Source organism: Pongo pygmaeus, chromosome 14 (assembly GCF_028885625.2).
Source record: "Pongo pygmaeus isolate AG05252 chromosome 14, NHGRI_mPonPyg2-v2.0_pri, whole genome shotgun sequence".
In the NCBI taxonomy this organism is placed as follows: Eukaryota; Metazoa; Chordata; class Mammalia; order Primates; family Hominidae; genus Pongo; species Pongo pygmaeus.
This window is the reverse complement of record NC_072387.2, coordinates 94473568-94545656: the sequence shown is the minus strand read 5'-3', so window position 1 is coordinate 94545656 and position 72089 is coordinate 94473568. Positions and strand designations below refer to the sequence as shown.

At 35.7% G+C, this 72089-nt stretch overlaps 1 long non-coding RNA gene across 1 annotated transcript; it reads left to right on the top strand.

Annotated features, from left to right (window-relative positions):
• The first annotated feature begins 40668 nt into the window (after positions 1–40668).
• LOC129011704 (uncharacterized) lies at positions 40669–58899 on the top strand. Its single transcript, XR_008493405.2, has 4 exons — positions 40669–40814; positions 42117–42251; positions 53306–53336; positions 58549–58899. It is a non-coding gene; the product is annotated as an uncharacterized LOC129011704 (long non-coding RNA).
• The last annotated feature ends 13190 nt before the right edge of the window (positions 58900–72089 follow it).

Sequence of the window (72089 nt, the reverse complement as noted above, 5' to 3'; positions counted from 1 at the left end):
TTAAAATATGCTTCATGATTCTATGAATAGTCAGGTCTAAATTGAATACAAATCATTTATTCATTGCCTATTCAACGACATGCAAAACGCTTCACTCAGTTGGAAAAACACAGCTACTAAAATTAAGTTTCTTCCTATATTCAGACCTTTTGGTGATACAACACTTCCCACAGAGATTCTGTGTTTGGTTGTATGACTTGTGTTAGCCAATGGAATAACTGCAAATATAACATATCTAGAAACCTCAAAGTGCAGGCACAGTGCACTTTGCAGACAGAAAATTTGTTTTCTGTCTTGCCACTCTTCCTACACTTTGCCATCTTCATCTAGTGAAGCTTAGCTAGCCAAGTGAATGAATGAATGAATGAATGAATGATTAGAGTACACCTGGAAGAGAGATGAGCTGTCCCAACTGTGGCTCACTCCAGGCTGGCCTGCTACCACATAATCCGTTATCTGACTAAAGGTGCTGGAGTCAACTCAGTTCAGATGAGTAGAGAATTTATTTGTGTACCTATTGTTGATCCACAGAACATGAGTTAAAGAAATGGCTACACCTTAAGGCAATATGTATTAAAGGGGCATGTCACACAAAATTATTATATCTAATATAACAATTATAGAATGAGTTGTTGAAACGGAACAATAGAGATGAATCTAAAAATTTGAATTCTGAGTGAAAGAAGCCACATTCAAAGCAATACTGGAAGATTCAATTTATTTAAAATGATAAAAGCCTGCAATCTAATATATAGTGACACTACATTAGTAGTTGCCTGGAAACCGGGATGGAGGGAGGTTTGGATTACACTGACTTATATAGACCCTTTTGTGAACAAATGAAAATTATATTTTCTTGATTGTGAAGATAGTTTCATAGACTTATACAGAAGGTCCTCCACTAATGCTGGTTTGACTTATGCTTTTTTGACTTTACAAGTATATTTTAATATTTACCCATTGAATTTTCAATAAAATGTAGCTTAATGCTACTCTAATGAAAATAACAGTTGTGCTTGGCAATCTTAGGATAGTTAAGGTACTTTTAAATATGCAATTTTGAGCATACTCATATTGATAAAGAGATAATATTTATCTCTTTGTGAATACTTTATGGCAGAATATTTTATGAAAGTGTCATAATGCACAAGTTTTTGTTTTGTGTTTTAATTTGGATTGTTAATATATAGTAGGTCAAGTATGATTGTTTATGTTATCTGTATTTCAAGGAGAAATAACAACCAATTATCGAGTATATTTAACAAAATGTGGCTTGGAGGTAGATTTTCTACTTGTACAATATTGGCTTTTTAGTATTTTCTCTATAAAACAGAATTTTATCAACCACAAAGAATTGAAAAAGTGTTCATTGTTAGGTCTTTGTGCTAAAGACTTTAAAGTATCCCAGTTTCCAACAAAAAACATACATTTTACCATCCTGCGGAGATCTACCAAGCGGCAAATCTACGCAGAGATCCCATGATAGCAACAGTGGTTAAAACAGTTAAGAGCATAAAGCTGCACTATGAATTTCAGATAGTCTAAATGAAGGACACTGACTGCCAGTCATTAATTGTGCTTATATGTGCAGCTTTTGAGACTTCAGTGTTTTAAGTTGAACAATATTTTTAGCAATATAAAAGTGAAAGTAACTTAACCTTGTAAAAGGCAGTGAAGACAGAATATCAAATCATTAAAAATAAGTAGTCTACTGTGAAACATCCAACTGAGAAAATGTCCTAGGGATGTAAAAACTGTATTATTATGTTCTATTTCCAAAGAAAGTAAGAATCACAACCAAGTATAAGATAGCTGAGTGTCTTTTTGTCCTCTCTAAATAAAAATATGCTTTAAAAACTAAGATGTTATATTACTATATTTAATTAGTTGCTGGATGGGATATCTAAATTTATAACTGGTTAAATTTATGTTGTGACTATGACTGTTTTCCATTTTCATACACATGTATAAGTTCATACCTCTTTATTTTATTGTGTAGTATTTGATTCACTGAAGAAAAAGCTTGGATTGTTTAGGTGTTTTAGCAGAGTCAGATAAAGAATTTGATAAAGCTAGGAGAGCTGTATGATTTCACTCAAATACTGGAAGTACTGTGAAAATCCATTAGAGTGCTCTTAAAATTTGAAAGGTTACCTTAGACCTATAAAAATTTAATGCATTGAAAATGATATAATACAATGACAGAATCTAAATCAACAAAATCTACAGGCTTTCATTGGAAACCTTTCCCCTCAGAACTGGTTTTCTTTTGTAAGATATCTCTGAAAGATAACACAACTAGGAAAAAGAAGCAAAAGAGATACTCAAATATAGATAGAGTTAATTTATCATCATAATAAGTATCTCCCCTAAGTGCCCAGAAGTTCATAGTAATGTTGTTCTTTGATGTACAAATGAGAATTCTGTTCTCTATGCAGAAACATTAGAGTCACCAAATATAGAAAGCAAGTTAGTCTACCAAGCAAACATGTATCTTCAATTTAGCACTCTGCTTTGAATTGTTTTTCCTTAGGGAAGACTGAGCAATCATGAGACTGGAAGAGTTTGTCAAAAGGCACAGAATTCTACTTTAAAATTGTTTTACATTAGGTGACTCTTAATGTTAAAGCAGAGATATCAAGTAAGCAATCTGACATTGAAGCAGACACCGTTGTTGCAACACCCAAATGCCCTAGGATTCCATTTACTACTCAAGTGTCAAAGTTCACTGAATGGCTGCATGCATCGCCTATGTTGCTGCTCACATCTGCTCATACATTGTTCTTGGGCTGTCAGAACCACCTCATATTATACAATTTCTTCCTGGTCATCACATATGAAGAGAAATAGCCCTTCTTCGTTTCTTCCAGGTGGAACAAACTTTGTGGCTCCTTATCTGAAACTAACCTGTTGCTTGGTTTCATCTATTCCTTATTATGTTTCCTGAGGCTCTTTGTGGCCACCCACAACAACATCCCCTTAGTAGGTTCCTTGTATGTCAATCCCTCTGTCAGTCTTCATTTGTAAGGAATTTGATCTCATACCCAAGTCAATAGAAAAACCAGGGCTAGAGAAACTACTGTAGAAAGCATCAGCATTTACAACATTTAAACACCTGGGGCTGTATAGCATTCCCTGGGTAGTAAATGTAAAGATAGAAAAACAGACAGTAAACCACAGTCCTAGGAAAGTGCAGCCTGTACAGGTACATAAGAGGAGAGCCAACAAAAGAGACTTAGAATGACTAGTGAGCTAGGAGAGTAATCAAGTGAAAAGATGTGATCAAGTATGTCAGATGCTGCGGAGTGATTAAATAAAATGAGGACTGACAATTGATCACTGGAAAAAATACTTCAGAACAAAGTAAGACTATAATCTTCTTACACAATGACGGCAAAAGCATCACTCTGAATATTTCATTTTATCAAATGTAGGGAATGATTTAGACTCTTCTGTAGGACACAAAAGCCCGTGGGTCTAAGGAACTGGAGCAGAAAACACTCTGTAAAGAAAGGCTAAGACCAAGAAGTAAATGGATGGGATTTTGAAGAAATGCTGTGAAACCCTAGACAAAATATTATAATTACCACTTATAGTGGAAATGATGAAGAACATAAATTTTATTCATATATTGTTAGTAATAAGAATCAATGGCACGCAGACATAAACTCTAGTACAATGCAAAGGAAGAGAATAAAGACATTAGTAGAAAGTGCAAGAAGAGATAAAAAGATAGGTGATAGAAGAAAAAGTAATGTCAATATACATAAAATAAAATTTATGTGATGGTAACCATAAAATTATATCATGAAATGATACCTCATTTTCAGCCATCAAATATTAGCAAGAATATAAGAGGTTATATTCTTATATAAGAGGTTATAAGAGAATATAAGAGGTTCATAAACCTGGAAGGGTTATGAAAAGGGTTTTGACAATCTGTGTAATCTCATACATTGGGACCCAGTATTTCCACTCATAGAGATTCATTCCAAGGACATTTAATATACTATTTTTCATATTTAAGAATATTTTAATTATTACTTACTGTAGTAATACTAAAAGTAATATAAACCTTTTACTTTTAAAAATTCTTTTTTTTTTTTTTGTAAAGATAGGGTCTTGCTATGTTGTCCAGACTGGTCTCCAACTCTTGTTCTCAAGTGATCCTCCTGCCACAGCCTTCCAAAATGCTGGGATTACAGATATGAGCTACCACATCAAGCCAAAAAGTAAGGTAGGCATTGTGACTTACACCTGAAATCTCAACATTTGGGAGGCTGAGGCGGGCGGGTCACTTGAACCCAGGAGTTTGCAACCAGCCTGGGCAACATGGTGAGACCCCATCTCCACAAAAAAACTACCAAAAATGAGCCAGGTGCGGTAGTGCATGATGTAGTCCCAGCTACCCAGGAGGCTGAGGCAGGAGGATCGCTTGAGCACAGGAAGTTGGGGATGCAGTGAGCCATAATCCAGCCACTGCACACCAACCTGGGTGACAGAGTGGGACCCTATCCTACCCTCCCAAAAACAGTAATGTCAACATTTTAAAAATGAGTTACTAAATTTTAGTAGAATCTTAGGGTAAATACAGAAAAACATTAAAGTTTTTTATTTTTAACATCTTCAGATTAGTCAACATAAGACTATTACTATTTAATATAGGCATATTACGGTATCTGTATGCTGGCTGGCCTACAGCTGACATCCATATATGCCTGTTATGTGGAATTAGGCAATGTTCAGCCTCCACTTAATCCACATAGGTATAAAGTTTCAACTAATGTAAGAAGAACAGAGTCTCCTAAGCAGAACGTGAGTTATAATGTCTCATTTCTGCTGAAATATAGACAAGTCTGGAAGATTTTTGTGGGGCACATGTAAAATAATTTATAGCCAGGGTGAAATGTGGCACCACCGGGAGTAAATCCACCATTTGTTAGGTGCCAAGAATTATGAAGAGTTTAACTTTGGAGGGGACAATGATTATAATGGAGGAAAAGAATCAAAGAAACAAGACCAGATCTTGTTAGCAAAGGTAAAATGAACAATGGGAATTTAGAGCAATGAGAACAAGGATGTAAAAGATTTTGAGCAGTCTGGGCTGAGTGAACTGTTTGTTATTCCCGAGGGAGTTTTGAATACATTCAGATTTTGCTCCTGAAGATTCTGAAAGGTATTAAAGAAATAAGAGAACTTCAATATGAGGCTGAGCGTATGTAGATTTAAACCAGGGTATTTGAAATGCTACGCTTTCTATGATCTCACTCATATTCTTGGACTTTAGTGAGATGTGTGTGATGTTTTGAATATTACATATTATTCCTGGAATCCTGCATTGAGAACATAGTCCATTTATAATAAGTACATAACACAATCATTTTCATCACTCTTCATTTTCACTGAGGACAGAAAGATATATGATTATTTATAGTGAGTACAAAGAGGGTTTTTGAAGTACCAAAATGAACAGATTCCAAAATATATTTTTATCAAATCCCATAAGTAGCAAATCAGACAAGTAGCAACTGCTGTTAATAATAATAAAAGTTTTCTCAAATAAAAAAGTATTCTGTTTTCGTTGGCTATCAGTTACTAAATGAAAGTAGTAAATAATACTTTTAATTATTTTCTAAAATATAAATGCTGTAAAATGATAAAGCTGTATATTATCTTTTTGATATTTTTCTAGATAATTGACATCGATGTTACCATACTGTGAGTAGAATTAGTTACAAACACTTGAAATTTATTTCTAATTATAGTTTGTAAACACCATTACTGTTTTTGTTTTGTGATATTTAGTATTCTTTCTACAGAAATAATTACTAGTTTAATATAATACAAGCTTATAATTTCTACAAGTAATGATGTATTGACAAGTGAAATTAAGAAAAAAACTATTTGTGCTACTCATTTTTTAACAATTTTTTAGGAAGTTAGGTAAAAACTGTAAACATTTGATTTTGAAATTATGCATTATTTTTGCCAAGCATTGTTCACTTGAGATCAAAGAAACACCCTATCATTAGAAGGAAAATAAGAATTGCATTATAGGCAATTGTATTAAACTCATTATTAGACGTTTTACTTGGGTCAGTTAGGTTTTACACACACACACACACACACACACGTTACCTAATTGATCACAGATTGAACATATGTATGTATATATGTATGTTACCTAATAGATCACAGATTGAAAAGGAACCAGCAATATTATTTACAGATGATGTGATCATGTAGACAGAAAATTTTAGGAATCTTCTAAAACTATTTGAACTAAGATACTTGTTCATCAAACTTACAGGACATAAAATCAATATTAAATCATTTTTTCTATGTACTAGCAATGAAAATAAGTAAAAAATTATAACAATATTACAATAATAAACTTGTTAGAAACAAACTGAAGAAAGGAAGTATGAGATATGCATACCAAAAACGATAAATTATTGTTGAAAGAAAACATAAGATATTTAAATAAATGGAAAGATATCCTAATTTCACGAAGCAGACTTTACATTGACAATGTTCCTCAAACTGATGTAAAATCTCAATACAATTCTTATTCAAAACTCAGTCATTATTAATTTTTGCAGAAATTGAGAATCTTATTCTAAAATTAAAATGGAAATGTCAAGCATCCAGATTTGTCAAAACAATTTTTTTTTTTTTACATCAAGTTCCAGGATACATGTGCAGAATGTGCAGATTTGTTACACAGGTATATGTGTGCCATGGTGGTTTGCTGCACCTATTGACCTGTCCTCTAAGTTCCCTGCCCTCACCCCCAGCCCCAACAGGCCCTGGTGTGTATTGTTCTCTTTTTTGTATCCATATGCTCTTAATGTTAACTGCCTCTTATGAGTGAGAACATGTAGTGTTGGTTTTTCTGTTCCTGTGTTAGTTTGCTAAGGATGATGGCTTCCAGCTTTATCCACGTCCCTGCAAAGGATAGTATCTCATTCTTTTTTATGGCTGCATAGTATTCCATGGTGTATATGTACCAAATTTTCATTATCCAGTCTATCATTGATGGGCATTTGGGTTGGTTTTATGACTTTGCTATTATAAATAGTGCTGCAATAAACATATGTGTGCATGTGTCTTTATACTGGAATGATTCATATTCCTTTGGGTATATATCCAGTAATGGGATTGTTGGGTCAAATTATATGTCTAGCTCTAGATCTTTGAGGAATCGCCATACTGTCTTCCACTATGGTTGAGCTAATTTACATTCCCAACGACAGTGTAAAAACATTCACTCCAGCCTGGGCAACAAGAGCAAAACTCCATTTAAAAAATAAAAATAAAAATAAAAAGCGTTCCAATTTCTTTATAGCTTCACCAGCATCTATTGCTTCTTGACTTTTTACTAATCAGAATTCTGACTGGTGTGAGATGGTATCTCATTGTGGTTTTAATTTGTGTTTCTCTAATGATCAGTGATGTCGAGCTTTTTTCCATACGTTCGTTGGCTGAGTAATGTCTTCTTTTGAGAAGTGTCTGTTCATATCCTTTGCCCACTTTTTGATGGGGTTGTTTTTTCTTGTAAATTTGCTTAAGTTCCTTGTAAATTCTGGATATTAGACCTTGGTCAGATGGGTAGATTGCAAAAATTTTCTCCCTTTCTCTGGGTTGCCTGTTCACTCTGATAATAAGTTTCTTTTGCTGTGCAGAAGCTCTTTAGTTTAATTAAATCCCATTTGTCAATTTTGTCTTTTGTTGCAATTGCTTTTGGTGTTTTCATCATTAAGTCTTTCCCCATGCCTATGTTCTGAGTGGTATTGCCTAGGTTTTCTTCAAGGATTTTTATGGTTTTGGCTTTTACATTTAAGTCTTTAATCCATCTTGAGTTAAGTTTGGATAAGGTGTAAGGAAGGGGTCCAGTTTCAGTTTTCTGCATATGGCTAGCCAGTTTTCCCAGCACCATTTATTGAATAACAGACCCTTTTCCCACTGCTTGTTTTTGTCAGGTTTGTTAAAGATTAGATGGTTGTAGATGTGTGGTGTTATTTCTGAGGTCTCTGTTCTGTTCTGTTCTGCAGCCTATTTCTGTCATTTCATCCATCTAACCCTCCAACCAGTTCCGTGCTTCTGCTGGAGAAGCACTGCAATCATTTGGAGGAGAAGAGGCATTCTGACATTTTGGGTTTTCAGCATTTTTTCATTCTTTCTCTTCTTCATCAGTTTGTCTAGTTTCAATATTTGAGGCTGCTGACCTTTGGATGGGGTTTTTGTGGGGAGGTTTTTGTTGTTGATGCTGTTGTTGTTGCTTTCTGTTTGTTTGTTTGTTTTTCTTTCAATGGGAAGGTCCCTTTTCTGCAGGGCTCTGCGGTTTGCTGGGGGTTCACTTCAGGTCTTATTCATCTGGATAGATCCCACGCCTGGAGATGTCACTGAAGGAGGCTGGAGAACAGCAAAAATGGGTGCCTGCTCCTTCTTCTTGGATCTCTGACCTTGAGGGGCACCAACCTGATCCCAGTAGAGTCGCTTGTGTATAGGGTGTTTGACAACCCCTGTTGAAGAGTCTCATCCAGTTGGGTGGCACAGGGAATAGGGCCTGTTTAATGAAGCACTTTGTCCCTTGGTGGATGAGGTCTGCTTGGCTGGGAAGAAACCCACTAGTTTGGGCTACCTAGATTCCTGAGAACTACTAGGAGGAAAGGCAAAGTCTGCTGGTCCGCAGAGACTGTGGCCACCCCTCACCTTAGGGACTCAGGCCCAGGGAGATTAGGGTTCTGTCCCTGAGTCTCCGGCTGGAGTTGTTGGAGTTCCTGCAGGGAGGCCCCACCCAGTGAGGAAGGATGGGTCAGAATCAGGCCTGAAGATGCGCTCTGGCCATAGTCTGCCACAGCTTACCTGTTGGGCTGTGGGGGACACCTCTTCGGACAAAGCCATCCAGCTTCCCTGGCTTCAACAGGGGAAAAGCGCAGCCTGGAGCTATAGTGATGGATGCCACCCTCCCCCAATCCAGGGAGCTTACGTGTTAGGCAGTTATGAGCCTCAGTGCTGGCTGCTGCCCCTCTGCCAAGAATCTCAAACCGCTCAGACAGCAAGCAGCAGCAGCTGTGGTGCTGGTCGCCCCTCCACCAGGAAACTGGGCAGGCTTAAGCGGATTCTAGCTGAGAGGCTGTTGAGAATCTGTGCAGCTCTGGGGTTGGGACCTTACGCCCTGGTGGTGTGGGTCCGTGAGTGGGACCTTCCAATCCGTGGGTTGCACAGTTCGGGGGAAAAAGCACAGTTTCCCTGGCTAGGTAGCATGCTCACTCACCACCTCCCTTGGCTGGAGGGTGGGGGCTCCCCTGCCCAGTGTTGCTCTCAGGTGAGCCATTGCACCACACTGCTCTTCCTTCCTCTCCATGGATCACACCCCACCGCCTTGTCAGTTCTGATAAGAGAACCTGATATCTTGGTGGCTGGTACAGGATTCACATGCTAATTATGGTTCTTTCGATGGGAGCCTGAGATCACCACTGCTTTTAGTTGGTCATCTTGGCCCTGCATCCACCAAAACAATCTTGATAAAGAACAAATTTGGTGTTCAAGAATCAAACCTTCATATATGTGCTTTCCACAATTGTTGCTGTAACCAAATGTGAATCAAAATATTTTTTAAATAGCAATACAATAAAATTAGTAAAATTTAAAAAAAAACACAGTATAACAACTATTTATATTAGCATTTAGACTATGTTAGGTATTATAGGTAATTAGAGTTTATTTAAAATGTATGAGGGAATGCCGATAGGTAATATACAAGTACTATACCTTTTTTTAATTAAATACTTGAGTGTCTGCAGATTTTGGTATTTGTGGGGTAGAGTTGCAGGTCCAGGAATCAATTTCCTGTAGATACCAATCTCCTTGGATAAATCTCCTGTCACTCTCTCCCATCAACCCCAGACGGGACCTTCTAGTTGCAGGAAAACAAGCTCAGGGCTCCCACTGATTCTATATTATAGTGAGTTGCATAATTATTTAATTATATATTACAATGCAGTAATAATAAAATAAAATAAAATGCACAATAAATGTAATGCACTTGAATCATCTAAAAACCACCACTCCCTCCGGCCCGGTGTGTGGAAAAAATGTCTTCCATGAAACAAGTCCCTGGTGCTAAAAAGATTGAGGACCACTGCTTTAGGCTATGAAGATCTTATGAAGGTTTCAAATCATTGAATTCACTCTTGGAGAATGAAAACATATACTTTGTTACTTTTCCTATGCTACTTATATCAAGAGGAGAGAAAATTGTTATTCCTTGCAAAAGTTTAAGGGTGTTTTTATTACTGGGTGCTCATTGACTGGTTCAATTTCATTAAGGCGGTAAAACCACGGACATGGATGAAAGAAAATGAGCAAAAAGTGACATCAGACCTTTCTTTGTTTTTTTCTTGCTGTTACTTTTTTTTTTCAGTAAACAAGTCTAACCAAGCATTAAAAGGAGAAATTTATAATTTCTTAAACACTTTCTCAAATCCTGGAAAATTCTATAAACATAATGTCAGTAACTTTCAATTTCTTTAAACTGAATTCCACACAAATTACAGTCATCTGCATAATAAGTACTTAAGAATATAATATCTTTGAAGTCTGTCAAGTTGATCTTTAAAAACCTTTGTTACTCATTTTAGACCCTGCCATTATTGCCCATCAACTAACCTTTTTGTCTTTTACTTACCTTGTATTACAAAACTAACCCAAACTGAGATGCAAGTGTGACGTTTAAATGGTAAATAATTAAAAAGTAAGTTGCCAACTCATCAGCAGCAGCACATTAATTTGTCACGATTTTACGAACAAATCAATTGTGTCTTTAACAAAAAATAATAATCAACAGCTGTTACAATCAGAGACAAGGTATTCTATTAAAAGTAAATTCCACGGAAAAGCTATTGTGCCTTCTCTAGTCGACAAAAAAGACAATACTCTTGACAAAGCATATTACGCAGCAGTGATGTCAACAAAAAGCTTTTAGAATAAAAAATATGAGAGATAACAGTTTATAAGCTGATAAGCTTGTGTGATCTCTCTGCAATATTAATTGGATAGATGTATGAACCGTCCCTATAATCTACTAATGATTTATTGAAAAAGCATGTTTTCAGGCAGCTGTATATATATATAGAATCTTCAACCATAATGTCATGCAAATGTTGACTCACACAGTATATTTTCAAGAAGCTTTTAAAAACAGACTTTCAACCCCTTCTTTGAGTAATACAAGTGGAACTCATGTTTGCTTTGTAACTGACATAAAGGGAAAGCACTTTTCTGAATGTCTCTGGAGCTATCTATCAGTGTGTCCCCTAATATCTAGATGGGTGGGATCAAATAGTTGATTAATACCATCATTTTATTTCTCAGATCATTTGTTCTTCTTACGTTTTATTTCTATATTTTCCTTATCACAAGCAAAGCTTTTCAGCGGCCATTATAATTTCAGTTTTCTGTAGCAGTAAACGGCAAAGCTCAATGTAAGTCCATTGACAGAAAAAAAAAAAACAAAAAAAACCTAATAATAATCATTGACTAATCTTGATCTTTTATATAGTAGAGAAAATTTGAAGATTATGAATTTAATCCTATGGGTCATGTCTCTAAAGCCTTTATTAGATGAAAAGTTATAAAAGCGAATAATATTAAGCATTTCCTACAGAAAATTACAGTTCTTAAAATATATTTGAAATGAAAAAATTCTAACTTAGCTATATGTATAACTCTAACAATGTGGTACTAAATAACTCAGACACTGACTCAATCATTTTTCTTAAATATGTATTTCAAATTTTCAATTTTGTTAGAATTTATGGGCTTTGTGCTCATATCCATAAATTTCTAATTTACTCAAAACTTCAGAAGAAAGGGCAAATATATTTTTGAGAATAATGAACAAATCTTAACTCACATGTACAATCAAGTTCAATTTTCCTCTTTAAAGGATAGCTGTTTCTTCTCTGGCAATATAAACCCAGTATTACATTGGTGGTATATTTTTTCTTCATAATATTTCAGTTCAAATAAGGAAATAAGAGTCAGGAATGTCAAATACTCAGATACAAGAGCAAATACAAGAACTTCAATCCATGAAGTCTGTGTAACTGAATTCAGTTATATTAGGCATATCATGCCAATTAGATTTTCTTGAAATTATGCACTTTCTATATGAAGTGTTGTGTGTCTACTAAGATGACTTTCATCATATTATTTATCATTTATGCAAAACATGTTTTTAGGTACTTGTCAGGTGAAAGATATATGATAGCTACTAGAGATCCAAAGATGTAAAGATACAGTCCTTGTTCCAAGAAAATCATAAGGGAAACTGATAAGCATATTTTACAATTGTTATATCATGGGTCAAATGCTATGATAAATCTAAGTATGGAATAATGGAATATTGCATAGTATACCATGAACTCACAGTGTTGTTTGGATCTTAGATTGGAAATTTTGCATTATTAAGGTAGCATCAGTAACAAAAATTAATATCATTAAGGAAGTATTCTAAGTCAATTATGATTCACTTCAAACAAGGAAATCCTTATTTTGTACCACAGTCCCTGGACTTTTCTGACATTACATTGTTCTAAAAGTATTTCTGCTATCAACCTATTAACTTTACGTCTAGCACATTAAGTAAATTTCAGCTTTCATCCAGCTTTTCTGCACCAAACACAGAACAGGATGTTTTCAGAGATTTTCAAGATGTTTATAAACAATGTATTAGCTCAGCACTGTATAAAAAGAAATCAGGAAGTACTAAATCCATGGCATTTTAAATATATACACTTACTATTTACTTTGCTTGCCCTTTTGAAAGTTACAGCTTAAATTTAATGGCTTATGGGATGGAGGCTAGGATACTTGTATACTCTAGGGCTATGGTATATAATTTTGCGATATGTGTTGACAAACAGAAGTGAGGTTCATGAGGAACTAGCTTAGGCTTTACTGTTTTGTCTTTGAAATGAATGTGCACAGAATTGTAAAGGATTGTTCAGATATTTGGAAATTATTTCAGGTATCTAGGGCTAACTCATACATACATAAAATTATTTTTGTAGTGAACTGCTATTTCTTTTCACATAATATAATCAATATATATGCTCAGGTAAGGCACAGCAAATTTATGGGGCAACATTAATTAGTAACTAGTAATAAGTAACTAGACCTCTAGTTACTTTGTAACTGAGAGGCTTCTATTCCTGAATTGCTTGTCTTCACTAAAATGAAAACTCCAAAATCTTAAACAATACACAAATTTTTTTACATGCTATTTTCCCATAATAGGTAAATATACACTTGTACTCTTGTTACAGTTTTAAAAACGTGTTCCAAAGTTCAGATTGATTCTCAAAATAAGTCATAACAATAACATAGTAAAAAAGATAAGCAATTATTTAAAAATTACTTTAGTAATTATTGGCCAAAGATCAGGAATAATCTTTTTTATCAGGTTTTGATTTATAAGGATCCTCTACTGAGTTTTGAGATGACATATGTATAATTTCTAGAGGCAGAAATCAATCATGAGGGATTTAAAAACAAATAATTAAACATTATTTAAACTGATTTAGCAACCTTTTGTTAGGGATTTTCTCTTTTGTTTCAAATATCAAAGTAGTATACATTCTACATTTTTAACACAGGTCAATAGGTTATATAAAGAATATCATATATTTTAAAATAAAATACAAATGGCTTACTCATCTTACAATTGGAAATGTCATTCAAATGTACATTCCTTACTGAGAGCCAAAGTTGTATTTATCGGTTAAAATAATTTAACTTTGGAGATGCAAGATGAGTTCCATAATGAAGATAAATCATATGATCATATTAATGTAGAATTTCATCAAAATTCAATACCTACTCTTGATAGAAACTCTCAACGTGGAATCCCTTCTAATTTTCTCAAAAATAATGAAGAAAATCTACAAAACACGTATATTTATCATAATAATGTAGTGATAAAAGACTGAATACTGTTCTCCTAACTTCAGTAACATGGCAAGAATCTTTACTTTTCCACTCATATTCAGTATAGTACTAGAAGTCCTAACGAATGCAACAGCGCAAGGCGGGGGAGGGAGGGGACGGGGTGGGGGGAGCTGGGGTGGTAGGGCGGGGAGGGAGGGGGCGGGGGAGGGGAAGAAAGCATACAGACTGGAAAGCAATCATTGAAATTTTTTTCCTGCTTATAGAATACATGGTGACATATGTAGAAAATACCAAGGAAACTAAACTGAAGATTCCTTTAAATAATATGTGTTCCAACAAGGTGTCAGGATAAGACATCAGCATACAAATAGTTTATTATATTTCTTTATATAAGCAATGCAATATTTTTAACCAAATTTTAAAAATACCATTTACAATGGCTTAAAAAAACTTGACAGATTTAGGTATAGATCAAGGAAGGCATGTGCAGAATTTTTTATGGAAAGCTATAAAATCCTAACAAAAATAATGCACAACATTAATAAATAAGCATATTATGTTCAAAAACATACCATGTTTTTGAAGAGCACATATGAGAAAATCTTCATGACCTAGGATTAGCAAAAGTTGTTCTTAGACATGACAAAACAAAAAACACACACACATACACACACACACACACACACAAAATCTATCAGACAAAAAGTTGATGAAATAAAATTTATCAAAACTAAAATTTTACTTTGAGAAAATCTCTATGATGATGGTAAGGACACATGGCATAAGATGTAGACTTGAGGCAAACACTTGTAAATTGAAAATACAGTTCTAAAATGGTCAAGAAAATTGACAAGATTCTTGACTAAAGAAGATTTCAATGTGGTAAATAAACCCTTTGAAAAATGTTTGAATTAATTAGCGATTAGCAAAACTGAAGTTAAATCATAGTGAGATATTAGTACATATCTATTAAAGTAATTAATTTTTAAAAACTGCATAAGAAATCCTGGAATTGTTGCAGAATAATGTTCTCTCTTGTATTCTGCTGATAGAAAAGTAAAATGGAGCACTGACCCTGGAAAAATCATTTTTACGTACATTTTAAAATTAAAATCAATTTTTGAAATAGAAATTTAATTCTTGGGCATTTATCCCACAGAAAAGAAAATATATTCACATAAAAAGTTGTATTGTGATGTTCAAAGCAGCATCATGTATAATAGTCCCAACCTGAGAAAAACTGAAATATATTTTATGAGAAAATGGATAAGAAAATTGTACTACAGTACACCAGATTAGAATATTAAAAACCAACAAATACTTCGAAAAAAACAACAAAAATGTCCTAAATTTATTTTCTAATTTGTATAGGTATAAAGTTTGTATTTAGGTCTGTGATGTATGTAGACATGATTTTGTTATAAGGTGTCAAGTATGAGTAATGTTTTTGTTTTTGTTTTTCCATATAGATGTGTAGTTCTCCAATAACATTGGTTGAAGTCTTCTTTCTTCATTGAACTGCCTTGGCACCTTTGTTGAAAACAATGAACTATACATATGTGTGTTGATCTTATAACTCTATTCTATACTATATGGGTGTCTTTGTCTATTCTTTTTCACTAATGCTACGATGTCCTGATTATTGCTACTCTTAGGAAATCATAAAATCAGGTAACTATTGCAACTTTGTTCTTTTTCAAAACTATTTTTGCTATTCTAAATTCTCTGCTTTTAAATACACATTTTAGAATTATTTGTTCATTGTTGATAATTAGAAATACAATTGAAATTTGTATATTGAGCTTGTATCTGAAAACATTGCTGAACTGTCATTTCTTGGAGGTTTTGTGTAGAGTCCATAGAATTTTTACATGGACAATCAAATCATATTTGATTAGAGAAATTTTTATTTTCCCTTTCCAGTATATAAATAACTATTTCCTCCTTTATTTTAATAGGTTAGACTTCCAATATCACCTCAATGATACTGGTAAAAGTGGATCTCTTTGCCTTGCCACTAATCTTTCAGCAAAACTGTTCAATCTTTCATTATTTAATATGATGTTACCTGTAGGTTTTTTGCAGATTTGCATTAGAATAGATAGTTTAGGGAACTTATCTCCTATTCATAATTTACTGAGAGTTGTTATCATGATCAGATGTTGGCCAAAGTCTTATCTAAATCCATTGAGGTGATCATAGTGCTATTCTTCTACTTTCTGTTAATATGGTGAATTATCATAAATATTGTAAATAATAAATTAGTCTTTAATTATTTATATAAACCCTATCCATTCATGTTTTTTCATATGTATATACATTTTCCATGCTTGAATTCATGTAAAGGGTTTACAAAATTATTAAAAATACAGGTTGAATATTCCTTATCCAAAATGCTGGAGAGTCGAAATGTTTCAGATTTCATACTGTTTTTTTCAGATCTGAGAATATTTGCATATATATAATGAGATATTGTATTAATTCATTCTTGTGCTGCTTTGAATAAATACCCAAGATGAGGTAATTTATAAAGAAAAGAGGTTTTAATTGACTCACAGTTTCATATGATGGGGGAAGCCTCAGGAAACTTACAATCATGGCAGAAGCCACCTCTTTACAGAGCAGCAGGAGAGAGAATGAGTGCAAGCAGGGGAAATGCTAGATGCTTATAAAACCTCAGCTCTCTTGAGACTCTTTCATTATCATGAGAACAGCATAGAGGAAACGGTTCCTATGATTCAATTACCTCCACCTGGTCCCATCCTTGACATGTGGGAATTATGGGGATTACAATTCAAGGTGAGATTTGGGTGGGGACACAGAGCCAAACCATATCAGGTATCTTGGGAGTGGCACCCAACTCTAAACATGAAATTCATTTACGTTTAATATACACCTAACACCCAGAGCCTGAAGGTAATTTTTTGCAGTATTTTTAGTAATGTTGTGCATGAAAATTTTGACTGCATTTTTACTGAAACACCTCACATGAGATCAGGTGTGGAATTTTTCACTTGTGGCGTAATGTTGTTGCTCAAAAAGTGTTGGAATTTGGAGTATTTCAAATTTTGAATTTATGGATTAGAGATGCTCAACTTGTATTATATAAAATTATCTTAAGACTCTGTGTGTTAGGTGTATATGAAACACAAGTGGATTTTGTGTTTAGGCGTAGGTCATATCCACAGGATATTTCATTAGGTATGTGCAAATCGTTCCGAATTTGAAAAGGTCCAAAATATGAATGACATTTGGTCTAAAGCATTTCTGATAAAGGATACTCTACCTGTATTTACTTATTATTTTTCAATGTTTGCAGGGATGTTTTTCCTTTCATTACTGATATGAATAATTTGTGCGTTGTGTTTGTGTCTATGTGTGGGGTCAGTTTTGCTAGAGATTAATCACTTTTTCTTTTGAAGAAGCAGGTTTTGTTTCACTGCTATTATCTTGCTGTTCTGATTCCAGTTTAAATACTTTCAGCTCTTATTTACTATTTTCTTTATTCCACTTGCTTTGGACTTAATTTATTCTTCTTTAAATATTTTCCTAAGGTGTATACTTGGAGTATTGACTTGGGGCCTGTTTTCTTCAACATGGATTTATTGCTGTTTCTGCTTCAGTACTGATTTATCTGCAACTCACAAATTTTGATACGTTGCATTTGTGATTTTATTTATTTTAAAATATTTTCTAAGATTTCTGAAAACTTTTTTGATCAATGTGTTATTTAAAAATGTTGTGCTTAATTTCCAAATATTTTGGGATTGCTTAAATGTTTCTGTTATTAATTTTTATCTGATAAAATTAATACTTCCATTTTTAACATCAAATAAAAGGTCAACCTGGAAGTAGTGGGGATATGGAGAAATTTCCTTTTTTCTATAAGCCAGATTCTAATAACTAAGGAGGTTGGAATAATTCTGTTGATATTGGTGATGGTGGTAGGGATGCTATACATTTTTTTGGCAAAGTGGAAGTAGACTACAAAGAAATAGCAATGCCAAACCACTTCTTTGTTAGTAACTATAACATCAGCAGCATTCACAGTACCATCAGCAAAGTCAGCATGAATTTCAGAAGTGAATATCTCAGGAAGAAATTGTGACTACTTAGTTCCAAAGAGTTTCAACTGGCAACCATTGAGAAGAATGAGCAGCCCCCAACCAATGTCAGGGTGCAACATTAGCCAAGGTCAGAAGAATACGGTAACTGCTCCTTTCAGAGTTTTAACTTTACCAGTGTTACTTGCAGAAGAACTTGTGGCAGACACTTCAGGTGGAACTAATTTCTAATAAGTGAACTGGCAAAGGCTCATGCATTCATAACTTGATGTTAGGAAAAAGTAAAAGAAATGCAATCCCACTTCATATGGAAAGTCTGCTAAGGGTGAGAACCTACGTATACACTTGTGCTGCACTTCACTTGACTTGATTAACTTTTGAAAGTTTATGCAGATCTAATCAGGTTAGGCTTGAATTAGAGTGCATTTATATTCATAATTATAATCATATCTGAATAAGTAGACCAAGAAGTGGTATATTACATGGTAGGATCCTGGCGTTTTCATAATCCTTTGTCTATTTGTACTTTTCAGTCACCATGTTTTGCTCTATCATCAATAGCAGTACTGAGGCTAAAAATTCTTGATGTAAATCACAAAATGATTTTTTTCTATAAACAAGTTTGGCTTAAACTAAACATACTAGAGACAGTCATGATAAGGAATAAAACATATGTTCAAACAAAAGCAAAAGAAGATTATGAGATTATTATTTCTGAGTGTTTAAAAGGCCTTAAATCTAGGATAGGCTTACTTATTTTTAGAAAGTAACAATTATGCTACTATGGTCTTCAAAGATTTTCATTTGACCTTCTTTGACAGGGATCCCAATAACTTGATCTGATAACACTTGTGATATGTAATTTAAAAATAAGTGCCTGAATTTTTTAATGGGTGATCGGATTAATTCTGTATGATCAATTAGTATACATCAATAATTACTGCACATCTTAGAAAATAAGTTTTATATGGAATTTATAAATTATAACTTAATTAGCCGTCAAAAAAGATAAGTGATAACACAGTAGGTGGGTGCGAACCAGGGCAAATTTGATAAGCTCTCACACACCATTAAACAACCTCAACAGTCATTTTAGGGGAAAGAGGTCTGCACTTTCTGTTTTTGCCTTCTCATCACTTGTGCCAGTAGGTCTCTTCATGAAAGAGGCCCATAAATGAATAAAAACAGTCAGATAATACAAGTTTCCTGTTTTATAGTCATAAATATAATAGCATGTTAATAGATAGTTTATTACGATGAACTCTTTATTACTAAACATAAAATTTGTTATATTTAATACATAGCACCATCTAGTGAAATTTGAGGGAAATGTATCATATATTGAATATAATGCATAACAACATTGCAAATGTTACAGACTAATTCTTATTCATTAAGTATAATTTTAGGTTTCTTCAAGAAATTTCCCAAGGAATAAATAAAATATATGTCTGTATGTGTGTGTGCTTATATATATAGAAATAGAGGCAGATATGGCTATATAGACACTTCATAGTATTAAAATTTATTCTTTTTATATTAATGTTTATAAAATCAGTAAAATGTTCTCATACTCTCTGCTGAACTTTTCTTAGACTGAAAAAGCAGTATAGGATTCTTTTACACACAGTTTTATTCTCACTCCTTTCCTTGGGATCAAACTTGCATGACCACGTAATAAACAACTCAGCATTACCAGCTTCTAGCCCACTTCCTTTCAAGAGACCTCTCAGGTTTGCCACTGATAAAATCCTTGATTAGTTAAAACTGACAGTGCAATATCAAATAGCCCAAGAAGCTTGGATAGGCAAGAGGCTAGGAATTACTAATTGGACTACATTGATTCCTTTTGCTGATTAATATGGTTTGGCTATGTCCCTACCCAAATTTCATCTTGATATGTACCTCTCATAATCCCCAAGTGTCATGGAAGGGACGCGGTGAGAGGTAATTGAATCATGGGGGCAGGTTTTCCCATGCTGTTCTTGTGATAGTAAATGAGTCTCATGAGATCTGATGGTTTTATAAGGGGAAGTGCTCCTGCACACGCTCTTTTGCCTACCACCATGTAAGATGTGCCTTTGCTCCTTCTTAACCTTCCGCCATGATTGTCAGTCCTCCCAAGACATGTGGAACTGTGAGTCCATTAAGCCTCTTTTTCTTTTTTTTTTTTTTTTTTTTGAGGCAGAGTCTCGCTCAGTCACCCAGGCTGGAGTGCAGTGGCTCGATCTCCGCTCACTGCAAGCTCCGCCTCCTGGGTTCACGCCATTCTCCTGCCTCAGCCTCCCGAGTAGCTGGGACTACAGGCAGCCGCCAACACGCCCAACTAATTTTTTTGTATTTTTTTTAGTAGAGGCGGGGTTTCACCATGTTAGCCAGGATGGTCACGATCTCCTGACCTCGTGATCGGCCGGCCTAGGCCTCCCAAAGTGCTGGGATTACAGGTGTGAGCCACCGTGCCTGGCCGCCTCTTTTTCTTTATAAATTACCCAGTCTTGGGTATTTCTTCACAGAGGTAGAAAAATGGACGAATATGCTGATACACAGCCAGTAGATTACTAGAAAAAATTTTCTTCTAATTTCAAATTAATATTCTTCTTGCTTTTAGAAAGGCTAAAATTAGAAAAAATTAAACAACAAAAAAGTATCCTATGAGGAAGAATATAAAAAAGAAGTCAAGTATGTTTGTTACAAGGCATAAGACAGGCCAAGTAGGGGGAAGGAAAAAATTGGTTTCCCATATTTCAGCTCAAAAAAACAGCAGAAACCCAAAAATATTTCAATTAGGAGATTCTGTTTAGAAGAAGCCTGTGGTCACAGAGATAAATTGCATTATGTCTGATTAGATTCTTGTAAGTAATAAAGCATGATATATTGGATATCAAGTTTAAAATGTCATCTGGACAGTTTCCTGATACAACCTGTACTAACATCTCTGCAAAATATTTATGCAAAAGTGGTTTATCCTCACAAAAGCTTGAATATTAAATTTAGAGATGCAATCAAATTATTTTTTCTAGGGTACAAATTATAATTTATACTTGTGGCATTCTCTTTGGCATGGCCAATTTTGGTGAACAGTTTAAGTATACATATATAAGACAAATTCCTACTTACTGTTCTCAGGGAATCAAAAACAATTAATTAGTATGTACACAATGTCAACTGCACAGAGAACAGGGCCTGGATAATCTTTTCAGGTGCAGAGGAGCCTGGATTGCGATCCACTGTGGAAGGTAAGCTGCCTGCTTTCTGCAACATGATAAATGGCTTTGGGTAAAAGGGGAAAGCAGAATGAGTGTTCCTTGTGTTAAGTTTTGCTAAACAGCAAAGCTTAGTAATCACTGTAATTAAGCTCCTACTGAAAAGAGTGGCATACACCTTTATTGGTCATAGTTAGAAACATGATGTCAGATATAAGACTCAGGAAATACTTAGCAAAGGAGTATAGCAATTACCCAGAACAAGGAATGACTTAGATGACAAACAGCTTTCAGGAAATATTTATGCAAAATAGAGGCATTGTTTGGTACTGTCAGAGTGTGTCCCTCTGCTGGTAATGTTAGAGGTTTTATTCTTTTGGCAATAATGAAAGAGGTCCCTATGCTGAAAATTGATGTGGAGAAAACTGTATACCCAATCTCCACGCACAAGCTGGTGTATTTGATCTTATTGATTTGGCTTATGTCCTGAAAACCAATTCTATTTTTTTAGCAACCTTTTCAATACAAACATAATCTTTTGTTTTGTTTTATTTTACATAGAGTCTTGATCTGTTTCCCAGGCTGAAGAGAGCGGTATGATTATAGGTTATATGATATTGCAACTTTGAACTCCTAGGCTCAAGGAACTCTCCTGTTTTAGCCTCTGGAGTAGCTGGGACTATAGACATGTGAAATGACACCCAGCTAATTGTTCCTTTTTTTATTTTTTATTTTTTGTACAGATGGGGATCTCACTTTGTTGCCCAAGGTTGGTCTCTAACTCCGGGCTCCAAGTGATCCTCCCACCTCAACCTTCCAAAGTGCTGGGATTACAGGTGTGAGCCACTGCACCTGACCCCAAATGTAATACTTAATAGAGAGCTCTACAGAATTCTAATTACAATGAAGAGAATTCATGATTCTCATTGAATTGTCTGCCACTTTCATCACTACAGAGGGTGTCGAGAACTACCCACCAATCCATTAATCTGTAACCTAATTTAGATACTTAGGGATTATGAGTGTGTATTTTGTTCTGTTCTTATTTACCATGTTGAAATAGCTCTTTTCATTAGCCAAGCACCACACCTAGGAATGTAGATCAAATTTCACTTCCCTAAGGATGTTTAAGCATATGGTTTTTTGTTGTGAGACACAAAAGAAGTAAACTGTAATATTCATATCACTAGTATTTTGAATTATGTGTCTTTTTATCAGGAAAAGTATACACAAAGTTATCTTGAATATATATATATATATATATATAGGAATCTTTATTTCTTTATCTTTGTTTCTGCTAAATTAGACATAGTCTGTAACATAAACAAGGTCACATTATTTATTACTGACAAATTTTACACTTGCAATAAAGTTCTTTCATTAATTTCTTTCTCCTAACAAAATTCTAAGCTTGTTAAAAGTAGGCAAAATTAGTTTACTCACCAATGCCTACCTAAAATAGTCTGGCACGGGCATTTATCTTGAGGGGAAATGGAAGAAAATAAATTATATATTTTTATATATTAGAAATAATACTTTAATGTATTTACATTTTTCTTCATTATAGTAAATACAGTTTGCTGATCTAAAAAATCATAAAATATTTTAAAAACAACAACAGAAAGTATTGACTCCACTTTAATTCTGATAAGGCATCATGATGAATATTATGCTCTTTATCCTTGTTTATGTAAATCACCCCTAGAAGCATTGGAATTCCAGGCCTCTGTTTATCTACTTCCCCATAATTGTCTGCACTTTTAATATACCTCTGCACAGAATTTACTTCCTCACCTCTCATGCTCCCTACATTTAAAAATTAGTATAATATACAATCTGAAACTTACCATCCATCTTCATGAAAATCCCTAAATCATTAACTTATTATCTGAACGATCCTACATCTCCACCAAGGACAATGCTACCTTCAAAATTTTTGATTACGTAACTGCATTTTCTCTCCTCTCTGTGATTGTACAAATGAGCCCAGAAGCGTGGTATAGACTTTTTTTGTTTTTCTTTAACCTTATTCCTGATTTCAAAAGCAATTTAATTCCTCTTTATTAATGCCCCCAATTTTGAATCTCATGTTATTAATTTATATACTGTAAAATATCTCTCTTGGTTGTAAAGCCTACTAATATGAACTTTATTTATCTTTAATTTTCAGTCAATAACAAAGTGCCAGACAAAATGAATAAAAATACTTCCATCAAAGATCATCACAAAATTCTGATTAGGGAAGAAAAAGGTTTCTAAAATAATTAAAAGAGAAAAAAGGGGGGTGCTCTAAATGATCAAGTATCAAAATGGAATGAAATTTTTAACAGCAGGACTGGAAACTGATTAAAATGGAAAACACATTGAAATTCTTTAGAAAAAAATATATATGTACTTAGAACTCTATGTCTGGTCAAAGTATTAAGTGTAGATTAAATATGGAAACTCTCTAAGAACTGCTTTCCATTTAGTATGTCATGTGGCTACTGGCAGATGTTTTCAATTAATGTACTGATTTGTGAAAAATGAAGACACTGAATACAGAAAATGGGAAATTTATGATAAAAGGGAAATAAAGATAATTATCAGGAGCAAATACATCCATTAGATAGGTTGACAGATAACATAGATGATCCCAGTTAAATTTCAATTCCAGATAAACTATTTTTAAGCATAAATACGTCCCAATTAGTGGACGATCCATATTTATAATAAAATATTAGTCATTTATTTAAATTTCAAATTTAACTGATTTTATTTCTTTCTTTGTTAATTTATCTACTGAACCTAAGTAACCTTATCCAGGAAGGACATTACCAAGAAATGAAACTTCTAGATGGTGTGATGTTTAAGTATTTTTTATTTTTATTTTTATTTGTTAAATTTTACTTTAAGTCTTGGATACATGTGCAGAATATGCAGATTTGTTATATAGGTACACATGTGCCGTGGTGGTTTGCTGCACCTATCAACCCATCATCTAGGTTTTAAGCACCACATGCATCAATAAACATGTATGAAATGAAAATTAAAAACATATTTGTACAAACAATGGGGTTGTAATGCAAAAATGGAATAGGATACCCTATTATGCTTTGAAAATAAGACTTGTATCATTGCACGTCTACATTTATTTTAAATTATGCTTTTTAAAAATACAACTCTATGAATATGTCATCTATTAATATATTAATATTATACATCCTTCATGCTCAGTAACTTGAAAGTAAGTTTCATGTGATACATTTTTATTATGTGAAGATTATGTTTGAAGATACATTGTTAATAGGCATAAACCATTTTACTAACTTCTCCTTTTTGAGAAATAAAGATACTCAACAAATACATAACAACGTAGGCTGGCCATGGTGGCTTATGCCTGTAATCCCAGCTACTCAAGAGGCTGAGGCTGGAGAATCACTTGAACCTGAGAGAAGAAGGTTGGAGAGAGCCAAGATTGTGCCATTGCACTCCAACCTGGGCGACAGAATAAGATTCCTTATCAAAAAAAAAAAAAAAAAGACAAACAAGATCATAACAATGCAAATATAAATCTTAAATACCTTAGAGATCTTCCCCTGCTGAGAAAAGACAAATACTTCAGCCAGAACCAAAATAATTTTTATATATTACTGGTAAATGGTATAGACCCATGGGGCACTGATTTAAAACAAATGTCATAACAGAACCTTTTTTTGTAATTCCTTTCATGAATGGGATAAAATAATGAAAGATACAAGCACACCATTAAACTTTTATCAAGAGTCTGCTGAAAACTGTAAAGTGGTCCAGGATATTCGTAGTGTGTAAACATATCTATTCTCACAAGGGTTGTCCTCTGTCCATTTTCAAACACTTTCAAGTCAGATAAAATAGTGGACATTATTTTAAGATTCAATAAAAGAGTAAATCGATGAACATCGATGAAGGTGGAGGTTGGAAGAATGTGATTTGAGGCTAAGTCATTCAAATACATGAATTCAAAATTGTATATGGAATACTATATATTATATATAGTATACATGCTATGTTTAATAAACCTTTAAACCTTGAGATGTTAATATTATTCCATTTTATAATTGAGGAACTACACTTTTAAGGAGTTCACATTTTCTATTCATATCCTAACATATCTTCAGTCTAAACTGTAATTCTCATTGCTTTAGAATTGTGGTTTTACACTCCAGAATTAAAATATTCCTAATGGCTATATCATCCATTTCATTGTGGGTAAATCAAGCTTACTAACAGAGATGGAACTTGAACAGTTTCACAAAATTAACCGTTAAAAATGTACTTGTTATATATATTCTATGTTAGTTTTATATTTCTCTCTTTCTTTTGGCTTCACATAGATAAATCTGATATTGGATAGGTAGCGTGAGCGGTAAGTCGGAGGAGTCAGGGAAAGGCTGGGCTGTCCACTAGTAAATTACTGTAATAATGAAGGCTGGTATTTCTGTCTGGGCTTGTCTGATAGATGACAAGGAACTATATTCTAAAATTGGCTTTGTCAATTCATCCTAACCTAAAAACAAAACATTTACTGCAATGTCTAGGTCTGTACATTTTCATATAGTGTAGCAACTGAAAAATTCCAGTTGTTGGGTAATTTTTGATGCCTGGGTTATTCTTCATTTCAGCTATTTAGGTCTGCTTAAAGTAAAAACGAATAGAATAAAAAACATGGGAAGATTATTAGTTTACATTTTCATCTGAACAATTATTGAATGTGAATGTTTCGATAAAGTGTACCTGTAGGAAAATTAATGATCTATATGTGTTAAGTGCTTGGGTTCATCAAAATAACTTATTTGTATGTAGGCAGGAAAGACCAATGCTTATATAATGTGATTTGAAGGATCTAAGAATCAATCTCTGTGAAAATATTACTCAGTTTCCTCTGATACATAAGCAAAAGTTTTATTTCCAGTAGAAATCAGAATATATTTTTATATTTATTTTAACCACATTTTCTAATAATCTTTTAAAATATAACTATCTTCTAGTGAAGTAGCATATTAAATTCATGAGAATTAAAATGATCACATCGGTGCCCATTATTTATTAAGATAATATAATTTTGTCATATATATATTATGAGTAATCATGTAGCTTAAAAGTTTGTTGAGTAGCTCCCAAGATCTTGAGGAGGGCTAGAGAACTGGGCTTGGACACTTCCTAGACAATAAAAGTGATCACAGTGAAGTACAGGACTGTTGAGTGAAGATTCGCTGCTCCTACCAACAGGCATAGACACGGTGGATTGCCTTCACCCTGCTCTTGACCCACAGTTCTAGGGTTACTCTTGCCACCGTTATTCTATGAACTGGAGATGGATCCTACTGATTCCCCACCATAAATAACGGCCATGGACGTTTATTTTATTTGGTTCTAATTCAATGTCTGGGACAGGTGCATGAGATTGGTGGATTCTAGTTTCCAAGCACACACACTAACAGCAAGAGAGATTTGGGAAGCAAGAATCCAAAAATTTCAAATTCTATTGTTAGAAGTAGGCATTTTGTTATAGTGGAAAAAACGCATGTCACATTAATTTAATAAGAAGCAAAAAAAATAGTAAGATGGTTTCAACATCATCAACTTTGGCTGTGCAATAATAGTATAATTATTTGTTCTTTTCTTTATACTTCTAAAATCATACATTTTTTCTAACATAATGCAATTATTTCTTGTACAAATACATCTTAATCTTCCAATCGAAAGGGTGAAAGCAAATTACTATGAATTACCGAAACCAATGTAAGACCATAATCATCCAGTCATGCCCATTAAAATCTTGCTTTTGTTAAAATGTTATCTTGATATTATCAACAACATACACCCTTTATTGAATAAAAAAGCAAGTGAAGTGTACAGAAGAGGGAAAGTATTTGCCTAATATAGCTACGCATATGACAGAGCAAGAAAGGAAATATGAGTTAATGCTCATAAGTCTTCATTTTTAAATTGTCAATGATTATAGTTGTTTTTTACTACTGCCTTGGTTTGCTAATCACACCACAAGTCCTGTACCACAGCCAACAACTCAGTTGTTAGGTTTTTGCCCCCTGAAGTAATGTGTCTATCTATATATCTTCATGAATTTTTATCAGCCTTATTGATATATAATTAACAAATATAGATTGTATATATTAAAGATGTACAACTGCTGTTTTGATATATGTATATATTGTAAATTAATCACCATATTGAAACTCACATATCTATCTCTTCACATGATTACTTTGTGGTGAGAACTCTTAAGATTTACCTGCTTAGCAAATTTTAGGCCTATGGTATACAATAACATTAGTTAAAACCACATTGATATACATTAGATCTCCAGAACTCATTCGTCTTGCATAACTGAAATTTTGTACCCTGTGACAAACATCTCCCATCTCTCCCTACCCTGAGCCACTGAAAACCACCATTTTACTCTATGCTGCTGTGAGTTTGACTATTGTAGATTCCACATGTAAGTGAGATCACACAATATTTATCTTTCTGTGTGTCTGGCTTATTTCGCCTCACATAATTGCCTCCAGATTTATCTACGTTGTCACAAAAGGCAGGATTTCCTTCTTTGTTAAGCCTAGATATTATTTTGTTACATATCTTGTATAGCACGATTTTTTTAATCCATTTGTCAACAGACATTTAGGTTGTTTCCGTATCTTGGCTATTGTCAATGGTGGGGCAATTAGCATGGGGATATAAATATCTCTCTGAGGCACTGATTTTAATTTCTTTGTCTGCATAACCAGAAATAGGTTTGCTGAATCATACGGTATTTCTATTTTTAATTTCTTGAGAAACCTCTCTACTATTTCCATAATGGCTGTACTAACTTACTTTCCCACCAACAGTACACAAGCATTTTTTTTCATCCACATCCTTGTCAACACTTATCTTTTGTCTTTTTGATAATAGACATTCCAACAGGTGTCAGCTGATAATCTCATTGTGGTTTCTTCACTCTTAAGGAATCTGAATTTTTATTGCCTCTGACTGTGTAAGGTGGTTGTGTTTTTTTAAAGCTGTACCATTTCACTTACCATCAGAAATATAAACCTAGCACCTTAATGTATACTCTCTAAGAAGCAGACCCAGCCTCCAGAATTCAAGTAAAAGTAGTTGATTTGGAAAATGAAATGATTAAGGAAGTGGGGAATTGATAATAGAATAAACACCTATTAATGACTGTAGTATTAAGACAGCTACCCTAAAGTGCTATTCAGGCTTAATCCACTGGGGAAACACTGGGAAAGGATGCAAACGCACACTTCTATCAGCCCCATTCACAGTGTCAAGTATCTGTGGTTTTTACACCCTAACTCCTAAGCATCATTGGTGAGGGCTGCTCCTGGGTGCTATATTTCCCTGCATATCCCGCCTGCTGCCAAAACTATGTAGGAAACTGATCTTTCCAAAATCCAAGGGAAAGGAGTTTTCAGCTTCGGGTATGTAGATACTGTTGAAAATCACCCAGAGAATATGAAAGGTCTAGGGAAAATGGGCCAGACATTGCCAGGGTGAGCTACATTTTGGGGTTCTCTTGGGCTTAAATTATTTTTCTTCTCCTTGTATTCAGTAGTAACAAACACTACAGATTACATCACTGATGACTTCACAAACACAGGACATTCATACTGTCACTCAAACTGCTACAACTGCAGCTACAGGAACTGGCTGCAGCTGCCACTGTCCCCTTGTCATCCTTGACTTCTTACATGATTAAATTTTAATTCAAGTCTATGGTAGGTGTGTTTGATTGGTGAAGCCTATATCAAGGATTTTACTGTGTATTAAAGGGCTTAAAAGATAAATATCAGTAGTTTTCACAGTTTAAAATAATATGAAGCAGTCTCTGCTTTACAATTCAGTGATTCTCCAAAAGTAGGAAGGAAATTCAACTGCAGAGAAACTTAAGTGAATGAAAATTCAAGTACAATCATCTTACATAAATTGTTTTTATTTCTTTCTCTCAGGATAACTTTCACAGAGGTAATGGAATTTTTATTAGAAGAAAGAAATCTAAGCAATGTACCACAGTCTGAAGGTTAATTATGTAGTGAGGAATAAACAACGGGCATTCCAAATATTGATTTTCTGTTTCTAAAACTATTACTTGTTCAGGTGGTTAAGTAGATTATGTTATTGGCAACCATCTGCACTTCTCCCTGGATTACACCTTTTGCCACAACCTGAAGGGCCCTTCAAACGTGAACAGTGTGCAGTTTTCTGTTTCTTCACATTAGCCTCAGCCATGAAATATGCTTTGGCCAACAGAATGAAGCAAAAGTGATGATGGGCCAGTTCTAAACATATGCTACAAGGGTCCCTACGTGTTTTCACCCGTGCATAAGCTCCTCTGAAATTGCTGTGAGAGTGAGAACATTCCTAGTAAGTTCATGGGACTGAGGTATGGATTAGGGACCCTTGAAGCAGAGCCACCCACAGCTGAGCTCAAGCTAGATAAATGAACCATAGCTAGACACAAACAAATATGAGCCCAATTCATACCAGTAGAGATGCACATTATCACAAAATTTAGGTCAACTGACCTCAGTCTGACTCAAGAGCTAAAACATTATTGTATGTTCGTTATATTTCTATGGGTGATTTTCCACACAGAATTTTTGTTTCTATAGCTAATACCTCATGCTACCAAGAAAGGGAATGTGAAATCTACAATTCTTCTCAGGAATGCCATTGTACATGTTCCCTTCCTCTTTACTCTGCTGTGTGATCTTTTTATTAAGCCAAACTTGTAAATACCTAAGATGGTTAAAGGAGTGTTCTTTCCAAGCATCTTGAATATGTGAACAGTGATAAGTCAATAAACAAACAGGTATGTCAATACATTGGCAACTTAAAGGATACACATAGTTTCTTCTTTAGTATGCAATATAGTTTGACTGTGTCCCCACCCAAATCTCATCTTGAATTGTAGCTTCCATAATCCCTACATGTTGTGGGAGGGACCTGGTAAGAGGTAATAAATCATGGGGGCGGGTTTTTCCTGTGCTGTTGTGATGACAACGAATAAGTCTCACAAGATTTGATGGTTTTATAAAGGGGAGTTCCCCTGCGCTTGCTCTCTTGCCTGCCGCCATGTAAGATGTGACTCTGCTCCTCATTCACCTTCTGCCATGATTGTGAGGCCTCCCCAGCCATGTGGAACTGTAAGTCAAATAAACCTCTTTCCTTTATAAACTACCTAGCCTCAGGTATTTTTTTATTAGCAGCATGAGAACAGACTAGTACAGTATGTGAAAAAATAAAAACGGAGAAGCATTTTAAAGAAATTTGTGTTTTATAAATAAAGAAAACCTTCATTTACCTCATAAACCAGATGAATTTTTTGTCTGCTGATTTTACAAAAATTATCTTCAATAAAAAGAAATGAATTTTATTAGTGTAGCAAAATTAAATTATTTTTCTCTGTTCTAGTCCACAGTTTTGTCTTTTGAGACAAAAATGATTTTTTAAAAAAATTATATTCGTTTATGTTTCTTGAGTTCCAGAATAATGTCAGGCAAAACAATCAATAGTATTTAAATCATTATAATATTGCTCTTTAATACCATACAACTTAAAAAGTTGATTTAACACCAGGCTGAGTACAGAGTAGTTACACGTAAATGTAACAAGTTAGAAAAAAAAAAGAGAGAGATAGAAAGAAATATGAAATCAGAAAGAAGGTCAAATTGACAAAAGAGGGAAAATGTTGGGGCCCAAAGTACTCAAAGGAGAAAAATGGAAGGTTGATTGAGATGAGGAAAAATGATGACTGTAGAGCAATCTATCATTGAAGAGGTAGACTGAGAAAGAGAAGGAAAAGGTTCTTAGGCAATTGCACAGCATTTGAGTGAGACATCTATCACTTCCATCTCTCTTTATTTTTATCTTGATCAGTAGGATTTTGAAGTTCATTGTGAGGTGCACGAGTTTTCTTCTTAATAACATCAATGTTCTTATAAGTTCCTAAACAATATTTATATCTGTGCCATTCTTATATATCCATCCTACTTTAAACGTATATTGTTTAACACATTGTTCAAACATACTCTTCATACTCTAATTTTACGGTAAATTTCCTAATAAAAAACCCTGACATTAGTTTGTTGTGTTTTGTGCTTTTTGTTACCCTTTGTAAAGGAGTACTAGGACATATTTTTGTAAACTTACCAATATTTTTATGTGAGGTGGTGACCCCAAAATATACCACCTCTGAAATATTTAATACCCATTATCCACTATGTGACCTCACTGTCTCTAAAGGCATTGAAAGCTGACTTTAATGTCCTATAATCTAGAATTGTAATATGATTTGTTTCTTGCATTTAGTCCTTCTTCGTGCTTCTACTCAGTTCTTTTTCTTTCCCTGAAGTAGACTTATAAAGTTTCATTTGTTTACTAACGTGCCCCAAACTACAGTCATCTTGTTTGTTCTCAGCTGATTGTCTCATTTTCTATTTTAAAAGTGGGAAACCAAAGTGAACTTGTTCTTCACCTACAACAATCTTCACATCCTCACCCATCCTCCCCTCATGTCCATGTGGAAGAGGCTGGCGGCTGCTCTCACACTCAATATCTCATTTCCTGTGTTCTCTATCACCTGCGTGCCTCCCACACCTGTGGGATGTTGTACCATTGAACATGTACTCGTGATGATTCTTTAGCCACTACTTTTCGCTGGTTCTTTGACCTCAGTATTTAAGATTTATGCTCCTCCCATCCTAAAATATGAAACGAAACACAAGATATGAAACAAAACGCAGGCATTTTCTCCACTGTTTCTGTTCTATACTTTTAACCTTTTCGCAGCCAGATGTCTTGAAAAGAGAGTTTGAAGCACACTATCTTTACTTCCATTGATACGGGAGACGGGTAGGGAAGTGCTGGGTAGAGAAGGGCGGGTGCCTGGCTAGGGCTCCACTCCAGGACCTGTGCCCACGGACCTAGGTGAAGACAGACATTTGTTTTCTTGCACAAATGTTGCATTTCCCAAGACCACCCTGGCCCGCCACTCCCCCATCCTGTGCCTATAAAAACCCCAACACCTAGTGGGTACACACAAGTGGCTGAACATCAAGAGGAACACACTGGCGTAAGAGCACATCAGTAGGGACCATTAGGCTGGCAGGCCATCAACCAGTGGGAAGATGTAGAGTTCGGCCGGGGCAGTCAGAGGAGAGCCCAGCCGCTGAGCAGCCCAACTACAGAAGAAAACCACCTTTCCACTCTATCTCCCTTCTGGCTCCCGCATCTGCTGAGAGCTACTTCTACTCAGTAAAACCTTGCATTCATTCTCCAAGCCCACAGGTGATCCTATTCTTCTGGTACACCAAGGCAGAAAACCCCAGGACACAGAAAGCCCTCTGTCCTTGTGATAAGGTAGGGGTCTAACTGAGCTAACACAAGCCGCCTACAGACAGCTAACCTAAAAGAGCACCCTGTAACACATGCCCACTGGGTGTTCAGGAGCTGTAAACATTCACCTCTAGACGCTGCTATGGGATCAGAGCCTCACAGCCTGCCCATCTGCATGCTTCCCTTAGGGGCTTGAGCAACGGGGCACCGAAGAAGTGAGCTACACCCCCACCTCACGCCCTACTAGGGGGATAAGGGAACTTTTCCCGTTTCACCACAGCACTGGTACCTCAGCTCCTTGGGGTTAGCTCCAGCCTCCACTAAGCCCTAGATACTGAACTATCACTCCATCTTGAGGTTCAAACTTTTATCGAAATTCTATTTGTGATAGACAACTGGCAGTCTCACAGGATGCTCAACTTCAAAATATACAAAATTAACTTGTATTAATCAATCATCTTGTTGGTTCTTCTAATACTAGTTTACTAATGACATTTCAATTCTATAAATTAAACAGGTTACAATCTTCTTTTAATTAATTAATTTTTTTATTTTCTTTGAGAGGGAGTTTCGCTCTGTCACCCAGGCTGGAGTGCAGTGGCGTGATCTCGGCTCACTGCAAGCTCCGTTTCCCAGGTTCACACCATTCTCCCGTCTCAGCCTCCCGAGTAGCTGGGACTACAGGCGCCCGCCACCATGATCGGCTCATTTTTTGTATTTTTTTAGTAGAAACGGGGTTTCACCGTGTTAGCCAGGATGGTCTCGATCTCCTGACCTCATGATCCACCCGTCTCGTCCTCCCAAAGTGCTGGGATTACAGGCGTGAGCCACCGCACTCGGCCTACACAGGTTACAATCTTAAGACTCATTACAGAGTCCTTTCTGCAATGTAATTTCTTCTGTTGAAATACTTTATCATTCTTATACTTTTTGCATTTCTCAGCTCTGTTTCCACAACTCCACCAAAGGCCTTAAAGACTACGTCCTTAAGTGGATAGTCGCTCCTTTCCTTGTTTTGTGTTTCACTCCCCTCACTCCCAGCCACAAATCATTCCTCTCATGCAATTTGAGTTCCTAAATTACAAATCTGATCAGGGAATTTCCCATGCATTAATTCTTCAATGACAAGGAAGTTCAAATATAAGCGAGTACTTCTTCAGCATGTCACTCAAGCTGCATAGGAGGATACAGCTCACACACAGTGTCATGGTCTCCACCCATTCTACTTGCCCATTCATTTTTCTCTCCCTCCTCGATTGTTTCATTCCTCCCTCTTGGAATCCTTAACATAAATGGCATTGCTCAGAGAGAATTTTTGGACCACTTTCTTTTATTTTATGCTCCCTTAACATGCTGAACTTCTTTTACACAGTCAAACTACAATATTAATTTTTATATTAATATTAATTTTATATGTATTTTTCATTAACTTTACCTGAAATATTTACACTCAGTAGTTGACGCCAATTAGTTCTTTATTCATTATTTATACTCCAGCACCTAATAAATTATCTTAACTTGTTGAGTAAAGGAGGTTAACTCTATCTAAGCAACACTGACAAAGTCTTCCATAGATTTAGAAAGGCAAGGATATAACATAATTTTTGCTACAGAATTTTTTCTCACTCCAATGCACAGTAATAGTAAAATACTGAGGCTGGTGGATGTTTTGTGAGACAAAGAGGTTATCTAGATAATATGGTGGCTCAGACCAGAGAAGTGGCAGGGAAATAGAAAAGATTAGACAGATCCCATAAAATGTAAGTGGTAAGATTAGTAAGACATGACAAAAGCTGATACATGGAATGGGGAAGAGGGAGACAGACAGCTTGAAAAAATCGAGTTTACCACTTGATACAATCAGTTGGACGGCGATGTTAGAGAACAGAGGAGAAAAGCTAGTTTGTATAATGCAGATATTTTATCTTGCCATATGGCAAGAGACATGAATTCTACTGAGTAGAATTCATGTTAAAGCAAGAGTTCTAATGTTTTCTTCTTTAATTAAATATCCAAAGTAGTATTAGGATTATGTACAATAAAAAAAGATATGTATCACTAATTAAGACAGATTTTCAAAGCAACTTTTATTCTATTTTAGATTTATTAAACACTAATAGTATCTCAAAGAAAGCTTCATTAAATGTGCCTGAGATGATTCTAAGAAAAGTTCTAATTCAAAAGGTAACTCACCATGATCTTGAATTTTACTTTTCCTACACAAATATGATTTGCAATAATGAAAACATGATTTTTGCCACTCTTAACATTTTTATAAAGATATGTTTTACAGTGCCCCAAAATGTTTCTAAATATTCTGTATTCATGTCTTTTTACCATTTCTTTTTGCCTATTTAGAAGTGTAAACTTGGTTCAAATAGCGAGTCTGTGCTGCCACCTGCTGGAAAATGTGAGAAAATTATCTGTTTTAATGGAATAGCAGTGATGTATGCTGCATTAAATAAGAAAACTCAGGTAATGTTCAGGATATTTTTTTCCTAATAAAAGATTATCAAAATGGGGCCGGGCGCGGTGGCTCACTCCTGTAATCCCAGCACTTTGAGAGGCCGAGGCGGGCGGATCACCTGAAGTCGGGAGTTCGAGACCAGCCTGTCCAACAAAGAGAAGCCTGGTCTCTACTAAAAATACAAAATTAGCCGGGCGTGGTGGCTCATGCCTGTAATCCCAGCTACAGGCTGAGGGAGGAGAACTGCTTCAACCCGGGAGGCGGAGGTTGCAGTGAGCCGAGATCACGCCATTGCACTCCAGTCTGGGCAACAAGAGCGAAACTCCGTCTCAAAAAGCAAAAAAAAACAAGTATCAAAATGGAAAAAGCTATGACTCAATGTATGTCAATATTTCCTTTGGTTGTAATAAAATTTATTTTATGCTGCGTTACCACTGTCCTCTCCATGACCTAACTTGAGGTTTATTTTTTTTGTGTGGAAGCATATGCGTTAAAGAAATTAGAGTTTTATGTTGACTAGGAACTAATTCATGTGGTTGTAAATATTTCCATTAATGAAAGCAATAAATATTCTTCAACCACCCCTGAGTACATGAAAAGGTGTGTGAAGGAGGAGAAAGAGCAATGAATGGTTCAACATGGCAAAATGGATTTCGAATTTGTAGGTAGTGTAGGGATTCAGGATAGGTTCAGGATTTGTCATGATTTGAATCACAACTTGGAAGCTTACTAAAAGTGAATGTGGAAAATTTACTGTCTTAGTTGGTTTTCATAGTGCTACAAAGAACTGTCTGAGACTGGGTAGTTTATGAAGAAAGGAGATTTAATTGACTTGCAGTTCCCCAGGCTGTACAGAAAGCATGGCTGAGAGGCCTCAGGCAATTTACAATCATGGCGGAAGGCAAAGGGGAAGCAAGCACATCTTACCATGGTGGAGTAGGAGAGAGAAAACAAAGAAGGAAATGATACGTTTTAACAATCAGATCTCATGAGAACTCTATCACAAGGACAGCAAGGGAGAAGTCCACCCCATGATTCAATCACCTCACCTCTCAACAGGCCTCTCCATCAACATGTGCCCATTACAATTCAACATGAGATTTGGGTAGGGACAAAGAGCCAAAGCATATCAGTTACTATTCCATTTCAGATTCATATTCTTTGTACTTAAAATCAGAGTACATTATAATTTATAACATAAAACATATGCAAAAATTAAGTAATTCCTGGACAGCAATCACACAGTGCCTGAAACATTGAAAACAATAACTATAAAAAATGTATCCAGAAATAATATTTTGGATTAGTAAAAAACATTACCACAGTTTATATAATGTTTTAAAAATATAAACTAAACACAATTGATTGTAGACTTTCTGGTGGTACATACTTGTATTTGAAATCAAATAAGCCTTTATTATTCTGACTAGGATACTTTACTAGTAAAGGCACATGTAAGAATCAGGTCTAGTAGACATATTAAAATTTAATTTTAAGTAACCCTTACTTTTGCTTATACTGCAATATAATGATAAGTAAATATATGCATGGGACTTTCATAGACCTGAGTGGATTAACTCAACTATCTTTGTATTTTAATGACTGTCTAACTTGGATTTCACTTGGTCATGCTAAAATGGCCATTTCTAATGGTTCTGATTGATGCCAAAATTTACAATCCCAGGTTTCACAAAGTTCTGTCTGTAGATCATTGATGCTTCATTTTCATCCATGATATTAGTTTTCCATTGCTAAAATAAGAGATAACCATAAACTCAGTCACTTAATATAGCACATCTTTATTATCTTATGGTTTTATAAATCAAGTCCAGTGCAAATATCACTGGGTTAAACTCAAGTATTTGGAGAACTATCTTCACTTCCGGAAGCTTTAGAATATGTCATTTCTTTGCCTTTTGTAGATTCTATAGGATACTTGTATTCATTCCTTTGTGACTTTTTCATCTTCAAAGTGAACAACATTGCATCCTTCAGACCACTCCTTGAAAATTACATTCCCTCCCTTTCTCTTTCCTGCTACTCTTCCACTTTAAAGGGCCCTTGTGGTAGCGTAGGATATACCCACATTAACAACTTAAGTTTAGAATCATAATCACACCCACAAAGTCCCTTTTACTATGAAAAGTAATATATTCACAAGTTCTGGTGTTTAGAGAAGGAATTTATCTAGAGGTACATTAACTACCACATATGTCAAGTGATATCAAGTGGGCAGTTTACAGACATAATAAAAGATAGTTTTGGCATATATTTCATAATTTTAAAATACTATTATTTTCATAGAAATAACAGAGTCTTAATCACTATATGTGAAATTATTTTTTAGTGAGAAAAGTGATGAAGAATTTATTTATGTTTGTTTATATTTTTTGGTCCAAGATCAAGTTAAAAATACATAAAACAGAAGCATCATTTTGGAACATTACGGAAGCCACAATTTAAGATGGAAACATGTACTTGTCTAATAACATGGTTCAATTATGGAATGAAACTAAATATGCATTTTGGTATCATGAGGTGTGTAGGACAGACAATAAGTTCTACACATATAGAAAAATATGTGGCAAGGCGCGGTGGCTCACGCCTGTAATCCTAGCACTTTGGGAGGCCGAGGCAGGCGGATCACCTGAGATCAGGAGTTTGAGACCAGCCTGACCAACATGGAGAAACCCCATCTCTACTAAAAATATAAAATTAGCCAGGCATGGTGGTGTACATGCCTGTAATCCCAGCTACTCGGGAGGCTGAGGCAGGAGAATTGCTTGAACCCAGGAGGCAGAGGTTGCCATGAGCCTAGATCGTTCCATTGCACTCCACCCTGAGCAACAAGAGTGAAACTCTGTCTCAAAAAAAAAAAACAGAAAAGAAAAAAAGAAAAAAAATATATATCAAAGCGAGGTGTGTTGACTTTTAATCTTGAAGGTTATACTATACAACTACAGTCTTTTGAAGCTCAGGTTACATTGGAAACCTCTTTTTAAAATAAAACTTTAATTCAATTTTTAAGAATTAACAATAAACTACATAAAATATACAGATAAAAATATAAATTCAACCAGAATTTTACATTATGCCAAAACTATTTATCACTAATTTGTTTGACAGTTCAAAAAATGGTTAATATATACTTTTTACTTGGGGACGATAACAAAAGGAAACACTGAACTGATTTGCAGATATCAGTGTAATATGGTCCCGTAGAAGTGCTCTTTAAGTGGATTCAAAAACACCTGCAGTAGAGTCAGCTGAAACTACCTAGTGAATATTGAATCAGAATCTCTATGGAGGCCAGTGATACTCAGCTTGAGAAGCACTCTTGAGTAGCATACCATATGTTGTATGCTATATTACACATATCATGCGGGATAGAAGGAGGATGCAGGGGATAGTGTATGAATTGTCGCTAAAATCATGAGGGCCTTTATTTTTATTTTATTTTATTTTATTTTATTTTGAGACAGAGTCTCACTCTGTCACCCAGGCTGGAGTGCAGTTGCGCGATCTCAGCTCACTGCAACCTCTGCCTTCCTGGTTTAGGCGATTCTCCTGCCTCAGCCTCCCCCAGTAGCAAGTGCTGGGATTACAGGCGTGAGTCACCATGCCCAGCCCATGAGGGCCTTTAAAAGATGTGAGGTTGTGAGGATCCTTTCTGTAATGAGCAACTTTTACAGATCAGAGTTGTTTTACTTCTTCCTTTTTTTCTTTTCTTTCTTTTTTTTTTTTTTTTTTTATGGAGCCTTGCTCTGTCGCCAGGCTGGAGTGCAGTGGCACGACTTGGCTCACTGCAGCCTCCGCCTCTCGGGTTCAAGTGATTCTCCTGCCTCAGCCTCCTGAGTAGCTGGGACTACAGGCGCCTGCCACCACACCGAGCTAATTTTTTTTTTTTTTTTTTTTTTTTGGAAATAGAGTCTCGCTCTGTCGCCCAGGCTGGAGTGCAGTGGCCCGATCTCGGCTCACTGCAAGCTCCACCTCACGGGTTCATGCCATTCTCCTGCCTCAGGTTCCGAAGTAGCTGGGACCACAGGCGCCTGTCACCATGCCTGGCTAATTTTTTTGTATTTTTAGTAGAGGCGGGGTTTCACCATGTTAGCCAGGATGGTCTCGATCTCCTGACCTCGTGATCCAGCCGCCTCGGCCTCCCAAAGTGCTGGGATTACACGCGTGAGCCACCACGCCCAGCCACTTTTTGTATTTTTAGTAGAGACAGAGTTTCACCCTGTTGGCCAGGATGGTCTCAATCTCCTGACCTTGTGATTTGCCTGCCTCAGCCTCCCAAAGTGCTGGGATTACTGGCGTGAGCCACTGCGCCAGGCTGTTTATTTCCCAATTTTTTTAACTTATCATTCACCTAGATTATTTTTAGTAGCAAAAAAGTTTGAGTACAGCCGAATTAGTATTTTATTAGTAGTGCTTTAGGAATATAGAAAAGCAGATAAAAAATTTAAAGAATGAAAGAAATATTTTCTAAATAACTAGAATATAACCTTACTTTTCCTCATGACTCCCTCACCAGGTACGCTTGTGGACCTTGGGGTAGCCCCCGCTAATTGAGAGGTGACAACGTGCTAGCAGCCCTTGCTTGCCCTCGGCGCCTCCTCGGTCCGCTCTCGCCACGCTCAAGGAGCCCTTCAGCCCGTGGCTGTGCTGTGGGGGCCGGTCTCTGGGGCTGGCTGTGGGGGCCCCTCCCTGGGGCTGGCGGAGGCCAGAGCTGGCTCCCTCTGCTGGCAGGGAGGTGTGGAGGGAGAGGCACAGGCCGGAGTCCGGGCTGCATGCTGCGCTCGCGGGCCAGGTGCGAGTTCCAGGTGGGCGCTGGCTCGGTGGGCCCCGCACTCTGTGTGGCCAGCCGGCACCTGCTGGGCTTGATCAGAGGCTGGGTCCCATGCGTGGACGCCATTCCCTCTTCGCGGGTTCATTGGCCACAATGTTGGGTCTCCATCTCTTTCTGGCTTCCCCTCTTTTCCTCTTGGTTGTCTGGGATGAGCTCCAACTGGGCTGCTGGAGTGCCCGGGCTAGGTGCCGCAAAGTCCTGCAGCCAGTGCCAGTGAGAGGTGAAGCCAGCTGGGCTTCTGGGACCGGTAGGGGACTTGGAGAACTTTTGTGTCTAGCTAAAGGATTGTAAATGCACCAGTCAGCACTCTGTGTCTAGCTAAAGGATTGTAAACACACCAATCAGCACTCTGTGTCTAGCTAATCTGATGGGGACTTGGAGAACTTTTGTGTCTAGCTAAAGGACTGTAAACGCACCAATCAGCACTCTGTGTCTAGCTAAAGGTTTCTAAATGCACTAATCAGCACTCTGTCAAAATGAATCAATCAGCTCTGTAAAACGGACCAATCAGCTCTCTAAAATGGACCAATCAGCAGGATGTGGGTGGCGCCAGATAAGGGAATAAAAGCAGGCCGCCCCAGCCAGCAGCGGCAAGGTGTTGGCCTCCCGTCCCATGTAGTGGAAGGTTTGTTCTTTCGCTCTTCGCAATAAATCTTAATGCTGCTCTTCCACTCTTTCGGTTGGTGCCGCCTTTATGACCTGTAACACTCACCACAAAGGTCTGCAGCTTCACTCCTGAAGTCAGCCAGACCATGAACCCACCATAAGCAAGAAGGAACAAACTCCGGACACACCATCTTTGAGAACTGTAACACTCACCGCAAGGGTCCACGGCTTCATTCTTGAAGTCAGCGAGACCAAGAGCCCACCAATTCCGGACACATAATCACCGGGTCTGATGCTTTCTGTTTTAAAAGTTAATTGTTTATTCAATTTATTTAATAGATAAAGGCCTATGCAGATTGTTTATTTCTTCTAGTTTTATTTCTAATTGTGTTTTCAAAAAATTGGTCCATTTTATCTAGGTTATCAAAATTATGGACATAGTTTCATTCACAATATTCCCTATCATTTTAATATCCATGAAATCAGTAGTAATATTTCTGTTACTTGTAATTTGTGTCTCCTTTTTTGTTGGTTAGCTGGTTGGAGGCTTATCAGTTTTATTGATGTTGTCTAATAGCATACTTTTCACTGATTTTCTGTTTCGAATTTTATTAATTCTCGAATTTTTACTATTATTTCTACTTATTTGGGATTTACAGTTTTTTTAGTGTCATAATTTGTGATACTAGAATACTGATTTTAAATATTTCTTCTTTTATAACGTATATATTTTCTGCTACAACTTACCCTCTAGGAATTATTTTGCTGCATCATACAAATTGCAGTAAGTTTATTTTCTTTTTATGGAGTTCAAAATATTTATAAATTTTTTTCAGACTTATCCTGAGACCTAGATGTTATTTAGAAATGTGTTATTTAATTTCCATATATTTGGAATTTTCCAAGTATCTTTTAATTATTGATCTCACCTTTAATTCTATTTTGGTCTAAAAATATACTTTGACATTACTTTTTAAAAATAATTTGTTGAGGTGTGTTTTATTGCCCAGAATGTGGTTTATTTTAGTGAATGTTTCATGACATCCTGAGAAAAATGTGTATTCTCCTGTTGGTGGATGAAGTATTCTATAAATATCAAGTGTATGCAGTAGATTGATGATGTTCAATTCAACAATATCAATTTTGTTCAACTATACTGATTTTCTGCCTCCTTGATCTGTCAGTTACTCATAGGGGGAGTCTTGACATTTCCAAATATAACAATAGATTTATCTATATCACCTTGCATTTCTATGAGTTCTTGCCTTACATATATTGCCATTATTATTAAAGACATTCACATTAGGGATTGTTACACCTTCTTGGAGAAATGACTGCTTTTTCATCATGTAATGCCTCTCTCTATCCCTGATATTTTATTTTCCTCTGAAGTCTGATTTGTCTAAAATTAATATAACTACCAGTTATGAACTGAACTGTGTTCGTCTAAAATTTTTATGTTGAAGTCCTAACCCCTAGTACCTCAGAGTATGACTGCATTTAGGGATAGCATCTCTAAAATGAAAATTAAATTAACATGAGATTTGGTAATATAGGCCCTAATTCATTACAATTTGTGTCCTTTAAAGGAGGACCCAGACACACGCAGAGGTAAGAGCATTTAAAGATGGAAAGAAGATTACTGTCTACAAGACAAGGAAAGAGGCCGTAGAAGAAACCAACCAGGCCAAAACTTTGATCTCAGACTTCTAGCCTTCAGAACAGTGAGAAGATAAATTTATGTTGTTTAAGTCACTGTGTGGTATTTTGTTATAACAGCCCTAGCAAATGAACATAGTACCTCTGTTATCTTTAGATTATTACTGCTACTATGCCATATCTTTTCCATCCCTTCACTTTTAATGTCTCTCAATGATTTCTTGATGACAACATATAGGTGGGTCTCAACTTTGTATCCACTCTATCTTTTAATTGGTATACTTAGACCATTGAAGTTTAAAGTGATTACTGACATATTTGGATTCATGTCTATCATTCTGTAACTGCTTTCTATCCGTTGCTCTTGTTATTTTTGTGTATACATTTATGAGTCACATATGATGTTTTGATGCTGGGATACAATGTGTAATCACCAAATCAGGATAATTGGGATATCCATCACCTCAAGCATTTATCATTTCTTTGTATTAAGAAAATCTGAATTCCAGTCTTTTAATTATTTTATTTTAAAATATATAATAAACTATTGTTGAGTATAGTCACCCTGTTATGCTATCAAATACTAGGTCTTATTCAAACTATCAAACTATACTTTTGCACCCATTGACCATCCTCGCTGTATCCTCCCCTCCCCGCTACCCTTCTCAGCCTCTAGTAACCATCATTCGGCATCCACTATTTTTTTCTGCCTTCTGTGGTGTTAATTGATCACTTTTTTTAATAATCTCATTTTCTCTTCTCTCTTAGCATTTTAATTATGCTTTTATCTTTTATTAGTATTAGCCCTAAAGGTTACAATATAATTTACAACTATTGTAGGTGTTAAGTCTTCTTTCAGGATTTCTTTTTTTTTCTTCTCTTTTTCTTTTTCTTTTTTCTTTTTATTTTTTGAGACACTTTATCACTCTGTTGCCCAGGCTGGAGTGCAGTGGTACAATTTCAGCTCACTGCAGCCTTGACCTTACAGGCTCAATTGATCCTCCCACTTCGGCCTCCCAAGACTAGACTACAGGTACATGCCCCTGCATGCGGCTATTTTTTTTTTGTTTTATGGTGATGAGGTCTCACTATGTTGCCCAGGCTGGTGTCAAACTCCTGAGTTCAGGTGATCCTCCTCAGCCTCCCAAAGTGCTGACATTACAGGCATAAGCCACCGTGCCTGGCATCTTCTTTCAAATAATGATATACCACTTCATGTGCACTACACATATCTTGTAAGAAAATACTCTGAATTTGTCCCATCTGCCCCTCATAATATCATCATGTATTTCATTTCCACACTTGCTATAATTAACAAACACAAATTTTGTTGTTATTACTTTAACAAACTTTTATCTCCTAGATCTACTAGGAATTAGAAAAATACAATATTTTATTTATCTGTGTTTATTACTTTAATGCTTTTCCTTTCCTCATGTAGATACAAGTTTCTGAACTATATCATTTTTCTTCCTAAATAACTTTTTAAAACACTTTTTGCAAGACAAGCTTACAGGCAACACATTTCCGCAATTTTTATTTTTCAGAAAAAAGTGTTCTTCAATTTTAAAGGATCATTTTGTAGAATACAGAATTTCAGGTAGATGTCCATTTCTGTTTTTCTTTTCTTTTAGTATTACAATTATCTGGCTCTACTCTTTTCTTGCTTTAAGAATGAGTGAATAGTAGTAGCTTATGTCATTCATTAAAAGGTTGAGTTGCTAGCAAAGTAGAAGAATAAATGTTTTCTATATGAGGTTTAGTTTTAATGAATATAGAAGGTGGGCTTTTTATCAAATAATAACGTTTAAGAATTTATTTTTTAAATAAAGAAAAAACTTTGCTGAATTATTCATGCTGGTCAAATCTAAAATGAATAGAACAAAACACTAAAATCTTTAAAATAAATGAAAATACTTTTTATTTAAATAAAAGTACAGGCTCTCAAGAGAGATATTTAGATTTGACTTTTTCAAGTGATCTACTTTTAAATACTTACTATTATTTTCACTTGTCTTTCTGTTCAATTTATGAAATAAAGGCTTTGCTTTTCAATAGGTAATCTGCATTCTATTAAAGATTGAAAGCAATACCCTTGACTCATTCTTCACTGAAGCAAACAGTTTCTTGAGACTCAATGCTTATCATATGGTAAAAATGCAGATTTCAAAAAATTAATTTCAGGCTTGAAAGACAAGAGGCATACATACATCTGATATAATTACTGTATAAAAATAATGCAACTTTGATTTCTGAAGTACTAAATGGTCATGTTTTGGAACTCCTTTGAGGTATTGTAAGTTAGATGCTAATTTGCGTTGGAGCCTACATGGAAATAATCAGTACAAAATAACCGATCCAGTATGTGAGTTTGATGGAATTAGAATGCTAATCAGAAATGCTTCAATTAACAAATGGCAAGAGTGCACATTAAGTTTAAACTCAGGCCCTGTGAACAATAAAGGGTTTTAAAATGTTTTATAAGAAAATATATTTTTACTCAATAGTCTTTAAATCTGATGTTGTAAAATCATACATAAAAGAAAATGATTTGGTGGCATGTCATGCCCTACATGCCTTACCTTCCAGATCCATGATCCCACAAATAATTGAAGCTCCCCCAAATTTTTTAACATACATACTGTCAGAAAGACCAGAGCTTTGATCTTCATGCCCTCAGATTGTAAAATTTGATTTCATTCTGTCAGAGTCATAAATTTCCATCTGCTAATTGCCCTTATCCAGTGAAGAAATTCATTGTATTATACCAGTTGTCCAGTTGTGTTTTTGAAACCAACCTAATTGTCACACGGACTGTTTTTTTTGTTGTTGTTGTTGTTGTTGTTTTGAGATGGAGTCTTGCTCTGTCACGCAGGCTGCAGTGCAGTGGCACTATCTCAGCTCATTGCAACCTCCACCTCCTGGGTTCAAGTGATTCTCCCGCCTCAGCTTCCTGAGTAGTTGGGATTACAGGCATGCACCACCAAGCCCAGCTAATTTTTGTATTGTTAATAGAGATGGGGTTTCAACATGTTGGTCAGGCTGGTCTCAAACTCCTGACCTTGTGATCCACCTGCCTCAGCCTCCCAAAGTACTGGGATTACAGGTGTGAGCCACCACTCCCAGCCTTTTTGTTTGTTTGTGGTAAACATAGGAATTGACCCTTCTGGTCGTAAAGCATGAAACTTGTATTTGTTTTATCTGAGTTCTTTCCTCAGGAAATCACCTCAGGCCTCTCAAAAAAAAAAAAAAAAAGTAACAAAGAACTGAAACTCACCAGATAACCATTTCCAGATAATAAGATGCCAGGATCCCTTATTCATCCTGATTGCTTCCTTGTTCCTCCCTAGTTACTGTTTTCTTACACATTGTTACATTTCTTTTCTGTTATATAAACCCCTACTTTTTGTTGGTCAGGGAGATGGATTTGAGACTGAGCTCCCATCTCCTCAGAAGCAGCACCCAATTAAAGCCATCTTCCTTGGTAATACTCTTCATCTCAGTAATTGGCTTTATGTGCAGTGAGCAGCAGGACCTAGACTTCCCCTGGTGTTTTGGTAACATTTTCATTATTCGAGATCATTTAATATAAAAAGATTATCCGTTCTCCATAGTTCTGTGCAACTTTCTCCTCTCTAACACATTTGTCTTCTGCCGCACCCCAGTCATCCAATCTAATGGCCACAACTAGATTTTAAATTAACAATAATTGAACCAACTCTTGGGTCTTATTTTTAATCATGGCTTCGTCTGGTAACCACCATCTATCTTGATAGCTCAGTCACTCAAATACCCTAATTCTAAAATTATATAGACCCTCCTGTGATGCATAAGCTAAACATGCATATATTTTCACATTTTATCAGACCTCTCATTCTAGTGTTGCTGCATACAGGTCTTAGAACCAATGACCCAAATATATAAGGGTCATTGCATAATGACCCTCAGTGCATAAACACTGAGGTTTCCTTTCTCTCCAATGATTAAAACTCCTGAGATTGAGGGAGTGCGGATCACAGTACCCTTAAGTTAAACATTCTGTCTGCACTGGAGTAGTGAATATAGCTGGGCAACTCTCCCTGCCACCCCTCCATCCAACACATACACTCATCTTTAATTCGTCAGTATAAGTCTCCAGGTGGTTCTGCTATACTTCCCACATCAGTTATTTTTTTTCCATTTTTCTATGCTACTATTTCTTCCATCTTTTTTCTCCTGTTACCAGCTGATGATTTTGTTTGTTACATTATTGAGAAAATGCATGCAATCAGAAGAGGTCTTCCACCTCTATACAGTCCCAAATTTACGAAACTATTTTTTCCTTCTATTATAATAAATGAATTCCAAATGTTTCTATCCTATTAAAAGTCGGCCGGGCACGGTGGCTCACCCCTGTAATCCCAGCACTTTGAGAGGCCGAGGCGGGCGGATCACGAGGTCAGGAGATCGAGACCGTTCTGGCTAACGTGGTGTAACCCCGTCTCTACTAAAAATACAAAAAATTAGCTGGACGCAGTGGCAGGCGCCTGCAGTCCCAGCTACTCGGGAGGCTGAGACAGGAGAATGGCGTGAACACGGGAGGCGGGGTTTGCAGTGAGCCGAGATCGCGCCACTGCACTCCAGCCTGGGCGATAGAGTGAGACTCCATCTCAAAAAAAGAAAAAAAGTCAAACTATCAGTATCTCACTGATATACCTATACTAAAATTTTTTATTGCAAGTTCCTTTCTTCTTCCTGCATCATAATTCCTATCAATGTAAGGATACACTATCGCTTGGCCTGGTGGCTCAGTAATCCAAGCACTTTGGGAGACTGAGATGAGTGGATTGCTTGAGTCCAGGAGTTCAAGTCCAGCCTAGGCAAATCCAGGAGTTCCAGTCCAGCCTAAGCAACATGGCAAAACCCTGCCTCTACTAAAAATACAAAATAATTAGCCAGGCGTGGTGGCACGTTCCTGCACTCTCAGCTACTTGGGATGCTGAGGTGGGAGGATCACTTGAGCCTGGGAGCAGAGATTGCAGTGAGTGGAAATCACACCACTACACTGTATCCTGGGCAACAGAGCAAGACGCTGTCTCAAAAAATAAAAAATGAAAATGACACCCCCAAACGTAAGGATATATTGTAACATATTTTATCACAAAAAACTCCTTCAACCAACATCGTCCTCTAGTTACCACTATATTTCACTCTTGTATGTTGCAGCCAATTATCAAAGAATGCCCTATTAGCATTGTTCCCCTTTATCTTCTGCTTAAATCTCTTGAATCCAGTTTATTACTTGGTGGAAAGATTCCCATTATCTCCAATTTAATAATAATTTTAATTCACAATTCATTCAACATATTAGACACATTTGACATACCTTTCTCCCTTTTTCTTGTCTTCTATCAGAGATTTCTCTTGTCTTCTATCAGAGATTTCTCTTGGATATCAACTTGTAACACTGGTCATTTTTAAAATTTGTTTCCTCCATCCCCCAAATCTAAACTCTGGGACAACCCAAGAAGTGTGTTGAGCCTTTCGTTTATCTGCATTCGATTTCAGCATATTTTTATCCAGAATCTGTGTTTTATAAAAAATTTATAAGTGTCTAAAAAAAAAGGTTTATCTGTAGTCAGAAATAGACTGTTTCCGTGAGCTACAGAATTAATTATACAGCACTCACTTTACATCTTTTAATTGTTAAGTTGTTTTTTTCAAAGTTCACATAGAAAAAAAATGTATCCTTAAAACTGATTCCACTATATTCACTGTATGTGCTTTTTCCCTTATGTTCCCTAACTTAGTAAAAGGCACCACAATTTATACAGTTGTGCAGGCATAAAACCTATGAGTTAATCTTAAGTCTTTTATGTTTTTATATTCAATCCTGAATCTCTTCACTTCTATCATCTATACTGCTAATTCCAGAGCCTAAGCCATCATAATTGCTCACCTAGACATCTTCATTTGTCTCTTAACTAGTTACTGTTCCTCTATTATAGTTTTATTACTACATTTTTCAATTATCAGTAAGAATAACTATATGTAAAAATTAAAATGTCTATTGTTGAACAAGCCCTGGTAACAAGGGTAACTGAATGGAAAGAAAAATCGCATTCATTAGCAGATGAGACTTGTGTTTTTCTGATAACTGATAAATCTGATAACTAAAACTTTAACAGTTAAAAATAGAGTTCATTAGGAAATAGAAACAACCCATACAATTAACACAAGATAATTTTCTTTCATCAAAAAATGCAATGGTCAGCATTCATCTCCTCATTGTCTTGGTCACACCAAATTATTTCATTAGCTTCAGATGAACTGTAGATGTAATGTTGTGATTACTTTCGTAGGCACATTGTTACATTACCTCCGAAAGATTTGCTCTATTTCAGTGAGACTCAGTGGTTGTAGCTCTACACCATCGTGTACCAGTCTCTGCTCTTACTCCCTATAAGAAACAACAGCAATCTGGAAAAATCTAACTCATGCAAGGGATAAGTGAAGAAGTCCAAAAATTGTAAACTCTAAGGTTCTGGGAGGTTTGACTGAGAGGACTTTTAATTGTAATACAGTTGAAGGTGACTACTCATTTTTTGCCTGGGTTAATTCGTACCACAATAATAAATTTGAACAATATCCTCCCAGACACTCAAACCAAAAAAAAGGCATTATAGATTTTTTTCTCTTTCTCTTTATTTACACCATTATTTACAAAACTTTTCTGTTTATAAAACACTTTTATTACAATTTTTTTCAAAAACTTCCTTACATGTCTGTTTGCCTCTCATTACAATCTGTCCATAAAATTATTGCACTATCCATATTTCTGAAATACAATTGGAATGTCAGCAATCTATAAATTCTTCCAGTGCTTCCCCATTATGGGTGAATAACAGTATACCTTCCTGCAACAACATGTAACCTTGCAGTTACATGGCTTTTGATACTATACCAACATGTAGCCCCTAGGTCTGTACTAGGATCCTTTTCTTAGGATCCATGATGATATTTTATATATTTGAAGTACTGTTTTAAGAATCCCCACTTTATTCCCCATTCATTCTCTTTCACATGGCTAACTCATCTTGTATTCATTCATTGGTCAGCTGTCACTTATGAAGGGATGTATTTAGCCCTAACTACTTACATGCATTGTCATTTCTTTTTCTGGATGCACATCTTTTACTAGCTTGTAGAATGAGGTTCTGCTAGTACAAATCTTTCTATTTTGGTATTAACATATTATTATTTCATATTTTCTCTTTAAGTTTATCTTGATTTAGAAATGTGAAATCACAGAAATTTTCTTCCAGTAACTTGAAATTCCTCATTATATTCTAGCTTGTTCTTGCTATTTAAAAAAGTCAGCAAATTCTCATTCTTTGGAGGCAATATGTAGTGTGTGTTTGTGTGTATGTGTGTGTGTGTTTAATTTATATACTTTCAATAACTATTATTCCATTTATGCTTCTATACTTTAATTATGACAATGTCCAGGTGCAGAATGATTCTTATTTATTCTACTTAAGACCCACTGTGCTTGCTGAATCTGAAGACGCATGTTTTCCATTTTACCTGGAATATTCTTAGCCTTCTCAGAGTAAATACTCAGTTTCATTTATTCTGTTAATGGAACTTCTTTAACACCCTACATGTCTCATAAACTTTCTTTATATTGTCCATTTGTTAATGTTCCTGTGTCATTTGACTAATTGTCTATTAAATTATACTGGTTTACTGCTTAGTGCATCACTGCATATTTAATTTTAATTTGATTATTTCTCAACTTCACATATTACTAAATTACATGGGTTTTTTTCTTGTATTTTTAATCTATGCTTACATTACTTTATTTTAGAAACAAATACTGTATTCCATGGATGTCTGTTATTTATTTTCTCTTTCTTTTCATTTTATTTACCTTTACTTATATATTCACAGTGCCAACTTTTGCTTAGACAGATTCTTTTATCATGAGTTGCTTGATATTTTACTCAAGAGCATTTCTATGATAGCTTTTACGATGTACATCTACTGAATTATTAGCAACCAACTTCTTTATACGGTAATTTCTCAATTTCAAGACTTGCATCACAAGAAAAAAAGAAGAAAAAGATGTAACTATGGGAAATAATGGACATGTTAATTCACTTGACCTATAGTAATCACTTCATTATATATGTATACCAAAACATCTTGCAGTACAACTTAAACATACAGAATTTTTTAAAAGACTGCATCTTCATGCTTGCTTAAGGACATAAATTTTCAGGTGAACTTTTTTTCCCACATCGAATACAAGCGAAGATAGGCAAATTTCCTTTCCGTAGCCTACTTTTTAATTGTGAATTTCTTATAATTTTCAGCCTCAGTTACATGTTTCCAAGTCATGAATTGGCCTAAGGCTTTATCTCCTGCCCTGCTCCCTATTCCCAGTATACACATGTTATGTCACAGGTATAAAACACAAACACCTTAGCTGTGAACATGCACAAATTCCTCTAGGCATCCATGTCATGAAATTATATACACATTAGAAGCTTAGGCTTTTCTTTTGTTTTATTTTCAGAATTTCCCTTATTTTCTTGCAAGATAACCTATATATTTATGACTATATTAAGTTATTTCAACCCCAAATTTTTATTTTTTCTAGCAAGATGAATTTCAGATGAGCTACGTTGTTATATTGTTTTTTACAAAAGCAAAGCTGAACATGTATAGACTTTTGCCATTGTTCCCTAAATAATACAGTGTAACCACTGTGTATGTAGCACCTACATTTTATTAGGTATTATCAGTAATCTAGAAATGATTTAAAGCATATGGAAGGATGTGCATAGGTTATACACAAATACTACACCATTCTGTATCGGGGACCTGAGCATCTGTGGATTTGGGTATCTGTAAGAGGTCCTGAAGAAACAGTCTCCCATAAATACTGAGTGATGACTACACACACACACACACACACACACACAGATACTTCTCATTCATTTTTTTAAATAAAAAACTAAGTAAAACTATTTTTGTTCCACATATTATAGGAAATGTTTGCCAGGATAAAATACAGTTGCCCCTTGAACAGGATAAAATACAGTTGCCCCTTGAACAGGGTAAAATACAGTTGACCCTTGAATAGGATAAAATACAGTTGACCCTTGAATAGGATAAAATACAGTTGACCCTTGAACAGGGTAAAATACAGTTGACTCTTGAACAGGATAAAATACAGTTGACCCTTGAACAGGGTAAAATACAGTTGCTCCTTGAACGGGGTAAAATACAGTTGACCCTTGAACAGGATAAAATACAGTTGACCCTTGAACAAGGTAAAATACGGTTGACCTTTGAACAGGGTAAAATATAGTTGACCCTTGAATAGGATAAAATACAGTTGACCCTCGAACAGGATAAAATACAGTTGACCCTCGAACAGGGTAAAATACAGTTGACCCTCGAACAGGGTAAAATACAGTTGACCCTCGAACAGGATAAAATACGGTTGACCCTCGAACAGGATAAAATACGGTTGACCCTCGAACAGGATAAAATACGGTTGACCCTCGAACAGGGTAAAATACGGTTGACCCTTGAACAGGATAAAATACGGTTGTCCCTTGAACAGGATAAAATACAGTTGACCCTTGAACAGGATAAAATACAGTTGGCCCTTGAACAACATGGGAGTTAGATGTACCAATTCCCTACACAGTCAAAAATTTGTTCATAACTTGAGTCTCCCCACACCTAACTACTAATAGCCTATTGTTGATGAGAAGCCTTATCAATAACATAAACAGTAGATTAACATCCATTTTGTGTGTTATATATATTATATACTATATTATTACAATAAAACAAGCTAGAGAAAAGAGCATTATTAAATAATTATAAAGAGGAGAAACTACATTTACTATTCATTACAGGGAAGTGGGTCATCATAAAGGTGTTCATCCTTGTCATTTTCACGTTGATTAGACTGAGAAGGAGAAGGAGAAAAAGTTGGTTTTGCTGTTTCAGGGATGGCAGAGGCAGAAGAAACCATGCAGTTTAAACCCGTGTTGTTCAAGGGTCAGCTGTAAAGCAACTCCAAAATCACAGCAACATAACACAACTAAGGGTTCACACTACTTGATGTACAGAGACTGGTAAGAGCCTCTTTTCATGGTAGTCAATTCAAGACATAAGGTGATGGACGCTGTTTCAACATGTGCTTCCAAGTACATCACAGCTGGAGGAAGGAAGCATGGTGAACTCCACGTTGCCCGTTAGAGCTTCTGCCCAGACATGGGACAGTTCACATCTACTCACATTTCATTGACTAAAAGAAATCTCAACTACAGGCCTCTCTGAAAGAAGCCAGAAGGCCAGATTATTAGCATTGCTAGAATGATTATCACAGTCTTCTGTGCTGGAAAGGAAATATTGGTTTAACTTGCTTTCCACATAAGTTACATTATCCTATTCCCAAGTGAGACAAAATCCCCATTTTGTCATGACATTGAGCTCAGAGTTCAGGATCTCTGGTAGATGCAGACACAAGGAGGCTTTCATTCTTTTTTTTTTTTTTTTTTTTTGAGATGGAGTCTTGCTCTGTCGCCCAGGCTGGAGTGCAGTGGCGCGATCTCGGCTCACTGCAAGCTCCGCCTCCTGTGTTCACGCCACTCTCCTACCTCAGACTCCTTAGTTACTGGGACTACAGGCACCCACCAGCATGCCCGGCTAATTTTTTGTATTTTTAGTAGAGACAGGGTTTCACTGTGTTAGCCAGGATTGTCTCCATCTCCTGACTTCGTGATCCACCCGCCTCGGCCTCCCAAAGTGCTCGGATTACAGGCATGAGCCACCGTGCCCAGTCAAGGCCTTCACTCTTGTCCCTGAAAGAAGCTCCCGTGTACATTGTTCTCCAGAATCACTGTTTCCACCTGTTGGGGGAATCTTCATTTACTTTTTTTTTTTTTTTGGCCTTAGAAGCTTGGGTGAAAAAATATGTACATTCCATTTTCTGCTAATAGATGTGGAGGGCATAGAGGGAGCTTTACATCTTTAAAGTTCTTAGCCTCTTTATTAACTCAGGCCTATATACTCTCCCTAATTTTAATTGGCTTTTATTTTTCTTTGATTGCAGAGAGCACTGTGAGAAAATAATCATGTTCATGGTAAGATTTATAGTCTGCTTCTTGTATTTATATACATCTTTGCTTTCTCATCTCTATGCCTTCTTTATGGATCTATCACAAATATATTGGGCTCACAATGTTAGCATGGCACAAATGATTAGCTTTATTTCCTAATTTTTGTCCAATGGAAAGAAAAGATTAGCTGAAAACCAGATTATTCTTTAATCTGAGACTCTTATTTTACACAGAGGTTTAAACAATTAGTGCAGTATTGTTTGAAATCGCACTTGATATTGGTGAAATATTAATGATATTTCATCATTAATATAAGAATGGTTAAATTGTTTTATAACTCAAGGGCTTTCTTTGTTTTAATACTTTAAAAATTGGGTATGAGAAGCAAATGCTTCTTTAAATTGTCATGGTTTTGGACTCCCATTTTAAAACAAGCTTAAAATTAATACCTCATCTTTTCCTTTTTGCATTTGATAATAAGCAGCACAGAATACTAATATTTTGTTTTATAACTTCTTACACAAGAGCTATAAAGTCGTTATGCCCATGATCTTTCTTCCATGTAATCAGAAGAAACCATTTTACCAGTTTCTTTCATAGTCTGTTGCCGAATCATTATTTTTCCAGACTCCTTTTCCAAGAGAAACCCTTGTTTTTCCCTATGTAAACTCCAGAAGTGTAAAAAGAAAAGCTCCTCTTAGATCTTAAACTACTTGTTTTTGTATTGTGTTATATGACTTTTTTGAACTAAAATAATTATTACAAGAGGGGCTACTCTTGATTGTTTAAGATAAGAAAGGGTGTGGTTTAGACAGAGAAATGTCTTTATAACAAAGTGCAGTGTAAAAGCATTACATGGCTTAATCTCGTGACAGCTCTTTTTTTGCAGACCCAGGATTCAGTGGGAGCTTTGCTCAGAGCCCAGAGATCCAGGGAGACTAAATTTAAAACTACCTATCTAAATAAAATTCGTCCTCTTATACAATCCTGTGGTAGATATAATTTTATGTTTGATTTGGCATCTATTTTTAATCTCCCTCTCACACAACAGACTCTCTCTCTCTCTCTCTTTCTTCTCTATCTCTCTCTCCTCTATCTCTCTGTACTTTGAAGTGTGAATTTTGCGATCTGATTTTCACCTAAGAGTTGTTACTTAAGTAAGCAAATTTAGGGCTATCCAGCTTACAATTGCCTGGAGTAATGAAACAGATTATCAAGAAATTGAAAGTCTAAAATAGGAGAAAAAGAAAAGGGTCTTGTGAATCTATAAGATTTACTTGTACCTGCATATCTAATATATCTATATTTATTTATGTATTTAATATATAATGTATGTCATGTATATGTTTCACTACAAAAAATATTAAAAAGAGCTTAATTCATTGGCATAAAGAAAAAAAAATAAGTGCTTAAATCAAATGCTATATCAGAAAAATAGACTTTAAGCCCAAATCCATTTTTCAAGTTTACCTGACTTAAATTAATCTTTAATAAGTAAGCTCATTGGTAAAATAAAATTAGAAATGTCTTCAGAATTGTCAGCATACATTATTGTTTAGATTTATTGGTCAAGTAGTTTTAAATTTATCTCTGCTAGATATTATAAGCTGTCAAAATTTGCCATGAGGGTTATAAAGCTATAAATACAGCCCAAAAGAGAATTATCTTTATTTGTGTAATTTTTTATAAATAAGGCGTTTAATATTGTTTGTTCAATACAAACAGCTAAATCTTGAGTTACTGACAAAAAATCTACTTAACCTTATTATTCTTAAGTAAACACCTGAAATTCACAGGATATACAAATGGTTAACAGGAAAATAACTTTAAATAATAATTATTACATTTTTCATAAGTAATCTAAGGTAAACTATTAAAAATAAATTAATCAGCTAAATGTAATGGAATAAATGCTTATAAATAAATTTGTCATATTATTTAGAATCTAAAATTATATTAAATTAAATAAAAAATGGTCATTAAATGTCTGGGTCATTTCCAATGTTTTAAAAATTATAGGAAATCATTTTTTAAAATGTGTTCTTGTTTAAAGGAAAATAATTTTTGCCTAATTAAAAAGTTATTTAAAGATTACTTATGAAACAAGGTAAAAGGAATCAGTAAATAAGAGAGATGCAAAGAAAGTTATAAATATAAAGAGGCATTTCACCTAGTAAAGGTTAAAAGGAAAATAATTGTGCATGGGAAATAATCTTATAAGATAAATTTTTGTCCTAAAGTAAAATAATTGGTTCTTTAGGAGAGAGGGATGTTTAGGATAAAACAGGAAGTCTAAGTATAATGCAAATGGTTTGTGTAAGTCATGATCAGATTTGTACAAAGAGAATTTATGAGAAAGAAAACTTTATATGATCACATTGGCTATAATAAAAGGAAATTATTTATAAAAGTGTTTCTAAAGATTGGGCTTTGATATTAAAAATACACTAACACACTAAAGAATTGGTAGGAACACCAAAATTTTCTTATTTATTTGCTTGTAATAAAATTACAAGAGATTTTAATTTATTTTAACCCCAAATTTCAACTTCTTTGCATCTCATTGTTTTCAGTTTTCTTCCCCATTTGAGAAAACCTGAAATAATAACTCGTTCAAATTTTTTCCCTCGGGTTCTAACTGCTATTGTGGCCTGATGGTAAAAATGTTTTATCTTAAAGCTCTAAGGGAAATATCTTCTTTCAATATAACATTCTCCGTCTTTGGCTTTAATGAAATAAAAAAGCTTCACTTATGCCCCAGGATACACTCTTCCTATGTTTGACTAATTCAAATATCATTTTTATTAGTTTTGACTTCCAGGTTATCTAAATGAACTCCCCATAGGGAAAGACAATCACACTGCAGAAGAACTTTTTTTGTTTTTTCCTTTTTGCCTTTTTGTAATTAGTCTAACAAATACATTTTATGTTTTGTTGAAATAATTTCTATGTCATTTTTACTAAGTTTTAATTTCCCTAGGAAAACTTAAATTAAAACAAATTATAACTTAAAAACAAATAATTAAAAACTTTAAAAAATTAAGCTTTTTATATCCATGTAACTTTCTGTATTGCTTTTAGAGTCCTGTGCTATTACATTACAGTACTTTGACTCCTGGGTTTAAAAAGGACACCAAGTACTGCTAAATCTTAAGCACTCACAATAGTTAAAGCCTTCATCAGAACTGAGAGATGATGACAATCAAAATAAACTGCCTTTGTGAGACACAGAGCCAGAAATTAAAACTATCGAACCCCTGTAGACCCAGATACTATTGCAGAAGAGGTAGTCACATGAAATTGTAAGATCCCATTTTGAGATAAAATTAATTCAGAGTTTCTCTGTAAATTTAACATTAATATCAAACGCACACTGATGCAAGACCAGCATATAGGCCCCTGAGTCAGAATAATAAGCCTTTCTTGGAGCATTAACCAAATCTTTAAAAAAAAGTATAAAATTTTATAAAAAGATTTATGGAAATTATATCTTAGGGTCAAGGTAATTAAAATTAAATAGATTTGTTTATAACATTTGAGAGACATATTTAACTGGTCTCATGGTGTTTTTGTTAGAGCTTATTGCTTGGGAAATTAATTCTCCTCTGTCAAATAATCAAGGTTTTTGCTTTTTAGGGGGAAATCTTTGAGTTTTTACTTTGGCTAAATGAATGACTTATTTTACAGTGACCTGTGATCCTATTCTGTGAAGTCAAGTGTTTTAAACTTTTTATGTTTGATGAACTTTCTAAAATCATATGCTAAATTCAGTCCTATTGACCTCATTAATTTTTTGTTAGTAGGTCCCTTGAAGTCCAAAAATAAATGTTTGGCTTAATTGATGTAATAAAATCATATAGGAAGCATTGTCAAATATAAAATGATGTTTAACCATCTTTGGATTATATTTATGTAAATGTGTTAGTAGTATTTATTGCAAGATTATATGAGATTCCTGTGACTCTAATATGTCTTAGTATATGTTATCAATAGTAATTATAATTATTATGTAAAATAGTTGAATGACACAGAACTAAATTTCCTTGTCAATTGTATCTTTAACTATAGCTGTTCTAAGACATTTTAATTTAATCCTTTAATAAGGCAGTTTATAATCAGCTATAGAAGTCTGAGGACCACTGTTAAATATAGGTTTCTGATAATTTTAGAGATTGTAACATTGGAATAGACAGAAAATTTTCCAGGGCTCTCATGGAGAGCTGATGTATTCATGAGGATTTTTGATCCAATATCGAGCAGAACAGGAATCAATTGCAGAGACTGAACTAACAGAAGAGTAAAATAATGCTGGGGAAACCAGCCCCACACCACGCAGTGGGTACCCTGAGTCTGGCGAAGACAAAGGAGTTAGAAAGAGACAGAATAAGCATTTAAAAGGTGGGTCCAGGGAACTGGAGCATCAGAGGCTTGCTCATGGCCCAGAGCTCGCTCTCGGGATCCCCCTAATTTATTGGTTTACAAGCTCTTTGTTCTTAGGGCAGATGGGAGGGGGAGGAAGGGATGAGGAAAAGGATTGATCAGTGAAGGAGAACTCTGAGTCATGCAATAAGATGTATAGCAGTGGCAGTTTCTGTGAATTTCCTTGAGCAAAGGCGTGTGTCTAAACTACTTAAGATCTTTAACTTATCGGGAATGAAATGGGTGGGAATGGTTTCAGGAGGAGCCAAGATGTTTGATTATACTCCACTGCTTCAAGGGAGTGTTATCTCCCTGAGCAACCTGTGGAATGCCGCTGAGTGGTTATGTTCTTGGGGCATAAAGACATGAAGGCAATAAGGAGACTTTTCTCCTCAGAGGCCGCCCATGGCTTCCCTTGGGTGTCTCACACAGGGGAGACCAACTCAACTGGCACCCCAGAAACTCTCTTTGCCACATGTCCCCCTTTTTTGTCTTTATTAATTTATTTTTAATTGATAACTGCCGTTGCTATCATGGCTCATTCACAGTGTCTGGCTTCTCTCCCAAGGTGCCGTCTGCATTTGCAGACTAAAAACAAACAGCATAAACGGACACAAACCAAACTTAAATTTGCAATTGTTGATCCACCTATGGTTTTAATCCACTTTAAAGGATTACTATTAGAAAGGCCATCAGTGGCTCCAGCAAGAATATCCGCTCCAGGCAACAGGGTGAGATGAGCCTGAGATGCCTCAAAAACTTGATTTTTTTTCAGTTTAGCAATATCTAATGTTAAATTATCTTCTTTTCCTTGTAGGTGATTTCTAATCATCTCCCAATGGTGCTCAGTGGCATTATAGGAGCTACGACTAATACAAAAATCAGAAGTATTCCAATCACATTGCATTTGAATTCTATGCTCCAAGTTCATAATCCATTCTCCCATCCAAATTACTGTTTGACAGAGATCATTAATTTGATATGCCAATTTTTGATCTATTTGGCATTGGGAATTCCAAAGCTTAGAAGAATTTTTCTGCCAACTATCCACAAAGCCTGCAGTTTGAATAGAAGAGTGCAAAGCAACACCAGCAGCAGCAGCAGTAGCTGTAACAGCTATAAGGCCCAGGATCACAGCTATTAAAGTAAATATGAATCTGTTTGATCTATTAAGTATTCCTTTTAGTACTTCAGTGATAATATGTATGGAAGGAGAGGCCTCCCAAGGTCTATTGAGGGAAACAGGTATCCAAATTCCTTCTCAGGACTTAACCAGTAAAATGCTATTATCTTTATTAAAGGTAGAATTAATGCAGGTAAAAAAGATGACAGTTGAGGCATGATATGGTTTGAGAGTCAGGTAGGATATTAATTTTTTCCACTGCCAACATAAAAGGAGGTTTAACACAACTCTGCAATGGGACTGTCCTATTAGAGGTCATGGCTACAACAAATGGAAGTTTTTTACTATGGGTCTCTGTTTTATATTCTCCTTTCCAAATCTGAATTGGGTTTTGAGCCATCATTAATTTCCACAGTTCTGGATGTTCTGGACTTATAATTGGATCAATCATTTTTGGGCTTGGAAGAGCCATACCATTCTCCTCCCACTTAATAGGGTAATTTGTTTCAATTCTTCTATATAATTTTGGTGCATTATCTGGGTAGCCATTTGCAAAAGGAGTCTCTCTGCAATCTTCATGCTGTCCAGTACAATTTACTACAAAGCATACCCTAGGGGCCCAATCAGTGATGATTTCATAGGAATTATTTTGCAGTACAATAGTGCTGGTTGCAATACGATCTTCCCAGGTTAGCCCCTCTAGCTTTCCAGACAATTTAGTGGGCTGCCTAGGGCAGGGCTTTTTATTAGGTTTAAATTTATTAATCTGGTGATGTGTCATAACATAGCTGTGCTCAAGGTATTTAATAGTGTCCAAAGATTGAAATATTCTTCCACTGAGTGCTGCCAGCCCCAGGCAGATGGGAGGAAAGCGATAACCAGTGGAAACATTCATTAACATTCCTTTCTCCTCTGGATGAGTAGGACCTCGTTTATCTGTTGGTCCAGGCATCCAGACACTACCATTAACATAAACCTCCACCGTGGGGTCTAACCATGTAACAGGCCTAATCAGTGGTGGGAATGGAATGTAGGCCCAATAAGTGTAATTTTGATCTGTCTCAGCTACGGCGAGACTCACTGCCAGGAAGATTACTGCCATCATAGCTACCATTAGATTACTGATCATCAGTGGCTTGTTCTGAGACCTCAGGTTCTCTTCTGCAATGTGAACTAGTCTCTTCATCTGCCCCCAGGTCGGTGGAGTTGCTTAGCAAGTTTTACAGTTTCCATCTGCTCAACAGAGATATTCTTCTGAGACATCTGATGAACTGGGGGTACAGGGACATTCTGAGGTCTTTTCCTCTTCTTGGATTCTGGCTCATGGCACAGCTTAAGATGTCTTGTGCATGCCCAGACAGGAAGCTGATTCTCTCCTGGTGAGATACAAGCAAACTCTCAACCCCTTGTAATGATTTTGCCCTTTTCCCAGGTTTTGGTTCTGACATCCTTCCACCACACATGTTTTCCCTCATGAGGATTTATTTTTTGCCCTGTCAGATGCTGTTCTGCTGCTGTTGTAACCTGATCTCTAGACAAATTCAAATTATTTAAAGTGATAAGAGCCAATTGTAGCTGCACATGGGGAGTAGAGTATTCTCTGGTTCCCCGCTCTGTCTTTTGTTTTTGTAATTGAGACTTTAGGGTTCAATTAGCCCGTTCAACAATGGCTTGGCCTTGAGAATTATAGGGTATTCCAGTACTGTGCTCAATGTGCCATTGTGGAAGGAACACTTGTAAAGATTTACTGCAGTAGCCTGGGCCATTGTCCGTTTTAATCTTTTGTGGGATGCCCATGGCAGTGAAACAGGAAAGTAAATGTCTTTTAATATGAGCAACAACCTCACCTGTTTGGCAAGTTGCCAATACAAAATGAGGAAAGATATCTATAATAACATGGACGTATGAAAGTTTCCCAAATGAAGGTACATAGGTTATGCCCATTTGCCACAACATATTGTGGGTCAATCCCCATGGGTTAACACCAGTCCCTTCATGTGGCAGTTGTAGTACCTGGCACTGAAGGCAATGTTGCACAATGTCCTTTGCCTGTCTCCAAGTAATCTGATAATTTTGTTTAAGTCCTGCTGCATTAACATGTGTTAGGGAGTGAAAATCTTGGGTATTAGTAAGCATAGTGGAAACTAGTAAATCAGCTTGATCGTTATCCCTTACAAGGGCCCAGGAAGATTAGTGTGTGCTCGAATGTACATGATATAGAAAGGAAAACAGCGATCATGCACTGCTTTTTGTAAAGAAGAAAACAGCTGATAGAGTTGTTCATTCACAATATATTTAATGAGTGTAGTTTCTATGTATTGAGTGGCTTGAACAACATAAGCTGAATCAGAGACAATCTTTACAGGTTGCTTAAAGTCTTCTAACACAGCTATAACTGCCTCTAATTCAGCCCTCTGTGCTGATTGAAAGTCAGTTTGAATAATTCTGTTTTTGGGTCCTACATAAGCTGCTTTTCCATTGCTAGATCCATCTGTAAACATAGTTACTGCTCCTTCCAATGGAGCACTATGGGTAATTTTTGGAAGAAGCCATGTTGTTAGCTTTAAAAACTGAAAAATTTTGTTTTTTGGATAATGGTTGTCAATAACTCCAGTGAATCCAGCTAAATTTATTTGCCAGTTGACCGAATTAACAAAGGCTTGCTGAATCTGATTTTTATTCATTGGAACTATAATCTTATCTGGATCTGAGCCACAAAGTTTAACAACTCTAAGGTGAGCTTGCCCAATCAAGATTGCCATCTGATCCAAGTATACTGTGAGTGTTCTAACAGTATTGTGAGGCAGAAAAGACCATTCAACTAAGTCCTCACTCTGAATTATAACCCTTGTAGGAGAATGGAGAGTAGGGAACACAATGAACTGTAATGGTAAACTTGAGTCTATTCTATGAACCCGGGCCTGTTGTATTTTTTCTTCAATCATTTGTAATTCTTTGGCAGCCTCAGGAGTCAGTTCTTGTTTACTGTTGAGAGCAGGGTCTCCTCTCAAAATAGACAACAGATTAGACATAGCATAGGTAGGGATTCCCAAAGTAGGTTGAATCCAATTCATATCCCCTAATAATTTTTGAAAATCATTTAAAGTTTTCAGAGAGTCTTTTTGAATTTGAACCATTTGGGGTTTAATTGCCCTTTCCTGAACCTTCATTCCCCAGTATTGGAAAGGAGTGGCCATTTGAATTTTATCTGGTGCTATGAGCAACCCAGCATTGGCTACCACCTCCTGTAAATATGAATAACACTGGATAAGTCGGTCTCGATTTTCAGCTGCACACAATATGTCATCCATATAATGAATGATATACGAATTGGGAAACTGATCTCTCACAGGTTGAATAGCATTCCCCACAAAAGTTTGACAAATAGTAGGACTATTCAACATACCCTGCGTCAGGACTTTCCAATGATATCTGGCTACTGGTTCCTTGTTCATAGCAGGAATAGTAAAAGCACATTTCTCAAAATCAGACTCTGCTAGAGGAATATTTGAAAAGCAGTCCTTCACATCTATAATTATTAATGGCCAGTCTCTAGGAATCATGGTGGGGGATGGAAGCCCCAGCTGCAGGGCCCCCATTAGCTGGATGACTGCATTGACCACTCGTAAGTCAGTTAGCATGTGCCATCTGCCAGATTTTTTTCTTTATTACAAACACTGGTGAATTCCATGGAGAAAATATGGGCTGAATGTTTCGTTTGTTTAATTGCTCTTTGACTAATTCCTGTAAGGCCCCCAATTTTTCCTGAGAAAGCAGCCACTGCTCAACCCAAACAGGATTTTGGTCTTCCATTTTAAGGGAATAGGACTTGGAGGCTCAACAGTGATTGCCCCTAAAAATGGTAACCTAATCCTTTTTGGTCATTTTTTACAGTAACCTGTATGGGTTCAATAATGCCCATCTCCTGTTTTCCTAGGCCTTTTCCAGGAAAATAGCCCATGTTTGACATTATTTTTTGATGAGCTTGACCGTACCAGGGAGAAGGGATTGAAATTTCTGTGTTCCATTGCTGAAGCAGATCTCTCCCCCATAAGTTAACAGGAATAGACATAATTAGAGGTTGTATTGTGCCTTCATGTTTTTCTGGACCAAGACATGGTAAGATAAAAGTACTTTGGAAAACTTCTGAAGCAGTTCCGACCCCAACAAGACCCACTGGGGCCTTTTGTTTGGGCCAGTTTTTTTGGCCATTGATAAAGAGTTATAATTGACATATCTCCTCCTGTGTTGACCAGACCCTCAATTTTTTTTCCTTGAATGGTAACCATACAAATAGGTCTATTGTCAGAGACTTGATTTACCCAATAGGCAGCCTTGCCTGCTGAATTTGTGCTTCCAAGTCCTCCTGTTCTTTTTCTGAGCTTTCTCCTAACTTAACATACAGTAAAAGCAACAGTTAAGCTATTCTGTCACCTGGATTAGCCCTCCAGGGAACAGTGGAGGAGATAACAATTTGAATTTCTCCCTGGCAATCAGAGTCCACTACTCCAGTATGTACTTGAAATCCCTTTAAGTTTAAGCTGGACCTTCTCAGTGTAAGTTCCACCATGCCGTTTGGCAATGGGCCATAAATTCCCATTGGGACCTTCCTAGGAGGCTCCCCAGGAAGGGGGCATACAGCTTTGGTACAGCATAAATCTACTGCCCTGCTTTTAGCTGTGGAGGAGGACAATTGCTGTACATTTGTACAGGGATAGACTGTGCCAGGAACACTCTGTTTGGAGTCAGGGATGTCCTGTCCTGAATTGGGAATGCCCCGTTTTGAATTGGGGCCCGGGGCTGGACTGTCTGTCTGTTTCCCGTCAAGGGCTATCTGCTGTTATCAAACTTTGAATGACATTGATTAGTCCAGTGTTTTTCTTTCTTACATCTAGGACAGGTACCTGGTTCCCTGCTTTTTCCTCCTGAGTTTTGCCTTTTTTGGCTCTTTGTACACTCTCTTTTTGTATGTCCTATCTCTCCACAATTATAGCAAGATCCAGGGAACACTTGTGTGTTTTTTGTTACCCTTAGTCCAGCCATCGCCTGAGCAAGGAGGCTGGCCTTATATAAGTTCCCCCCAATGCCATCACAGGCTTTAATGTAGTCACTTAATGTTTTTTCCTCATTTAGATCTGCCTTTCCTTTAATAGGTCTAATTGCTGCCTGACATTATGTATCAGCATTTTCATAAGCAAGCAGCTGAATGATCACTTTCCTGCCATGAGAATCCAAAATAGCCTTTTGAGACGCATCTTGCAAACGGGTGATAAAATCTGGATAAGGCTCCCTTGGACCCTGTTGAACTGAATTAAAAGAAGGATAAGTAGTACCAGGGTAGTGAATTTTTTTCCCAGGCTCTTAGGCATATAGTTCTGAGCTGATCAGCAGCCTCATCACCCATTACCATCTGTTGATTTAGAGTACCCCATGCCTGTCTGATTCTAAGCAATTGATCAACTGTGATATTAATGGGAGGTTGGGCTTGAGCATTTCTGCATGCCTGATTTGTTGCTTCATCCATCCACCAGGTTTTAAATTGGAGAAATTGAGAGGGGGACAGGGTCAATCAGGCTAATGACTCCCAATCCATAGGTATTAAATGCCAGTTATAAGTCACAGGTTGTAACAAGGAATGAACAGAAGGAGAATCTGGCCCATATTGTCCAATCACTTGCTTTAAGTCTTTTAATATTTTAAAAGGAAATGGCTCCCAGCGTGCTTGAGCATGTTCTCCAGGCTCCTCAACTGGCGAAATAATTACCAGAAACTGCCAACCATCCACATCCCCCATTTCTTGTGCCTGGTGAATGGATGGCTGGATTGTCCCTGTGTCATAATTTGTATTTGGGCCGGCTCGCAGCATTCTTCTACCATAATTAACAGGTGGGCAAGCCTGGATCATTCCCTCACTGTAATTGGCTGTTGGGCAAGCGTGAAGCTTTCCTTCACCATAGTTAATGGCGGGGTGTGCAACAATGGGAGCAGCAAGCCGCGTCTCAGGCTCCTGTTCAAAAAATTCATAAGGCTGAGGCAGGGGTGGCCATTCTGGACCTTCCGCTAAAGGCGCAGTAGGTGGCACTGTTTCTGCAGTAGGTGAAACTGTTTCTTTCATAAGTTTTTGGAGGTTAGCATATGTAGCTTCCCGTTTCTCGCCCTTTTTTAAACTAGACTGTGATGGTTCACTTTGCTAATCATCAGACTCTTGATTATTAAACTTTTCTGTCATCCTGAAACTCCTCATCCTCCTCCTCAGTGTGGAAGGGCTCCAATGCTGTTTTAATTGCCTACCACACAGACCAAGTGGAGAAGGGAATATCATGGCCCTCTTGTTGTGTTCGTTTTAAGTCTGTTCCGACCTTGTCCCAATCTTTTACATTCATGGTTCCATATTCCGGGAACCAAGGAAAATACTTTTCTATGAGATGGAACAAAGATGTGAGATTTTGGGTACTCACAATTACCACCCCCTGCGGTGCAATAACTGCGACACCAGGCTTAAATAATTAGCAAACTTACCTTCAGCCTGACCCATATTTTCCTAAGGTTACCCTGGAATTCTCCAAGGGCCCTATTACCCATAGAGTGTGAAGTGAAAACGTACTCGGGCGTCCTTCGTCAGTCGTCCTCCACTTTCCAAGCTCTGGTATTTCTTCACCTGATTATTTGTAGAGTTTATGGGGAGCCCCACATTGGGCGCCAGATGTTGGGGAAATCAGCCCCATACCACCCAGCGGGTATCCCAAGTCTGGCAGAGACAAAAGAGTTAGAAAGAGACAGAATAACCATTTAAAAGGTGGGTCCAGGGGACCGAAGTTGGTGGCTTGCTCATGGCCCAGAGCTCTCGGGCTCCACCCAATTTATTGGTTTACAAGCTCTTTGTTCTTAGGGCAGATGAGAGGGGGAGGAAGGGATGAGGAAAAGGATTAATCAGTCCCTTGAAGTCCAAAAATAAATATTTGGCTTATTTGATTTAATGAAATCATATAGGAAGCATTATCAAATATAAAACGATGTTTAACCATCTTTGGATTACATTTATATAAATTTGTTAGTAGTATTTATTGCAAGATTATATGAGATTCCTGTGACTCTAATATGTCTTAGTATATGTTATCAATAGTAATTATTATTATCATGTAAAATAGTTGTATGACACAGAAGTAACTAAATTTCCTTGTCAATTGTATCTTTAACTACAGCTGTTCTAAGATATTTTACTTTAATCCCTTAATAAGGCAGTTTATAATCAGCTATAGAAGTCTAAGGAGTACTGTTAAATATAGGTTTCTGGTAATTTTAGAGATTGTAACATTGGAATAGACGGAAAATTTTCCAGGGCTCTCATGGAGAGCTGATGTATTCATGAGGATTTTTGATCCGATATACAGCAGAACAGGAGTCAATTGCAGAGACTGAACTAACAGAAGAGTAAAATCATCTTTTATGACTTTTTGTTTAAAACATTTGCTGATTTCTTTTGTTTTTCAGTAAAGAAAATATTTTTTCTTTCAAACTATTTATAGCTTTATGCAATTTAGTAAAGTATAATCTAGTGAGCAAAATTTAAAGCATAATTCTTTTCTCTCTACCTAATTTCTCCCAAATTTGGAAACTATATGCGATTATTGTTAGTTTATGGCAATATAGTTATTTGCAGAAGTTCAATAGGAATCTGTTTTCTTTCATAATAGGGCATAATTGGAGTCACTCATTATTTTACCAAGGCTTTGGCTAGAATGACATATTTTCAGATTACCTTGAGAAAATGAGGCTTACCTATAGGGCCAGTAAAGGCCCCTTGGAAATATTGGCCCCATATCTTGTCCTTTACAAGGTCCTGACCTGTCATAAATAAAGAATGTCACTTTCTGATAGGGCCAGGGATTTCAAATTTTCTTGGGACCTTGAAAAGGGAGGAATACATTCAATTCATATAGATGTCTGCAGGCACAGATAAATCCTTAGCTGCGCTTAAGGCTTTTTAAAATGTGTAATCTTAGATTTCTTATTGGAAAAGATTCCAGCAAAGCCAATTAAGAGAGAGAGAGAGAGAGAAAGCCTATTAGCAAATGAATATTTCTGCCACACATTACACAAATAATCAAGCCAAGAATAATAAGATTAAAACTTATTTTAAAAATAAATTAGCTCTACTGTGATTTTATCTTTAATAAAATTGGGGAATTGAAGAGAAAAAAATGTTTCTAAATGAACTATAGTGCACTCACTATTGGATGCTAGCCTTGTGCAGTGATTTTCTATTATTATTATTATTATTGTTATTATTTTACAATTTGGACTGAATTCTGAAAGTTCTCCTTGCCACAAGTCTCCGAAATAATGTTTTAATTATTTCTCTTTGTTTTCCATTTTCCTGATTTGAAACACTAAAGCTAGGCAACTTAAATGTCAGAAGAAAATAACAGTAACCTTTTTGTATACATAAATGAATTTGATACCTATTGATGTATGGACTTCAGAGTAATACGGCTTATATCAGTTTTCCAGGATTTTCTCCCTTTTTTGTTGTTTGTTGTTTTCTTCTTTTTCTCTTCTGTTTATTTCTATCTTTCTCCCTCTATTTTTTCTTTGTAAGATGTGAGACTTTACAATCTGCTAAAAACGAGCCTTCCCAACCATGTAGGACCTGTTTGTCTGGGAAAAAACTGTTCTATACATGAGAGATTAGACAAAACCCAAGACCAGAGACTAATTTTCTTCTAAAATGCTTTCTCTTGAAGATTTCAAAAAGAAGAGGGAGGTGAAATGTAAAAGGAAAATAGAAATGTGGGACCCCAATTCAAGATGCCAAAAGGAAAAATTAAGCTGAAACTAAGTCATGCAAGAAGCTGCCTTTCTTTTGGTTCCTAAGCAGATAGGTACAGATAAAAGGTTGAATATCTTCACAGGTAGCTACTCTGTGTTCACTTTGTCTTATGTAAAGTGCTGACTCACTGAGCATGGGATGAATACCTAATGGACTATTCCCCTGTGTGCTCCTTTTCTCTTACAACATGGAGATTTTGTAATGTGACCGTACCCTCCCTCTTTCCCCTCCAGCCTGCTTTTCCCTTTAAATATTGAACTCCTCAAAAATTATCTTTGGAGAAAGGCACAGATGTGTTTTTTGAGCATGTCCTTAACCTTTGCAAAATAAACTTCAAAATTGATAGAGACCTGCCTCAGATACATTTTGTTTTACTGACTGATTCTCATTTCATCTTCGCTATGCTTCCAAAACCATCAAGATGGGGAAAAATAAAACACACTCACAGAATAAACAGTACAGTAATTCTTAATGCCACTGCACAGAAATGTCTGTCACCACTTAAACTATCATGCCATTGACCAAAACAACTCACAGATTCATTCTTAACTTCAAGTGGACACAGGAACACAATACTATCATTTCTTTCAATAAAAATATGGCTGGGAAATTTTTCTTAAATAGTATGAATGTCTCTGTCAGTGTCTGTATACAAACAACACAAAGAAAAATACAATTTATACGTACTCAATAAGGGGAAGAATGAAACTTTCTAGCATCTGTGTATTTTTTGATAATACATGTTCTATTTTGTTGCAAATTTTGAAATGTAGAAGTATTTTTAGAATTTAGTTTTTTTGTGTGTGTATTTAATCAAGAGTTGAAGGTAAAACAGTTATAAATTTAAGGGTTTATTTTTGTTCACAAATCATAAAACTCAGAACACATCATTAGAAATTGATAAAATAAACAATTACAAATTTTTATTTGAGATATAGAGTTAATTCTAGTTCATTGTAGTTATTTATTTATTTACTTATTTTAGGTTACCTTGAAAATACTAATCAAGATTTTTTGAATGAATAAAATCATTCCATTTTCATTTGCATAATTCTTAATTTATAAAATGCATCTTGTTAATAGAAATAAATTTTTTAAGTGTAATGTAAGCTACTTGGGTGAGGGAGAAGTAAATATTCTTTGTATTCTTTCAGAATTTTTTTTAAGTCATATACCACTTCACAAAATCCTCCAGGTAGATTTTAATATGCTGTGTTTTCTTTGGCACAGCTGAGTTAATCTATTTATATTTCTTATTTAGAAGCTGAAAGTGCCATTGAGCATACCAAGATTTGTTTTCTAAATGGCGATTCGGCTAGTGTGTGTGTGTGTGTGTGTGTGTGTGGTTGTTGTTTTTCTCCTCTATTAATTCAGATGCAGTAAGTGCCTGGATTGCAGGCATTTGCATTGCAGTAACAAGTGGCATGCTAGTGGGCACTGGCCTGGAGCCAAAGAAGCCAAGCTGCCTCAGGCTTCCTTGTGCTTTCACTACTCCTTCAATGGACCTTTGGTGTCAGCTGAAAAATGTGCAATAAATCAGCCTGTTTCATCAGTTGAAATCCTATAATTGAATTAAAGAGCATTTTCATAGTTTATGGGAATCTCAGTCATTGGTTAAAATCTAGCTGGATGTGCCATGTTCTAACGGACTGGAAATGAATTTTGTGACTGTCCATTTCAGTAATTTTCTCAGCTGTCTTTCTCATTGTTAATGTTTCAGCGATTGCAGTCTGTGTCACTGGGTGGTCAGAGCAATTTCCGCTCACTAGTCAAAGCTAATCAGTTATCTTTTTTGTTTTTTTCAAAAATCTTTACCTGTTTTTTTCTTAAGTAGTAAATTTGTGGTAAATATCTTCATCTTAAAACCTTTTCTCTCTTTTATTTTTACTTATAGCAATAATTGTACATACTTATTAGGTACAGAGTGATATTTTAATACATGAATATGATGTGTAATAATCAAATCAGGGTAATTAATAAATTCAGCTGCTCAAACATTTATCATTTCTTTGTGTTGGGGACAGTAAATATCCTATTTTCTAGCTTTTTGAACATATAAATAAATGATTTTAACTGTATTTATCCTGCAGTGCTATCAAACACTAAAACGTGAAACCTTTTAACTCCTGCCTGACCCAAAAGTGTTTGAGTATACTTTAAAAAGTAAGAACTCAAGATAAAAATCTCTATCCTACTATTTGAAAATCCATTTAAAATATACATAGCACATATATAAGTAGATTTCTTTTTACCAGTATTGAAGGCTAAAGAAAATAAACTAAAACAATTTGTGTTTTATCTTTCTCTCACATATACACACAACTGAAAATAAACAAGTTTTTGCTATTTCTTCCTTTCAAACTGGAATATGAAAAAAATGATACTTTTGAAGCCTGATTTCACTGGTACCACTAAAGTAAATTTGTTCATCCATTTACTTGTCAATTTAACAACAGTCATTATTTATTGCCTGCTACATTTCAGAGATTCTGCTAAGTTCTGTAACTACAAAGTTTCCTGATACACTAGAAAAAAAAACTAGAAAACAGATAATCACATATACATATAAACATCACATAGAGAAGTTTGGTTGTGTCAAAATCAATTTACATTAAGTGATATTGTGTTGCCTCTTTTTCAGTCTTGATTTTTATCTCCTATAGAAAAGATTCTTGAAAAGATTCTTATCTTTTCAAGTTGTATTTTATCTAGTGTTTAGCACTGTACATTTCAAATACATTTTCCCCCAGTCTTATTAATTTACAATTTCCTGTCTTAAGCAGCACCTTTTATGGTTCTAAACTGCTCTTATTTCCAGTAATCTCTCAGCTAGGTGTGTCATCTTGTCTTACAGCAGTAATTACTTTATATGGAAGTGTTTGTATTTGCCAATATCCATTTCTTTCATAGTTTTGTGCATGGGAGAGGATTACTGTAAAGTTAGGTGAGGCCAAGTTTTTTTCTCTAATGAATGATATACAAATGAATGTGCACATTTTACCTTCTCAGTGAGATCACTCTGAAAAACACATTTAAAATTGAAAGTCCCTTTCAATCAGCACATCCTATGGCACTGCCTTGTCATTTTTTTGCATAGTATTCATTACCAGTTATCAATCAATGCATTTTAAGTAATTTTATGCTTTTTCTTCCTCCAAACCACACACGATTGTAAGAGCAACAAAGTAAAAGTAATTATTTTTTTTTTTACTAATATTGTTTCTTTCCGTTTGGATCTGCAGTAGTGCTTAGAATATAGAAAGTGCTATGTAAAATAGCAATTATGAGGCAGATGTAAAGAGGTGATTTCTAAACTAGGAAAAACACATATGTGTGTGTGTATACACACACACACATTTTACACATATTATTTATATATTATATACTAATATATTTTAAATACACAAAATACATTGATTTGTATAAAATATATAACAAATACTATAGAGAGACTATATATATACATATATACATATATATGTGCTTCTTTTATGCTTGAGCTTTCATGTTAGTCTTGTTCGCTTGAGTGTTCATGTTCTCATATACTTGTGTGCTTAGGTTTTCTTGTTTAATTTGTTCATTTACATTATGCAAAGTTATATGGATAGTATAATTCATTAAAAGCATTAAAAGACTAAGTATATTGGGGTAATAAATTTAACAGACTTAGTTGAAAAAGTAATAATATTATATCAAGTAGAATATTGCAATTTAAGATATCAAAGATTGTGTATTCCTGGATTATGACAATATATTGATGTGGCAATGGGATATAAAGCTAAAGAAGAATGCATTTAAAATTCCTGGAGTGGATGAGTTCAAGGATTTTAAGCCAGGCTTGGTAGGCTGCATGTAGCTCTTTACATCATGAAGGAAGCAGGTTCGTTAATAAGAATAACAGTGTCAATCAGAAGCTCAAACTAATTTGGAGAAGTAACTATGAGTGTGGTAGAATTATCTGATTACCATTTTAGCTGCATATGATAGGCTATCAACAAATACATTGAAATTCTCTGAGGTGTTTTTAATAGTGGGTTTAGGATCAGTACATTTTTAAGCTTCTTCGCATTTTTCTTACCTCTATTTTTCAAGGAAGTGGACTTACTAAATCTCCAACATAGACTGTTCCCTCTTGGTTCTAAAAACAGTGTAGACTGGAAGCAAAGTATTGCCGAAACTCTAGATTTTCTTTTCCTCCTTCACTCAACATGGAATAAAGGAATAAAGAATTCACAAACTCCTAAGATAATCCATTCACTTTTCTGACTTCTCTAATTGAGGGAACATTATTGATTTTAACCCTATTTTTGATTTTAACCCTATTCCTATAATCAAAACCCATTATTGATTTTAACCCTATTCCTATAATTGAGGGAACATTACTAATTTTAACCCTATTTTCCTA